The 69,154-nt window shown below is 55.1% G+C and overlaps 1 protein-coding gene and 3 long non-coding RNA genes across 7 annotated transcripts; 2 read left to right on the top strand and 2 right to left on the bottom strand.

Moving 5' to 3' along the window:
* Positions 1–26,483: 26,483 nt before the first annotated feature.
* LOC118672852 lies at positions 26,484–27,625 on the bottom strand. Its single transcript, XR_004973227.1, has 2 exons — positions 27,447–27,625; positions 26,484–26,949 (listed from the first exon to the last, which is right to left on the bottom strand). It is a non-coding gene; the product is annotated as an uncharacterized LOC118672852 (long non-coding RNA).
* Positions 27,626–27,629: 4 nt separating this feature from the next.
* On the top strand, positions 27,630–44,748 carry CSF1 (colony stimulating factor 1). Of its 4 annotated transcripts, none has more exons than XM_036342791.1 (9): positions 27,630–27,953; positions 30,998–31,117; positions 32,289–32,351; positions 33,558–33,731; positions 36,478–36,625; positions 37,740–38,752; positions 39,208–39,260; positions 39,582–39,640; positions 40,535–41,409. In XM_036342791.1, exons 1-8 carry the CDS (start codon positions 27,699–27,701, stop codon positions 39,625–39,627), a joined length of 1,872 nt encoding a protein of 623 aa, XP_036198684.1. In that variant the 5' UTR covers positions 27,630–27,698; the 3' UTR covers positions 39,628–39,640; positions 40,535–41,409. The 4 variants fall into 4 exon arrangements, with proteins under 4 accessions (XP_036198684.1, XP_036198686.1, XP_036198683.1 ...); XM_036342793.1 differs by lacking the exon at positions 40,535–41,409 and adding an exon at positions 42,850–44,748 and having other exon boundaries at positions 27,631–27,953; positions 38,622–38,752; XM_036342790.1 differs by lacking the exon at positions 40,535–41,409 and adding an exon at positions 42,850–44,748 and having other exon boundaries at positions 27,632–27,953.
* A 17,237-nt stretch (positions 44,749–61,985) lies between these two features.
* On the top strand, positions 61,986–65,523 carry LOC118673166. Its single transcript, XR_004973324.1, has 3 exons — positions 61,986–62,679; positions 64,928–64,962; positions 65,097–65,523. It is a non-coding gene; the product is annotated as an uncharacterized LOC118673166 (long non-coding RNA).
* A 586-nt stretch (positions 65,524–66,109) lies between these two features.
* On the bottom strand, positions 66,110–68,744 carry LOC118673165. The gene is made up of 2 exons (XR_004973323.1): positions 68,055–68,744; positions 66,110–67,006 (listed from the first exon to the last, which is right to left on the bottom strand). It is a non-coding gene; the product is annotated as an uncharacterized LOC118673165 (long non-coding RNA).
* Positions 68,745–69,154: the final 410 nt, after the last annotated feature.

The following is a 69,154-nucleotide window of genomic DNA, read 5'->3' as shown; positions in this document are numbered from 1 at the left end:
CAGCAGCCGTGGAGGGTTTGATCCCAGGAGGAAGGATTAGTGCCCTCCACCCAGAGAGGGTAACTCACTGACTGTGGCCACTCAGTAGGCAGGTGGCAGAGCCCAGGTGCCCCAAGCTGGTCCGACCCCCTGGGCTGTTGGGACATCCTGTCCCCAGGACTCAGGACATCGGTTCCCGCACCTCGCCTGACCTTGTCTGACCTTGCACCTCACTTCCTCTTTCCCCTACACCGAGCTGCCTCAAAGCTACAGAGCTCCCAAGGCCTGATGTGTCCTACATGCGGGGACTTCTTTTGGACGCGCTTTAAAGCTCCTTATTTGGTTGTGTGAAGTGAAGTGGGGGGTGTGGGGGGAGAGGGGACAGGACTGGCGTGTTTGGGGCCTTCCTCAGAGGTCCTGGGCAGCCAGGTGGGCCATGAGTCAGAGGGTGACAAGGGTGGAGAATGCAGGGGGAGCCAGCAGCTGTCACAGTAAGTCTGGGATTCCTGTGAGTACAGTCAGCTCTGAGACACCCCCCACACCCACCGTCACAGCGCCCACGCTGGGGTGCTGCTTCCCACTCTCAGGATTTCCTTCGCCTTCCCAGACCACTAGATTCATGGTTGACTGGACGCCGAGGGATGACCCTGATCTTACTCAGATATGGGACCATTGGATGCCGTGTGTGTGTGTGTGTGTGTGTGTGTGTGTGTGTGTGCGCGTGCGCGCGCGGGCACATATGTAGGGAGAAAGTGTTGCAAGGTTGAAAGCCAGAAACACAACATGACCTCAGGGACCAGAATGCCACCACCTGAGCCCAGGGACACCCTAGACCTCCCTTTTTAATTTTATTACATATTTATTGATTTTAGAGAGGAAGGGAGAGGAAGAGAGAAATAGAAACATCAGTGATGAAAGTTTGTCTCTTCATTGATCGGCTGCCTCCTGCATGTCCCCTGCCAGGGGTTGAGCCCACGGGCATGCACCCTGACCGGGAATCGAACCATGATCTCCTGGTTCATAGGCCAACGCTCAACCACTGAGCCACATCACCTGGGCTGGACCTCCTTTGGCGGGTGACTTCAAGGATGGCACAGAGAGACCTCTCCTGCCTGGGGCTTGGCCTGTGCAACAGATTCCACACCGGGGCCATTTAGCCAGGAGCCCAGGCTCGGGTCCCCGGGTGGGTTCTGGGCTCCTCACTAAAGTTGTGCTAAGGAGCTGGGCATAAAACCCTGCCACTTGCCCAAGTCCCAGGGGAGGTTGTGAACAGGTGTATGCACTTACACTGCTCCAGGCACTTACACACACACACGCACACACACACACACACCCCTCTGCTGGAATTCTCCAATCTACAGAGTAGGGATCATCCCCACTGAATAAAACTAAAGTTCAGAGAGGTCAAGGGAGGGTCAGAGGCCACACTGCTGGGGTCACTGCCTGTCCTCTCAGCTGCCTAACTTCAAAGCTCCTGGGCTCAAGGTCTGTTACCTCCTGCACCCACACCTCAGCCTCAAGCCCCATCCTGACGGGGCCCATATGTGTGCTGAGAAGCCGTCCTGGGCCAATCAGCGTTCTTACCAGAGGCCTCCCCATCTCCGGAGCCTCCCCTCCAGTCTGGGGTGGGGTCAGCCTGCCGGGATGGCCTAAGCCTGGGGGTTGGGAACGGAGGGGTGGTGCTGGCATGTCTGCAGAGTTTTCCTGATTCCCCTGCCCTTTGAGGCAGAGAGCAGATAGGAGCTGAGCATGTGGGCAAGGAAAGGGCATCTGTGCCCTTAGGGGTGGTCCTGGGGCTGAACAGGGCAACCGCTATCCTCTCTGTTGGCTTCAGACCCATACTCTCCCATCCCACCCCAAGCCTCTGTTCCAACCAGGCACCTGTCTCAGGCTCACTTCCCGCAAGGGGGAGACCAGATGTCCACTGGCCCTGCTGCTGGGCCTCCCTCCCGCCCCCTGGGTGTCTCCCCTCTTCCCAGGCCCCGGGCCCTACCCCGCATCTCAGGCCAGTTTCTGCCTTCGGAGAAGAAAACAGGTTCTCGCTTGGTCGGTGGGACTACCTCTCCCCAAAGTAGCTGCTTACCTGATGCGACCCTATAGCGAAGGTGCTTCCCCCAAAGTACAGAATTGCTGGAATGAGGCTGTTTGGCCTCACAGAGGGACACTGTGTACCGGCCTGGCTCTGACTTTGCCAAAACTTCAGGGAGGCTTGGTCTTTGGGCTCAGGGCTTTGGGACCTCAGGGGCCAGTTCGGAGGTCCTCGTAGCCCCGAATCCCCAGCGCTGACAGACATGGCCAGGGCCCATCGCTGAGCCTGGACCCTGAGGTGTGGAATGGGGGTGGGGATGCTGAGCGGTGGTCACAGTCAGGCACCTGGGATGTGACGGAGCACGCACCTTCTCAGCTATTACGCTGCTGCTGTCCCCAGAGCTGGATGCCTCCCCTTCTAACCTCCCTCCCAAACGACCCTTGACCACTGCACTGGTCTGGAGCGGAGTCTGTGCAGATTCCATGTGTGGGGAGGCCCTGCAAAGAGCCAGGGGATTTGCATAGCGTCAGGCCCTGGTGGAAGCCAGAGACAGCCGGGGAGGGGGTGGGGCAGCACAGAGACAGCCTCTGTTGGCCTGGGAGGCGGGAGAACAGTGGCCAGTGCAAACCCTGCTGTTTGCAAATAAACAGCTCAAGCTGGAGGGAGAGCTCGTCTTTGTTCTGGTTGGTGCTGATGAGGTTCCCACGGCCCCCACACCCGCCCTCCCCAGCCAGGTTTCTCCTTTCCTTGCCCACTGCAGCCTTGGAACTGGGGCCGAGAGGATGGCCCACGGCCTCTCCGGTGCGGCCCCTCCCTCCTAACGGTCATGGGCAGTCAGGTCCGGTGCCCATCCCTGCTGGCCTGGGCCTTGAGTTCTCAAAGCCCTTCTCTGCCTAGCAACGGGCTGCAGCACTGTGCCCTCCCCTGTCCGAATCCCAGACTATCCGGAGCCTTGGTTTGTGGCTAACGAACTCGAACCCACAGAGGTTAGGTGACTCGCCCAAAGTCACACAGCTGATGGGTGGATGAGCTGGTTGGCTCTCCATGCTCTTGGCAGAATGTTCTTCCTATTTTTTTCGATGGGTCCCTCCCAGCCCCTGGCCCACCCAAGAGAGCCCAGGCTGGGCCGGGACAAGGCGGTCTGCACACATGTGGTGCTTATCAAGCGAGCGTTGCCTCGAAGGGTTTCGCAATGAGCGTTGTGTTCCGGTCACCCCAATGGATTTGGTGCTGCAGGAGGGCAGGGCCCCTCTTGCTTTTCTCTAACAGGTCCCTGCCCCGCTTACAGCCAGAGTCAGGGCCCGGCAAATCCTGCTCAGCCAGAGAGGCCCGGAGAAGAAACGGGGAGGGCGGCCCAGACTGTCTCTCTCCGAGGGAGCCGGGCCATGAGTTACACAGGAAGGAGGTGAGATGTTTATAGGCATAGGACTCGCAAAACAGGGAGGCGGCCACATTCACACAGAGCCAGCTGAGATCTCAGAGCTGAAGGCTAGTGTCTCCCCAGGGAGGCCAGGGAGGAAGGCCCGCGGAGCCAGCAGTGGCAGGAGGTGCCACAGGGATGTTTGTGGGCCTCGGGGAGCGGGCACTGGGACTTTCCTGGGAGGCCTTCCTTCTAGGATTAATGAACCCCTGCTACTCTCCACGCAGCCAGCCAGGCAGCCCAGTTACGGGCTGTATCCAGATTTCACATGAGCCCAGGGTCGCACTGGGAGCCTGCGTGGGGTGGGGTGGGGTGGCGTGGCGTGGAGGGGCTGGCACCAGAAATAGAAGCCAGTGTCTGCCTTTCAGGGGCCTATGGACTGGCAGGGAGAGTAAACAAGCACACACATCAAATCAGAATGATTAAACAGCAAACCATGGGTGACCAAATACAATAGGTGGCAGTGGGGGAGGGTCCCTACCCGCTGGGCCTAAACATCAGGCATCTGGTCTTTTATTTCCTTTCTTTCCTTCTGCCCTCCCCCCTCCCCGCCCCCACTGGGCCAGCCACACAGACAGTGTCCCCACTGAACAGAGCCAGCAGGAGCCAGGGAGCGATTTCCCATAAATCAAGACTCAGAGACCCTGGCAGCATCCCAGCTCCACCCCTGAATCCCAGCTCTCAGGGCACTCACACTGTTGGCCATCAACCCAGGCACCATCAACATCTTCAACATATTGACTGATGGACCGGTCCTCGATCATCGGCATGGGGGCAGCCAGCACACGTGGCCGGGGGAGATGGCACACAGGCAGGAAAAAACAGAGCGATTTGGCAAAGTGCAAAGGGCCCCGTGCATGGACAGACAGGATCGGAACTGGTCTCCAGGGAGATTTCCCAGGCAGATTCTTTGGTTCCCACTCCTGAACCTTCACACTTTCCCCGCAGCTGGAACTTCCCCACCTCCTCTCACAGACAAGTTCCTTTCTATTTTGAAACTGACTTCTAAGGAAACGGTCTCACTAGGTCTGACTAAGTCTGTGGGATCGGCCTCCTCTCTGCCTCCTCGGCCCAGGCACCCAACTCATTCCTATGGGCCAGGATCTGACCGGCTGGTCTTTGTTCTGTATCAACATTTTCCATTCAGCAAGTTCCCCTGACACCGGCTCCGTGCCTATCTCTGGGCGAGGGCAGCAGGAGACAAAGAGGTCCAAGCGGGGGGTGCCCTGCTGCCCAGAAGTCACAGTCTCCTTGGGGAGAGAACACATAAACCCACCAGAATGAACTTGACCTTACAAGGGAGCCCGTGCTCAGTGTCAAAGGAGCAGAAGAATCATCACCCTTTTCTTGTTTTGTTTTGTAACTTATTTTTTGTTCATAGCAGCCCGATCCATCATCTCTAAAAACTAGAAACAAACCAACAGTCCCTCGAAAGTCATTACCTTTCAAAAGTGCAAAGGAGGAAAAGGCTTCCGCGGGCTGGGAGGTACCCCGGCTGCTTTTTTAAAAATACATGTTTTTATTGATTTCAGAGAGCGAGAGAGAGAGAGAGAAACATCAATGATGAAAGAGAATCATGGATCATCTGCCTCCTGCACGCCCCACACCAGGGATCGAGCCCATACCTGCGCCTGTGTCCTGACCAGGAATCGAACACTGACCTCCTGGTTCATAGATTGACACTCAACCACTGAGCCACACTGGCTGGGCTACCCCAGCTTCTTGAGGAATGTGGCTGTTGAAAGGAGTCGGACAGATAGAGAAGGAGAGAGGGAATTCTGAGAAGGGGGAATGGCTGGAGCCAAAGGGTGGAAGACTGAAAAACTATTGATCAAGTCTGGCAACTGCATGGCATACATGGCACCATAGAGCCATTGATATTGACTATGGCACTGTTTCCCTCCAGCTCTGAATGCAGACACCTTCTCGATGCGCCATCACCAACGGGTTCAAGCTGGCACGTGGGGACGTGTCTATTGGCCAGTGGTTCTCAACCTTCCTAATGCCGCGACCCTTTAATACAGTTCCTCATGTTGTGGTGACCCCCAACCATAAAATTATTTTCGTTGCTATTTCATAACTGTAATGTTGCTACTGTTATGAATCGTAATGTAAATATCTGATATGCAGGATGTATTTTCATTGTTCGCGACCCACAGGTTGAGAACCGCTGGCTAAGAGTGTTCAGGGGCCTGAGAAAGTGGAGTAGGCTGGAGCAGGAGGCTTCTTGGGAAGAGCCGGGGGAAGGCCAACTCATGGAATTGTAGGACGGCTGAGCTGGAATGGGCCAGAGGCTCTGGCTCCCTTGTCTTCACTAAGGAGGAGAAGGCTAGAGAACAGAGTCCTTGCCCGAGGTGTGCAGAGTTCTTGGCGCAGGTGCTGGAGCTCCAGGCTCCTGACTGCTGGGCCACAGGTTGGGGCCGGATGTTCAGACAGGCCTTGGAGGCTCAGCTGCTGAGCTTGTCTCTAATCCTGTGCAGGTGGCCACACAGGAGGCCATGGCCAACGTCTTCTGATCTCTCTCTGTACTCCAGCACACCCTCTCTCCTTTGGCCAAGCTCCCGCTCCTCATGTGCAGGAAGCCACTGTAGGGCAGTGTTGGGGGAGAGGGAGGAGGGCATGCCCAAGTTCAGTGGGGCCTCTGGGGCAGAGAAACCAGTGGACTCCCTCTTACCTCTCTCCTCCCCAAGGAAGGCACTTTCTCCCCCAGGAACCTGCCCAGACAGTGACGCCCCAGTGAAGGATCCCCTCGTCCCCAGCTCCCAGGCCACAGGGAACCCTTGGCAGCTTTTGAGCATGGAAGCGTCATGGATGAGAGTGGCATTTATAAAATATGATCGTGAAAGATTCGTCCATCCTGTGTCCTTCTGGGAGGGAACGCCTCCCCTTGGCACGTTCCTGAATGGGTCTGGAGCTCTGTGGAATGGGGTCTCTCAGGCTTAAGGGCTCCAAGGGACAGAGCACCCGCTGAAGGTGAGGGGCTCACTGGGACGGAGGAGGTGCATGTCTGAGTTGGGGCGGAGAGGAAAAGGAGGCCTTACCCTCAGGAGCAAAGCCATGAGGTCAAGGCCATGAGGTTCCCAGGAGGGATCAGGAGCAAAGGCCAGGAATGAGACGCAGCTGTAAGAGCTTTGGATGCCGTCAGACCTTGTAATCCCACCCCAGTGAGCTGGTTGTTGGTTTTGCTGTCCGTGTTCCTGAAGTAGATGTGAGTAAAGAAGTGTGTTGTGGGTTTGTCTTGGGAGTAAATAAAGTGCAGAACTAGGGAGAACCAAAATGAGACCCGAAGCAGGGAGGCATGGAATAGGCTGACATACCTCGATGTGGGCTTGGGGGGACGAGAAGAACCAAAGAACTTTGTTAATTATATGCATAGCCCATGCATGGAACATGGGCAATAGGGTAGTGAAGACCTGGAGGGGGGCTGGGAGCAGGGGAGTAAAGGGAAGGACAATAGGAAATATCTGTAATACTACCAACAATAAAAATATATTAAAATAAAAAGAAGTGGGAAGAGTGTGGCCCTCTCTGCAGGCAGGTTCTGGGGATCCAAGAAGTGGGAGGCTGGAGGCAAAAGACTGGGTGGTGGCAGGAGGGGCGCAGAGAAGGACTGCAGGAGCCTCTTAATACAAGGGCTCGGCCAGGCAGCCCCTGTCCTGAGCAGTGGTGCTGGGAAACCTACAGTAGACAACATGCCTCTGAAATGTGGGGACCATCCCCCCACCTTCCTCAGCAGTAGTCCCAGGCTCTGGAGACGGGACACCAACCATGGGCTGGGGATGACCTTGCTTGCCTGGGATTGACTTTCGTCCTCCCCATGACCAGTCCCCAAATCATAAACAGTTCTCCCACTTATAGAAACGGGCGGGTGGGGACAGCATTCTTCCTGCCCACGGAGGGGCCTTCAGAGTGAGGGTAGAAGGGGCTGGGACCAGAGAGATGCGCTCATGGTTCTTTTCAAAAGTCACCACTGACGTCTTATTTTCCGACCCTGGCTTCCACTTTTCAGAGCTCACCCTCCTGGGCAGCTGACCGTTGCTCAACCCTTGTGCTTCTTCAACGTTACCCCTGGGCTTCCGGCCTCGGCACCTTCCTGGTTCTCCGTCTACGGGTCCACTTCCTCTTTGTCCATTTCTTTGTGTAGCTCACTCTTCTTCCTGAATCTCTTAAGCCAGGTGACCCCACATTCTCGGTGGTCTCCTTGACATCCCGTGGTCTTCCGGGGCCCCTCCCTGCTCAGGCAGCTTTGATGTTCACCCGCTTGTTGGTGACTCTACAGCCTGAGCTCTCCTTCCATCCCAGGCCTCCACTTGCAAGGGCCTCCTGGACAGGTGCACCTCCAACCCCCTCCAACCCCCAGGCTCACCTTCCACCATCGGGAGCTGCCATGGGGGCGTGAGAGAGCCGAGTGGAGGCCACACTTTAGGAGCTGGGCCAGGACACAAGGCTGCCCTGGTGGCTGGGTCTTGGCCTCAGCTCACCAGCATCGGCCCGCCACCATCCTGTAGGAGGCTGCCCACCCTCCCTCTTGTCTCTGGCCACTCTGCCTTCTGCTTCCCCCTATCGACACGTAGGATTGAGACAACCCTGACAGGTCTGAGTTACTGATGCTGAGACTGAGGACTGAGACACCCCACGGAGGGACATGGTGGTGTGTAAACACTAAATCCATCTGGAAAAGATTCCAGTTCTGGAGAATGCTCTGTGCGGAGAGCTCCCAGGAAGATAAGAGGAGACCTCCCAGGCTGAACGAGGAGAAAGGCTGCTCTCTCATTCATCTCTGAATATTAATTGAGCTCCTTCTCCGGACCAGGAACTGTATTAGGGGCTCAGGACACAATGGAGAAGACAGACAGGGCCCTGCTCTCAGAGAGCTCACAGTCTAAGGACTGGGCATCCAGCAGGTGAGGAGAGAGTGACAACTGTCCCAGAAGAGAAACATGAGCCTGAGGAGGAGTGAAGGACGGGGGCTGAGACTAATGATTACTGAATGCTCAAAGGAAAAGAGGGGGAGATCATTCCAGGCAGAGGGAACAGCATGTGGAGGCCCAAGGCAAGAGTGGGCCCCGCACTTCCGAGGAACTAAAAGAAGCTCAGAGTGGCTGCAGAATGTTGACAGAGTGGCCCATAAAGAGGCCACATCATGTAGGGCATGGGGTGGGGGGTGGGGGGCATGGATTTCAGACTTTAGCATTTACACCAGTGAGAGCCACGATGAAATGTACATTAAATCAGATACTGGGCTGCTGTGTGGCAGTCTAGTAGGGATCAGAGGGAAGGACACTGGTGGATAAAGATGACGGTGGCCTGGCCTAGGGTGATGCTGTCGTTGGGGAAGAGTGGTCCAATTTTAGGGATATTTAGGAGGACTCAGGAGTTAAAGGAGAGCAGAAGAGCCAAAGACAATATTGCTTTTTTCATTTGTATAACCCCGTGTACAGCCACATGCTCCCCTGGGAAGTTCCGTTGTGAATATATTAAGTGGAGGTGCCCCTGGGGCCTCAAATAAAGATATCAAAGTCACGCAGGGTTGCCCGATAAAATAAGGTGCCCATTAAATTTGAACTTCAGGTTAAGCAACAAATACCTTTTTTATAGCATGAATTGCCCTAAGGACTGTATGGGAAGTATTCATAAATTTCTTTTCATCATTCATCATTCAAATTGAACTGGCACCTGTATTTTTAATTTGCTAAATCTAAACCCGACAGGCAGTTGTGCACATGGACTGAGAGCTGAAAAGCGAGGTCCAGACAGAGGTGTATGATTGGCAGTTGTCAGCAGAGAGCCTCACTTGAAGCGTCAGAAGCATAAGGGGTTCAGGGTCAATAGAGAGAGGAGTTAAGGCCTAGGACGGAGTCTGATGAACTCTAGGATTTAGGGTTTGGGTCAAGGAGAAAGGAGGGAGAACAGGAGAGTGTTCCAGAAGCTAAGGGTAGAAGGAAGGAAAGTGACCCACAGCAGAAAAATCAGCCACTCAAGGGCCGGGCACATTCACTGGACGTGCGGAGAAGCCCTTAGTGGTCTTGGTGGCAGCAGCTCCGGTCTGCTCTGTGATGGGGAAAGCACCTCGCCATGCATTGAGGGGCAGAGGGAGGGTTAGAGATGTTTTCTTAGGAAAGAGAAAGTGGTAGTGGGAGAAAGAGGTAGAATCAAGGGAAGGCTTGATTGACTACTAGACACTTGAACTTGTTTACATGTTGATGGGAAGTTGTGAACAGGAGGAGAAGTTGAAGATGAAGGAATGGGGGAAGGCAAGGTCCCTGAGATGGCAACCAGGGCTGGCATCCAGAACACCAGTGGTGAGAGCAGGTGGACACCCATTAAACAGGAGGCAACGTGGAAAGGGAGGTACAGGCAGGTGGGTGGGAGGAGAGGCAGGAAGTGGAAAGATTTCCTGCCCCCAGGCTCATATTTTATCCTTGAAGGGAGGGCTGGCACCATCTGCTGAGAATTAAGATGGAAGGAAATACGTTGAGGGTTTGAGGACAGGGGATAAGGCTTTCAAAAGTGGTTGTACAAGGAGTTGAACAGGTGTTGATTAGGGAAAACAGCAGACAGCGCCGAGGGCCGAGTCGAGCGTGGCAACCACCAGTGACGGTGGATCTGGGCAGCTTGGAGCTGGCTCATGCACAGCGGGGGTTCTGCCAGGTGCCACGTCATGGGGGAGAAGGAATGCAATTCTGAGTTGTGCAATCTGAGCTGTGAGGGAGGGGCGTGGAGAAAGAAGGGGGTTGCTGGGTTGGGAGACAGTAGAGGGGTCCGTGGACAGGTGTAGGTGAAGTGATGGAGTGAATACGCAGAGAGGAGAGAAAGAGATCAGAGTTAGTAATGCCAGAGGCGGGGAAGTGCTGGCTGGTGACTAAGTCTGGGGAGTGGCGATGGGAGTGGGTGGCCAGGACACAGTGGGACAGAAGGTTGTCCGAGCTGGGCCAACAGAACTGAGAGGCTAGGGTGTGGGCTCGGTCACTCATGGACACTGAAGTCATCCATGGTGTCCTCCACACATCTTACCTCTCCTGGCAACGCCTCCCTGTTTGTCAGGCCACATGGGTTGCTAGGGTGGTGGGTGGGAGGAAGGGAGGCGGTGGGGTGAACATGGGAGGGACTGTGAAGTGTTTCCATTGTAGAAAGGGATTGTGTGTAAGCTTTGGACGAAGCCCAGTCAGTCCTCTGAGTCCTAAGCTGGAGGCATCCACCGCCCGTCATCCACATGCATTGGAACGGAGAGGATGGCCTACCAGCACGGTGGGCCTCGTCGTCCTCCCCAGCCCCACAGCCTGCCCCTTCTCGTGTGCTTTCGGCCACTCTGGCTGGAAATTTCAGCCTCACTTTCTCCATCCAATGGGTCACTGCTTCTGCCTCTTCCTATTCCTGCTGCCCCTGTTCTGATTCATACTGTTGTCATCTGCTTCCTAGCGTGACAATGGCTTTCTAAGTGACATCTCGGCTCTGGCCACGCCCTCCCCACCCGGCCCTGACTCTCCCCAGTTCTAAGCATTCCTGGTAATGCCTTCTCAAAATAGACCCTGCACACAGCCATCCCTACCCTCTCCTGAAAACACTGCTGGGCTCATGTGACGCCCATCCTCCAACTTTCCCAGGCAGGGGATCTCTGTCTACAGGACAAAGATCAAACTCCTTAGCGTGGTATTCACCATTGCTCTTGGCCTGGCCCCGGGGTCCTTGCCACCCACATCTTCCCTCCCTCCCTCCATGGGCCGCGTGGGCTGTAACAGGCCATGTTCTTTCCCGACTCTGAGACTTCACATCTGTCCCCTCAGCTGCGATGCCTTTCTGTTCTGCACAGGCGGCCTGGAGGGCGGAGCTGCCCTCCTGTCCTTTCCCTGGTGCCTTCCCCCTCTCCCCACTCAGAACGAACCAGCCCTTTATAACCAGGTGTGAGATCGCCAGCATCTCTGTTATCTGTTTATGTGTATCTTCAGTCTTGTAAGAATGGGTAACTGTTTAGAAGTCGTTCGTCTAACATCTTCTGCAGATATGTTTAGCTGTGTGAGACACTGAGGATACAAAGAGAGCCGACCAGTCCCTGCCTTCAAGCTACTCATGTTCAGGGGCCAGGGGCGGGGGGGGTGGGAAGGGGTTGGCAGGTGATGACAAAGCGTGACCGATTCGCGGCACCTGCTGAGACAGGGAAGGACCAGGTAACGCCACCATGCAGTTTCCAGACCATGTCTGTCTCCCCAGCTAGGATCCAAGTTCATTGAGCTCAGAAAGATGTTTAATTTATCTCCGAGTTCCCCCGACACACCCCACCCAGAATGTGGCAGGTCACAAAAGCACCCCCTGTGTTTGTGCGGGAGCTGTGTCTGCTCCGTTCTGCACTCTGTCGCATCCTGTGCCTCTGGCTGGGCTGGCGAGGCAACAGCTGCTGAAATGAATGAAGAGCGAGATGCGGGGAATTAGCAGGTACTCTGGGGACCTGTGAGCGAACAGCTGGCCCGGACACGGCTCAGCCCAGACAAGCGCTCACGGTTCATGTGACTGCTGGTGAGACCCAGATCCAGTGTCACTGCTGTCCCTGCAGGCCCCCCAGCCGGGCTGGCCAACTGACCAAGACCTCCCAGCCCAGCCCGGAGCCAGGCCAGGCGCAGGGAAGGGACACCTCCCCAGCAGAGGCGGGTCAGGAACTCACTGGAGAAGGGGGGGGTGCGGGGAGGGCTGGGACACAGTAGGAACTCCTCCCTGGCTGCTCTGGGAAGCTGTGTGCTCAGCAGTGTGGCGTCAGCCCCTGGGTCAGCCACCTCAGGAGAGGACAGAGGGGACCTGTTCCCATGTCTGGGAAGATGTGTGGAGAGGGCGTCCACCCCTGGGGCAGAGTGCAGGGGGTGAAGTTATGGAAGAAGCTGGAGAGTGTTCTAAATTCCTGGGGTGAGGAAAATCCCGCCAGGGCTTAACTTTCCTACCAGGAAGTGGGGAATTCCCAGCAGCTTTGGGGGGCTGGGGGGGGGGGGGGACAGAAGGGAGAACATACCAGAAGGTCAGGCTTCATGATCAAGGGCATCTCCTCCCGAGGCAAGTCCCTGCTTATCCCCTGGAGGAAGAAGTGGGCTGTTGAGATCCAAGGTGCCCCTTCCAGGCTCCAGACCTAGAAAGGGTGCCCGGGTGCCATACAAGGCAGGTGCCCCACCCTCAGCCCCGCCCTCTCCCTCCTGGCTCCTCAAGCTTCTTCTTCCTCCTCCTCCCTCCCAACCTTCCTCCCTGGCACACCTGACTCTCTCCATTCTTCTCATCTCCCCACTTGGACTAGGAGGAGGGGAGGGACGGTCTGGGTTTGCTCTCTCTGCAGAGGGTCCGCAGGGTCACAGCGAGAAGGGCATGGGGTCTGGTCTGTGTGCACCTGCCTGGGCGGGGGGGCGGGGGGGGGGCACGGGCACTGGATCTGCCTGGGCTAGTGCCCCCAGCCTCGGCTGGCCCCACTGTAACCCGAGGGTGCCCCTTGGCAAGGCCACTGTGAAGAGCCATTGTATGTGCATAAGGGCTCTCTGCAAATTAGCTTTACAGGTTCGATTGTTCAATTACCAAACCCCCATCAGCAGTGTTTACAGACGCCTACTCCGTGCCCGCGCCCGGTGCGGCTCCGCCTGCTAAGGACGCAGCAGTGACAAAACAGCCCAGCATGCCTGTCCTGGGTCACACTGCAGGCGGCGAGAGGAACCAGACTAACAAACAGATGAATCAACATGCAATATATTGTAAATATCATTAATGCCTTTCAGGAAAACAGCGCAGGGTAAGGCGACGGGTGGGATGTGTCCCTCGGAGGAGGCTCAGGAAAAGCCCCTGAAGGGAGGTGACATGTGGCAGAGACCTGGATATGGGAGAGGGGAGGGCCAGGTGACGGGCAGGGGGACCATTGCCAGGCAGAGGGAATGTAGTGCCAGTGCCAGGAGGCAGGGAGGCGTTTGGCTCCATGACCAGCGGAGCCTGTTCGGCTGGAAGGAGCGAGCAGGACAGGGCGTGGGGAGCGAGGTCAGATCGGAAGGCAGGGTCGGGCCTGGAGGGCCTTGTTTATCATACTGAGGACGTGGCTTTTAATCTAACGAATGGGTCTGAGCAGGGGAGTGACATGATCTGAGTTAGGCTGTTGAGATTACTCTGTGTTCACTGCCAAGGCCGGGCCAGGAGAGCAGTTCAGACAGAGGCTGTGGTCCCCATCCATCGCCACGAACTCACCTGCCCTCTGTGCCCACCCGGTGGCCACCCCAGAGCCCGGCACACAGTCTCAGCTCCCCTCTGCTCTTCCCTCCGCTCCTCTTCCAATCACAGGGCCGCCCCCTCCAGGCCTGGAGTCTGTCCCCACCCTGCACAGAAGCTGCCCAGTGGCTCCAAGGGGCTTTCCCGGAGCAGTCTGTGTTCTCCGCCCCGCCATTCAGCTCCCTAGCATCCCGGGACTGCCCGCACTATCTGGGCCTCCCCTATGAGGTACAAACACAAATACCTGAACAAGGTCCACTCTCCACCGGCCTCTCCCCGCCCCTGCCTGCGACCCCCCAATTCTGCAGCCCCCAAGTTCTGCCCCAGACCCTTCTCCTTCCTCCCTGCCTGTGGTTCTGATTCCATCGAGACACCTCTTGCCACTGTTGCTGACCCAGCGATGCCACACATTTCCTGTGAGTCATCCGTCCCCAGCGCTCACCACGTGCCCTCTCTGGGCACTCCTCCGGGGCCTTCTCGGTAAAGGTGAAGCAGACAGACTGAACCACTGCCCTGAAGGAAGGCACATTCCAGTGGTGGAAGCGGAAAAACAAACAACTTGATGGTAGAACACTGCGAGTGTTAAATGCTAGGATGCAAATGAAGGCGAAGTAGGCAGTTAGCATGATGGGGTCCGGAACGACGCCAGATAAACTCCCGAGTTATTTGAGGGTGCGAGCCACGTGAAGGTCTGAGGGGAGAGAGTTTTGGGTGGAGGAAAGAGCGCGTGCAAAGGCCCTGGGGTGAGACCTGAGCAGGAGCTGGAGTGGGCGGTGGGTGAGGCTGCCTCACGAATAACTTGACTCAGCCTGTGACGTCCTGGAAGCTTCCAGCAAGGGGCTCTGCACGCACCACCACACGCTCAGTGGGTCCAAAACTTGCCCCATTTTCTTCCTCCCCAACCTGCCCCTCCTCTTGTCCTCGAGTCTAAACTATCAGGCTGGTGAGCTGGGAACAGTTTCAACTCCTCTTTCTCCCTCACCCCACACACCCAGCCACTCAAGTCTCACTAAATCCCCTTTTCCAGCGTCTCTCCCGCCTGCCTCCTCTCTGTGTGGGTCAGGTTCTCATCCCCGTCCTGAGGACATTGCTGGCCTCTGATAATTCTGACCACTCTCACTAATGGGTTTGAGCAGGGGAGTGACAGGATCTGATTCAGGCTGTTAAGATTAATCTGTGTTGGAAATTCACAGAGTTTATACTTCGAGAAAAGCTAAAAAGCACAGGCAGCATGGACTATATCGGGGGCGAGGGCTGGGTGCAGGGAGGCGGGGGAAGCAGGGCAGGCGCCCTGGAAGAGGGCACACTCATCCCCTCCCAGGTCAACGACCGTATATAGCGGGACCCCAAGTCCGTCCGTCCAACACAGACCTCTCAGCGGAGATCTAGCCTGGTCCACCCCCCCTGGGCACTCACGTGTCCCCGACTGCCCCTCCGGGAGCTTACACTGAACACATCCAAGTTTTCGCTCATCCCCCCCGCCCACACACCTGCCCCTCTTAGCAAAATGGCCCCACTGACCACCCCCTTAGAAACCTGTGGGCCACCTGAACTCCTCTGCCCTTCACCCCTGCGCCTGAGCAATCACCAAGTCCTATTGGCTGGAAAGAGCCCCAGACCTTCCCTCTTTGCCTCAGCTCCCCGGCCATCCCTGGGTTCAAGCCAACACTGCCTCCTGCCCAGACCACATACTAGTAAATCGCCGCTTCCCGGGCCCCGGGCCTGCCGCTCGCCCTCCTGCAATCTGTGGGCCACGCCCCAGTCATTCTGCACCATCAAGGTGCAGACCTGCTCCCTGTGAGCCTTGCATGGGTTTCCCACGGCTCTGAGGATGAGGCACAGACTGTGTGTGTGCCGCTGCCTCTCCTCACCCTCCCGCGCACACCCTCCGCCTGGACTTTATGACCAACCTTCAGTTCCTAGAAGGCACTGTCTCCTGCTCAGGCCTTTACGTTCCGCCTCCACGGGTCCCAGCATCCTCCCGCCCCTCCTCTTCCTGCTCCCCTGGCCCACCTAACTCCTACTCATCCTCCAGAAATCAGCGGTCACCTCCTCCAACAAGCCCTCTGGGATTTTTTCAACCCTGAGCTCACCTCGCTCCTCTGCAAGGGCCTATGTATTCTCTGCACCGTCCATAGGCCTGGCCTGTCCGTGGGCCCTTGCCTTGTCCAGCTTATTGGCAGCAGAAACCTCGGCTCTTGGCCCAGGGCTCGGCATGTGGAGGTGCTCAACAGATACTTCTGGAGTGGATGGGTGGATGATGTGGGAATGGAAATGGGGTTCACAGGATGGGAGCACCGGGAAGGAAAAGGCATTCCAGCTTAGGGGGTGACGGAGAAGGGGAGGCAGGGACGTGGAGGTGGCCCTGGGCACTGTCACATTCAGGAGCAAAGGGGCCACCCTGCTTGGGGCGCAGGGTGTGAGGGGCTTGGAGGTCAAAGGGGAGGCTGGGGCCACGCTAAGGCATTTGGACTTGACTCCAGAGGCAGTGAGGAGCCTCCAAAGATCCGAAGCAAACTGACCTGGTCAAAGCCATGTTTAAGATCACGTTTAAGAACATCAGTCCTGTGTGGCCTGCAGGTCAAACCGCGTGGCCCGGGAGGAGAGGAGGGTTTGGAGACCACCCCACTCTGGGGGGTCAGGGAGCCTGTTCTGAGCCCCTCTTTCGCTGGGAGACCCCCCCTCCAACGGAGGCATCTGGCGGCATTGGGCTCTCAAAGCAGCGCTTCCTCTTCCGGAGGCTGGAGGGGTTGTTGCCCTTCGGGGTGACTCACCCCGGGGTCGGCTGGCTCGCAGCAGAAAGTCCTTGTTGACAGGAAGAGGTTGACTTTCCCTTCCCAGCCCGCTTCCCGGGCCCCGAGACAGCAACGCCAAGAGTGGGAGGGAGGCCCCCGAATGGGCCGGGGGCACCCCCGTCCCAGCCCATGCTCCCGCGGCCCACTGTGCCGCATGACAGGCAGCCTGTCCGTGTCAGTTGTTGGTGAGTCAGGCCGCCCTGGAAACACTATTGCACCAGCTGGGGTGTGAGGGCCAGGCCGCAGGCTGCTCTGAGGGGTGCTGGAGCCAGTGAGCACAGCCGAGTTGGTGACAACGTCTGGCAAGGCTTCTTAAAGTGAGAGCTGCCCTGGCCGGTGTGGCTCAGTGGGTTGGGCATCGTCTCCGACACCGAAAGGCTGCTGGTTCCATTCCCGGTCAGGGCACAGGCCTGGGTTGCAGCCTCAGTCCCCAGTGGGGACATGCAGGAGGCAGCTGATCAATGTTTCTCTCTCTCTCCCATTCTCCCTTCCCTTCTCTCTGAACATCAAATTAAAAAACGTTTGAAATAAAATAAGTGAGAACTGGAGGAGGGGACAAAGGGCACAGGACCCAGGCGGGTGCAGGCTGCAGCCGGAACCAGGCCAGAGAACCTGTCCCTCTGACAGACGTTGGCAAGAGCTTACCCGTGGCACCGGCACCGGCAGGCGGGCTCCGACTACGAAAGCTGTTGTAGTTGAGAATTTTTCCTAAACAAACGTGACCTCACGCGGTGGTCTGGTCGCTGGTCTGGTCCCGTGAGCCAGGATGTTTGGCGAGAAGGCTGCGTGCCGCGGCTCACGGCGTTGTGCGCTTACAGTTCTGTTCAGAGGGCAGAGCTCATGGTGAATGCTCTTAGCACAGAACAAGCCAAGCCACACAGAACACCCAGGGCCACACGGACACCTCGGAGGTGGTGGGTATGCCCATGCCTTGCCTGTGGCTGCGGGCATGTGCATGTGTCCAACTTCATCAAATTGTATACGTTAAATATGTATGGTTTGGGGCATATAAATTATACGTTAATAAAGGTGAGAGAGGAGAGAGAGAGCGAGGAGAGAGAACTCCCACATTTGTTATCGCCTTTGCTCAGGACACGGCCCTGGGTGGCGTTACTGTGACAACTGTCAGAGAGGTTACAGATCTGCCAAAGGTCACACAGCAAGTGGCACCAGCTGACTGCCCTCCTTTTGGACGGAGTCCTTATCAAGCCACCTCCTGACTCACTGGCGAGCCTGATAAAGGGACAGAGGTGATCTGGGTGGGGACTTAGTCATTCCATTCAACTTGCCTCTCTCGGTCTTTGCTGCATTCCCAGGACCCCAAACCTGGACCACGCGGGTCCTCTCAGCTGTTTGTGGAGCGTATCCAAATGGCCTGTCCTGCTCTAGAGGCGGTCCCGGCTGGCACCGCGGTGGCAGGGAAGGCACACACACAGGCTGAAATCGGCTGGGGCACGACAGAGGCCGTCAGAGGAGTACAATGCCGAGAAGGAGGAAACCGCGTGGGCGGTGAGATAGGACTTTCGGAAGGTGGCAGCTGAGTGGGCCTTAAGGAGGGGTTAGTTCCACAGGTGGGGATGGGGCAGTGACAGTTCTGCGGCCCTGCCCCTGCCTGCCTTGCCAGTCCCCTTCCCATCAAACCTCCTGTCCCCACACTCGGCCACCTGGGACCTCTGCCCTCTGTCTTTGCTGCTCCCTCTGCCTGGACCGCCCTCCCCCTGCAAGCCCTTCCTGACCCCCCCCCCTCCCCTGGGGCTCCCACATCCACCCGGGCTTCTTGCTGGGGCAAGAATGTGCTGGAGTCAGCTGCGTGTGCCTCGCCCCTCGGCCCTGCTGGCCCATGTGGGCTCCTTAAGAGCCGACTGTGCTCTATTTTGGAAATTCCATCGATTAACTTTGAGCCAGGCCATAGTGAATATGGGATCAAGATTTGTCGAGCCGATGGGTGTCCGATTTCTGTGGGGTGTGCGGAGGATGACAGAAGACAGGCTGAAGCAGGGGCTGGGACCCACCTGAGCAAGGCCTGCTGTCGGACAAGGGCCCACAGGGAGCCCCTGAGCGCGAGCCAAGCGGCTGTCGGTGCCCCAGAAGGCTGGCCCTGCAGGGATCCGAGGGCCCGAGCAGAGCAAGGAGAGACCGTGAGGGAGGCAGGCCTGGGCTCCAGCACCTGGTGAGCACGTGGGTCTCCGGAGCCTTTGGTGAGCCTGCTCAGGCCCCAGGTGCTGCCCAAACCTGGGCTCACTGACAGCCAGTTCACACCCGGCAGCCTGGGCAGCCTGCCGGGGCCCATGACCTCACCACCGTGCAGAGGGCCTGTGACAAGCATGTGACCCAGCAGCCAGCCCTGGGACAGGCCACAGTGGGATGGAAGGGAGGCGCTCAGCTTAGGAACAGGCCACAGAAGATCAAAAATGACCTGGGTTCTTGAAATGCATTCATTCATTCCTTTCCTTCCTTCATCCATTCAACACGCTTTTATGGAGCACTAGCAGACGTGGGTCCTGGGGGGGAGAGAAAGCTGCCTCTGGCCTCAAGAATCTCACAGTTTGGTTGAAGGACAGGTAAGGAGTGTACACAGGCCCAGCCGGCCTGGCTCAGTGGTTGAGCATCGACTTACAACCCGGAGGTCGTCACGGTTCAATTCCTGGTCAAGGCACATGCCCGGGGTTGCAGACTTGATCCCGGTCAGGGGCGTGCAGGAGGCAGCCAATCAGTGATTCTCTCTCATCATTGATGTTTCTATCTCTCTCTCCCTCTCCCTTCCTCTCTGAAATCAATAAAATATTTTTTTTAAAAAAAGTGTACACAGGAAAAGGGAGACACGCGTGAGAGAGACCAGAGCACCTGGGGTCCCGAGGAGGGAGAGAGTAGCCCACAGACTTCCTGAGGAGGGGACATTTCCGATGGCCTTTAAAGACATGGTTTCATCATGAGGACTTGGGAGGGGCGGGGTGGGGCGGGGCAGCAGGCCGGGAAGAAAGGGGCCGGGAGCTCCCGGGGGGCGGGAACGATGGTCTGGCTCCTCCCTGGTCCCTGCAGTGCTCAGCGTCACTGTCTAGTGTATTGAATGCGGCAGTGACTTCTTCCCTCCCCGCCTGCACCCACCATGCAGACCAAGCTTCTTTCAGTAGCACTTAGCTTCCTGCTCCTCTTTCCTTCTACCAAACCCACATCGCTGACCTCAAAGGGGAAACATCCCTCCTCCCGACCCACAGACCTTTCCTGCATCCTGGTCTTAGCCCTGCCCGCCCCCGGGACCCTGCTCCTTCAGGGGCCTCTGTCTCTCCATCTTTAGCCCCTTTCCCTCAGCGGTTAAGTCTCTGATTAGATGCCGCCTTTCCTGAGGACAGAAGCCCATGCGAGTACCACACCTGCCTCCACAGCCCCTCATAACCTCAGGACAGCGCCCTCCGCTCAGAAAACACTCATGAGTGGATGGATAGCATCCGTCAACCCCCAGCTTCCTCAGGGGGAAGCCAATGTCAGGTGTAAGCCCTGCAGGCGCCTGAGGAAGGAGCTGCCTGGTCTATCACCCTTCCTGTTGCAGTCATTCTAGAATAGTTATCCAGAGCCCGCTGTGCTGTCACTCACCCTCCTGGCCTTGGTGCGTGCTGTTCCCGCTCCTGGATTGTCCCTTCCCCCTTTCTGCACCTGGTGCCCTTCTGCTCCTAACCAGCTCCAGGGCCTCCTCCTCCGGGCAGCCTTCCGGACTCTGCCCACCCAACGCAACTCCTCCTAACACCCAACCAGCACTGTTGCTCTGTGTGGGAAGTGTGTTTACCAGCCTGAGGGGAGAGGTGGCTCTTGGTCAGTGATTTTGGCCCTAATGCCTAGGGCCTGGGAATTAGTAGGTGTTCATTGTTCATTAACTGAATGAGTAATGAATGTCCGGAGAAATGCTAAGTGATGTCAGAGGCCCGGCTCCAATTTCCCTCCCCAGTCCTCACTCCCCCAGCGTGTCCGAGATGGCGTGAGCCCACATTCCAGGATCCCCCCAAAACTCAGCTCCAGGAGTGCCCCTATTTGAAGTCGACTTTAAAAATCAGGCGTGTAGTCCATGATCTTATTTTTTAAATTTAAGAAAGAACTGAAATATGATTTCTATTGTTGTGTTCTAAAAATATTTTTCTACGGGTTTCTGCTCTCTTCATAATAAAATAACTTTGGCGTGACGGTCTGCTGGCGTAAGTGAAAGCACACTTAGTGCAGCAGTGTTCTATGAGCTCTCAGGGAAGCAAATACCTGACCTAAGGGGTCGGGGTGCAGGGCGGGCGAAGGGCTGCAGGGGAGACAGGCCACCTCCAGCAGCGCAGGCCCAGGGCCGGGCCTGGGGGGGCTTGGGGTTTCCAGCTTTTTCAAGGGATGTTGTCACAAGCAGCCAGGATCAATCATCCTCGATCAATCTGCAAATACTTATTGCGTGATTGCCGCCGGGGAGCTACAGCCGAGTGGAACAGAAGATGCGCGCAAACCTGGTTGACTCTGGTGCCTTCTGACCATGTCATCGCTGTAACTCCTGTGAACAGCTGTAACTGACATTCACTGGGCGTCCACTGCAGCACGGGGTAGACCCTGCATTGACTTCTCACCGACGCTCTACGTCAGAGTATGATTCCCATTTAACAGACGAGGTTCCTGGAGCGAAAAAGAGGTTCCTACCTGCCCCAGTTTCACAGCTAGAAACGAGCAGATCTGCGATCTGAATGCAGAGTTCTGATCGCAAACCCAGTGGCCAACAGCAGTAGGAGTGTCCAGGGTGGAGTGTTTTCCAGGAAATTTCTAATTTGATCCTGCCATTTATGACGTGAGGCCACAACGATCATAATCCCCCTGTTACAGACGAGGAAACTGAGGCTCAGGGCACCCCGGCAAGTTGCCCAAAGCCCCTGTTAGTCAGTAAATGGCGTGACCAGGATCTGAGCTGGTCCTGGCCAGGGCCTCGGTTGTTTAGAGCGTCGTCTCGTGCACCAAAAGGTTGCAGGTTCGATTCTGGATCAGGGCACATACCTGTGTTGCGGGTTTGATCTCCTGTTGAGGGCGAGTGGGAGGCAACTGATGGAAGTTTCTCTGTCACATCGGGTTTCTTCTCTCCCTTCCTCTGTCTCTATAATCACTAAAAAAGGCATATCCTCAGGTGAGGATTAAAGATTTGAGCTGAAGCCAATCCGTGTTCCTCCTGCTGTACCCTGTGGAGGCCAGATCATCTCGTTTGGGCCTCTCCCAGCTTCTAACACAGAGGTGGGCATTGAAGCCTCGTAGAAGGAATTGAATTCTAGGAATTCCTCATCTGAGTTCTCATCTAAGAGCCCTCCTGCCACACCGTGTCCCTGCCAGGTCTCCGCCCCCCACTCCTGACTCCTATCCGTGGAAGGAGAGGGGAGGACACTCCAGGCCTGATGGCCAGCCTGCTCTGCCCGCAGCTCCAGGAGCTGGATGTGAGGGGCGGGAGCTGTGCGGGCTCCCAGTGGGAGGCTTTCTGATGAATGGCAGCTATGTGGGCCCTCTGGTTAGGGGGAGGGAGGAAGTTCCTAGGAGCAGTGCCTTTCTGCCCCTGTCACCATCGCCAGTGCTCTGGGGGAGCGTGAGCACAGGCCCAGTCCATCTCTCTGGCCCAGGATCAAGCCTCCCCCACCCCAGGATCCTGAGGAACATTCACAGCAGGAGAGGAAGCAGCCTTGGCCCTGTGCCCCCGCCTCCCCCCACTGCTCCCCGGCTGGGGCACTGCCCTGGAGGCATTCACTAGCACAGCAGCTGGAGTCTTCTTTGAACTGAGCCTGGGGCACCAAGCAGACAGCAGGTGCAGTGCCCTCCGGCCTCACCAGCTCCTTAATGATGGCGCCACCTCCTACAGAGCTCGCCTAATGCCAGGCTCTAAGCATTTTACAACTCAGCTTTACAGAAGCCCTATGAGAACGGTGCCATTGTTATCCCCATTTTACAGATGGGGAAACTGAGGCACTGGAAGGTGAAGTAACTTACCCAGGGTCACAGAGCTAGTAGGAGGCAGAGAAGGGATGTCACCCAAGCAGCGTGGCCTTGGAGATGACACTTCCTACCCTCTGGGGAGAGTGCTCAGCGAGGAAGCCTTTTCTTGGCCTTCCCATTGGCAACTGAGCAAACCACAGGCCAGGAATAGCCTTAAATCGCATGAGGTGGAAGAAAGACGGGTCCCCCAACTGTGCCTGGGGCCTGAACCCTTCCACCTCCCAGGCTCACTGCTCCGGGCTTATGGCTTCCTCCGTGACTTCCAGCAGCCGGGCACTCTGCCCCGGGCACCCAGACATGTCCCCATCCTCACACCCAGGCCTCGTGTCGGACTGTCCCTGCCATGCGCACAGGGCGGCCTGGAGCTCAACGGGCCGGGAGCATGGGCCAGCGCACAGCAGGGACTCGGGTTTACTGCGTCCATGACGATGACTGTGGCACAGGCTTTTCCTTCCGGTTTCCAGGTAATTCTCTGCCTCATTTGCTCCGAAGTCACGCAAGGCCACAGACAGGAAGTGGGCCCGCATAGACACCAGCAGGCACAGCATCCTCTTGGCGGTTCTCTTTTTCTGATGCGGTTGGAACAAACTTTCATTTTAGAAGGGTCCTCAGATGAGGGGTTGTGACTCCAGAGGACAGGGAGGCCACTGGGGAAGCCAAAGTTCATGTGGATAAGTGACGTCGGGATAGTTTGGGTCGGTGCTCAGCCCTGAGAGGTTCCTGAGAGCCACCCCGGACAGGAGACAGTGCCCAGCCTGACGGTGGCAGAGAGCTCGGAGCGGAGGACAGAGCTGGGCCGCGGACCGACAGCCTCCCGGCTTCCGGCGCCAGGCCCAGAAGCCAGCACAGGTCACAGAGCTAGTAGGAGGCAGAGAAGGGATGTCACCCAAGCTGTGACACAGCCTGGGGCCGTGGGTATTTATGTCACTTGCATATTTATAACATCCCTTCTCTGCCTCCTCCTAGCAGCGGCAGGGAGAGGGGCAGCTGGCTCCTCCCGCCAGGGGAAGGGTGGTCTCCACATCTACCTGGTGCTTTTACAAACACCAGGCCTTCATGGCAGCCCTGCGAAGCCAGCTGGCTGGGAGCTACCTTTCCATTTAATTAAGAAAGCCAGTCCAGCCCTAGCCAGTTTGGCTCATTGGGTAGAGTGTCAACCCACGGACTGAAGGGTCCTGGGTTCAGTTCTGGTCAAGGGCACATACTAGTACCTCGGTTCCAGGCTCAATCCCCGGCCCCCAGTTGTGTTGCATGCAGGAGGCAACCGATCAATGTGTCTTTCACATCGATGTTTCTCTCTCTGAAAATCAATGGAAAAAATACCTTCAGGTGAGACTTAACAACAAAAAAAGAAGCTGCTTTGCCACCATCCAGGCAGGATGGGATGGCGAGGTGGGGGCTCGGCGTACTCTGGCTCTCTCTGCAGCGCGTGGCCGCAAACATGGGACAGGACAGCTGCGAGTCCCCTAAGGCTGCTGGGGTCCACCCCAGGCCACTTCCCAAAGAGCCATGGGCCACTTTCATGGAATAGAGAGGAAAAGAGGAAGGGAAGGGAGAAAGGGAGTAGAAGTGCGAAGAAATACAGAGAGAGAAGGAGGGGGATAAAGGGAAAAGAGAGGAAAGAAAAAAGAAAAGGAACAAGCCCGTTGTGACAGAACTCAACTCCCTGTGGAAGATCGCAGGGAATGGCCTATCACATAATTCCAAGGAAATGACATTTCGACAACCAGCAAATGAGGCTTCCTCCCACTTCCTGCCATCCATCTCCATTTCTCTCTTGGACCTCTCTCCTCCGCCCTCGGTTCATTCCTCTGACAAGCGGGCCCCCCGGTCCTCCCTTCTGCCCTCCTCCGTGGCAGCTGAGCGCTCCCTTCCTGATGGCGCTGCATTAGGAAATCACTGAATCTCCAAATCTCCGATTGTTCCAGATTCCTCCGAGCCTCCCCCAGGACCCAGCTCCGGACATGACTCCAGCGGGAGTCAGCAGAGCACAGCCGCTCAGCCAACCAGGGAGAGCGCAGGGAGGGGCCCACCCAGGCCTGTGCCAAGTCATGCGTGACTCCAGCAGAGGGGGCTTCACCTGTCTGGGCCTCCATTCGCTCATCCCAGCAAAGTGGGGTGCAAAAGCTCTAGTTCTGGGGTTCCCACACTCCCTGCCCACGGATGGGCACATGCAAGCTTGTGTGGCTAAGAACAGCTACGGAGCCCCGTGCAGGGCCACCATCCCGCTGGCTTGGCCCTGAGGTCCAGCTGGAACCTGCCCGCCCCAGGCCTCCCAGCCCGCCAGCCGGGGGCAGGAGGCAGGAGTCCCGCTCCGTGCCCAGCACAGGAGATGCTGCGCAGGGGCGCCCAGGAGCTGGCCACCAGCATTTCCAGCCTCAGCGTCCCTTGTTTGCTGGTCTGAGGTCAGGCAAATCCACTAATTCCCTTTGTACAGCAGGGGCGGGGAACCTTTTTGCTGCCAAGAGCCACTTGCATATTTATAACATCATTCTCGGGCCATTCAAAATGATCAACTTCAAAATTATGTTGCTGTGAAAAAAGCGCCTAGATTTATTGAATTCTGAGTCCCTCCTGCGGTTGCTTTGGCAGGGCCGGACTTTCCTCAAGAGATGAGCCCCACCGTGGGGTCAAGTTATCCAGGGCCCTGTCTCCTCTCTGCAGCTCTGGCGTCCACAGCTTCTTTCCTGACCAAGCACTTCTGTGCTGCTCGTTGCCCTGGAGACCCCAGATGTCAGCTGTGTGACCTCACCACCATCTTGGAAAAAGAGCTTATCGTGGCCATTGGACAAATGAAGAAAAGAGGGCTCAGGAGCATGAAGGGCTTTGTCCAAAGTTGTACAGCAAATGAGCAGCAGAGCTGGGACTACGTGTGGCTTTGGGACTCAAATCCACGGCCCCAGGCTGTGTCACAGCTTAAGGCTCATGCGAATGGACAGGTAATAATAAGAAGAAGAATAGCCTGGCTGGTGTGGCTCAGGGATTGAGTGTCAACCTATGAACCAGGAGGTCACGTTTCGATTCCCGGTCAGGGCACATGCCTGGGTTATGGGCTTGATCTCCAAGCGTGGGCCATGCAGGAGGCAGCCCACCAATGATTTTCTCTCTCATCATTGAAGTCTCTCTCCCTCTCCCTCCCCTCCCCCTCCCCCTCCCCCTCCCCCTCCCCCTCCCCCTCCCCCTCCCCTCCCCTCCCCCTCCCCCTCCCTCTCCCTTCCTCTTTGAAATCAGTAAGAATATATTTTTTTAAAAAGAAGAAGAATAGCACTTCAGGTTCTGTGCTGAACACCTCAGGCATCGCCCTACTCATCCCTGAACACTTTGGTGAGAAAGAGAAATTAATGTCTACATTTCACAGATGAAGGAGATACTGAGGCTGAGAGACGTTTGTCCAAAGTCACACAGCAAATGACAGAGGGGTCCAGGTCAGCTTGTGGAGTCCGGGTCCAGGCCTGGGTAGGTGAAGAATTTCAGCTGGGGGAATGGGACCCACGCCTTGGGTGACAGGAAGGCTGCCTTGCAGACACAGAGCTGTCTGTCCCTTGCTGAGTCTGGGGCAGGGTTGAGTTGGTGAAGGAGGAAGCAGGTAACATTTGACTCCTTTCCAAGAGGTTTTCTTGACACATTTCTGTACTTCCTGTAGCTGCTTATCAGTCCTAAGAACTGTGGTGTCGACCCGTTATCTTACATTATTATTGGACAGGGAGCACTTGACAAAGACGGCGGGGCGGGGGGGGGGGGGTGGTGGTGTGAGAAGGGGGAGTAAGCCCTCAACCTCCTTCCTCAGGGCTCTTAGCTCTGACTGCTTCCAAGCCCATGAAAGCAAGGACCACGTCAGCCTGGCCATTACCATATGCCCAGGACGAGCACAGTGCCTGCCACATAGAGTCATCACAGGGTGCACGTTTGCCGAGTGAATGAATGATTCCCTAATGGCCTCATCCCACTCGGTTGCTGTTCATTGGGTACCCACTGTGTGCTAGACACTGTTGATGGTGAGATACCTGAACATGGGACCAGCCTGAAGGAAGACTCAGTCCAGAGTGGGGGCAGAACATGACTGTCAGTACCACTTTAATACTTTTTAGAATAATGCAGAGAATGAATCAATCCACGAAATGGCAAACAGCTTATCAGAGCCCCGAGGGAGGAAGGAGCCAAGTCCAGTGGGAACACAGGAAAAGGAACCGTTGATCTGCCAGGAGAGTGGATGGAGGCGTGGCTGGTGGAGGATGTGGTGTGGTTTCAGCCTTGAGGAGGGGGACTTTGCCTTAAAGACAGGTGGGGTTGGTCCAAGCAGAGAGGCCAGTCCCAGCAAGGGCATGCAGGTGTAAAACCCCTGCTGAGGCCGGAGCAAGTGACAAGAGATCCCTCTTTGGGACCAGCCACCTATCAGTTCCCAGGGGGTGGGTGGCCTCACGGTGGGATTGAAACATTGAATCATAATGAATTGAAGAAAGGAAGAGCTGAAGTTGGCATTGTAATTCATAGATGCATCTTGTTAGATTCTGCTCAGAGTCATTCTGTGTTGAGACAAAATGTGATTTCATTTTCTCAGTAAATGCATTTCCAAAAACACCAAGGGAAATCTAGGACCCAGGTGCCAATCGCTCCGGGTTTTGGCAGCCAGGAGGGAGCAGGGTACCAGCCAGCATTTACACCGCCCGCCTGCCCGCAGGTCAAGTGCAGGAGTGTCTCCTGGCACACTGCAGAGCTCCCAGGACCCAGTCCCGGGACGCAGTCCCTCCCCTCCTGGCTAGGTAGCCAGCATCTGGCCTCTACCCCCTCCCCCAGAATTGGAGGCAAGAAGAGGGGTGGGCCGCTTGGAGGCTCCTAGGTAGGAGGGGGCTGCCTGCAAACCTGCTGACTCAGGCTCCACCAGGTGCCGCGTCCTGCACCACCCGGGAGGCCCCGCCTTAGTGTTTGCCCTGCTCTCAGCCCATTCCGGCTCCGATTTGGGAATTTTCAGGCCTAAGGGGAAAGTCCCTTGAGAGGAATGTTAGAAAGAGAGCGAGCTCACCGGATCCGCCTGGAGAGCGCGGAAGGAAGGAAAAGCTCTCTCCCCAGCGGCGCAGCGGTGGCGGGCTGGAGAGCGCGCGGAGGGCGCGGAGTTGAGCAGCAGAAGAGGCGACTGCAAGACGGGCGGGGAAGCCCAGCCCGGGGGTGGGGGCGGGGAGGCGGCTCAGTGGGCCTCTGGAGTGTGTTGCGCCTGTGTGTGTGTGTGTGTGTGTGTGTGCCTGGCGCCTGTCCAACGTAATTTCCCATAAACCACATGCCTAAGTCGCTTAAAAGGCTGTGCCGAGGAGCTGGCCGGCGGAGCCGGCTGGGGAAAGTGAAAGTCTGCCTGGTGCTCTCGGCGCCGCCGCCGGCTCTCCGCACTCCCGGGACAGCGGCGCGGCCCTCGGCGGGGCACGGACTCCGCGGCGGCCAGCGAGCCAGCGAGCGATCGAGGGCGGCCAGCGCGCCGGGCCGGGACCCAGCTGCCCGTATGACCGCGCGGGGCGCCGCCGGGCGCTGCCCTCCCACGGTAAGCGGCGGGCGCGGCGCGGCACGGGGCCGGGTTGGGGTTGGAGCTCGGCTATCCTGCCCGCGTGCGCCCGCTGCAGAGGCTCCTCGGGACCCCGGCGGCCCCGGGTACAGAGGCTCCTCGGGGCCCCGGCTGCAGAGGCTCCCGCGGACTCCCGTCGCCTTCCCATCTTTGCACGCGAGCTGCCCTCGGCCCCAGGCGCTGGTGCTGAGACCGCTGCGGCCCTGCGCTGCTCCTGGGGCTGCGACACTTCCCTGGGAAAGGGAAGGCTACTTGCCCCGCTGCACGGAGGGGCACACTGAGCCCCCCGCGGGCAGGAGAGAGGGGTTCGAAGCCACGGCAGGGCTCCTCGTCCGCCGGAGGCCCCCGCCCCTCTCCCTTCTGAAGGATCCACCGCCAAGGGACGGGCACAGTGGCTGTGGCCGCATGTGGCGCCTTCCCCTGTGGGCACCTTCCTCATCGCCCCGCACATGCTTCGAGGCCCTGCTGGGGAGTGGGCACTTCTGGATGGAGAAAGTTCAGGGGTCACCGGCTTATAGGATGCCGGGGCTGGTGCCCAGGAACGGCTGGCACCAGATGGAGCCGGGCAAGCTGCTGCTTGTTCCAGCTCACAGACAGAGCTGTTGGGGACCTGGGTGGCTGGATCAGGTCTGTTTGCAGGGGACCAGATCCCAGAGTTGCCTAAGGATGGTTCTGAATCTTTTTCTTGCAAACTCCGGTGCAGTTCACTGGGGAGATCTTGGGCTTGGTGGTGGTAGAGGAAGGTGGGGGTTTGGTGTTGGGGAGGGAGCTGTGGACAGGGCTGAGCTGCTAGGGCTGCATGGGACAGGGCAGGAGCTGCCACAGCTCCTAGGAAGTGAAGGGTGGCATGTGAAGGAGCAGCAAGTGGCCTCCCGGTGGCGGTGGCGGTGGCGGCGGAGAATGGGAGGGGAAGCCTGGGAGAAGAGAAGCGGAAAAAGGTCTGCAGGGTCGGGGAAGGGGCTGCAGGTGGGGTGAGGGAGGGCAGAGCCCTCGGAGGGGAGGAAGGGCCCAACGGAGAGAGGAGGCAGGGCTGAGAAGGCAACTGGGAGGGCGAGGTGAGGAGCAGCAAGGCCAAGACAAGGGGCTGAGGAAAGAGAAGTAAAGTAAAGGGAGCAGGTTTTATTTTTAAATTTTATTTATTTACGTATTTTAATCCTCACCTGAGGGTATGCTTTTATTGATTTTAGAGGGAGAGGAAGGGAGAGGGAGAAAGATTGAGAAACATCAATGTGAGTGAGAAACATTGATCAGTTGCCTCCTGTACATGTACCTTGACCTGGGGTCGAACCCGCAACCTAGGTATGTGACCTGACCGGGGATTGAACCTGCAACGTTTTGGTGTTGGGTGATGATGCTCCAACACCTGAGCCACCCGGCTGGGGCAGGGACGGGGGCTAGTTTTAGACACGGCAGCCCGAGGGTCCGCTGACGCCAAGGTCCCCGTGGGACTTTGTTGGTGGAGAAGGTGAACCAGGATGGGAGGCAGGTGAGGAGGGACAGCATCTCCGAGCCCTCGGCAGAGATTCCTTCCCGGTGCCCCCAGAGGCCAAGGCTGGTGGGTGGGAGGAAGAAAGGAGGAGGGAGAAGAGGCAGCCCAGCCAGATACAAGCTAGACTGTTAACCCTCCGTTGGCCATTCAGATCCTCCTCTGAGGCCCCAGGGGCAGGCCATCTTCAAAGTTGGCTGCACTGTCCTCACACAGATGCCTGAAATAACTCCAAAAGCCAGGCAGTCCCTGAGGCTAAGCATTGACCCCCCAGCCCCCCTGCCCTTAATCATCATTGTCTTGAAGTGCCTGCACAAGAATGTCCTCCTGAGCACCCTGCCCCTTGCTCCCCCCTCCCCGGGATGGAGCCATGCTGTGCCTTCCCTTCAGGTCCTCCCTTCCCTCTCTGCCACCGATTTCTCCCCATCTTTCCAGGCCCCCTGAGGCCCCTCCTCCCTGCAGCCTCCCTGGTAGCCCAGCCAGGGCCTCTTCTCCCGGGTGAGAGCTGGCGAACATTGAGCTTTTAGTTATATGTAAATCAGCGTGTCCCTGTGGGCTGTTTCATAGCCTCCTTGTGTTTTTCCAATGCGCTGTTTATTGGCAGCATTTGTCTTATCCTCTGGGTTACTGAGGCAGAGCCCAGAGCCTAGGAAGGTGCCAGCCCTCACCCCACCCTAGCAGCATTTCTCTGAATCTGGGGGAGACTTGTGGGGGGGGGCTTAAGGGGTGAGGGTGAGGGAGAGAGGAAAGAAGGGGAATGACAGGGTGTCAGGTGCCAGTTCTCTGACTTTCCTCTGGGGGTGAGCAGTTACTGGGTTGAAAGAGAGGAGAGAGCTCAGAAAACTTCCTGGCCGCGTTAAGAGCTGGCTGGCTGGCTGGCTGGCTGTACAGCCTGATGGGGCTCCGCTCGGCAGGTGTCAGCCAGGACGGACTGACTAGTGCTGTCATTGCCGCTGCCACCTGTTGTTTTTGACAACCAGACGCGGAGGGCTCCAAAGGTCTGTAGCACGGGACAGGTTCCCAGCGAAACTGAGTTTGTTTCCAGAAGCAGAGCCGGACCTGTGTGGGACCAGGTGGGAGGAAGGGCTGGACCCAAGGGATCTGTCTCTGGCTCACAGTCTGGAAGCCAATGCAGGTACATGAACTTGAGAGGAATGGGCAGCTCCTACGATGCCTGGCCCCATGTTTGATGTTGCAAGAACAGAAAAATGGGTAGAAGCAAGTCCTGCATTCAAGGAGTTTCTTGTGAAACTGGAATTTAGGCTGGTAGGCGCCCTTCCAGGTCCTCATTAAAGTTCAATGTGTAGTCAGGCTTGGCCTGGGTAAGTCTGGGAAGGCTTCTTGGAGGAGACGACACTCAGGTTGTCATCGAGGGAGTGCAAGGTTGTGCTGGAGCTGTCAGGCAATCCCCAGAAAGCTGAATTTGGGGAATGCTGCATCCTGGGGTGAGGGGTAGCTGTAGCCTTGTAGGTGTGAGGGTATGGGGGCCCTTGGGGAGAGTAAGAGCGGAGGAGAAATGGTGCTCTCTCTGTCACAGACATGGCTGGGCCCCCGGCTACTGCTGGTCTGTCTCCTGGTGAGCAGGAGTATTACCGAGGAGTCGAAGCACTGTAGCCACATGATCGGGGACGGACACCTGCAGCTCCTGCAGCAGATGGTGAGTGTGTGGCCAAGCCTATCCTACCTTCTCCCCAGGGGGAAACTGAGGCAAGAGTCAGGGAGAAGGTCAAAGAGATGGGTGGCAGGCGGAGAAGTAGGGCTGTGCAGGACATGGCTCCCCTGATGCTCCCCTCATTGACCTTCTGAAGGTCAGGGCCCCTGACGCCCCTGCAGGCACGGGCACGGTGGGCTCCCGGCTGGTTGCCTGGGCAAAGGATTGCCTGGAATGTCAATCACGGATTCTCCATGTGGAGCCTGCTGTCTGTCCCTCAATGGGAGGCTTCTCTGAGGAGCCAGCCCCGTCTGCCTGCTGTGTCCAGATGTTGCTGCTAGCTCCCAATTGGGACACCAGCCTGGCACCAGGGCCTCCCCAGATTTGGAGCGGAGGCCCCGGCCTAACTCCCAGCCCTCCGCCCTCGTAACCCTGGCTCCTGCTCGAGCCCTGCATTCAAGGAGTTTCTTGTGAAACGGGCTAGGATGGCCGGCTCACCCTGGCCATGAAGGAGCCTGTGCCTCCTGGCCGGGCCAGCAGAGTCATCAGCAATTCCCAGCGTGGTTCAGCCAGGCAGAATCGTTTGCTGTCATGGCCGCTGTTCTGCTCAGAAGAGAGTTTACCATCCCTCTGGCCAGCCAGGCAGGGTGGGGCACCACTGGTGGAGGCCAGCTCCCGGGCTCTGAGCTTGGGGCCTGCAGGCTGGGCCTCCTGCCTCTTTTCCTCCTGCATGTCGCTGCCACAGAAACCCAGGGGAGACCAGGAGCTACTGTCTGAGGCTCAGAATCACAGAACCATTGCTGGGGGATGGAGAGGTGGAGGGGGCGGGGGCGCAGCAGGGGTTTTCAGGGCATTTAACCCCAGCTCCTTCAGATCCTGAATCCCCAGAACTTGTCTAGCCTCTGCTTGAATTCCTGCCGTGACAGGGAGCTCACTACCGCCCACGGGAGCGTATGTCATGGACGGGGAAGTAGAAGGAAGAGACTTGCTTATCGTTTGCCAGCCCTCCCTTGGGCACGTGAGAGGCACAGGTCTGCCTCATCTTCTTTCCAGGTGTGGTTGGGGGAAGGTGGATGAGGCTCAAACCCCGATCCACCCAGAAACTCTAGTCCCCACTGTTAGGCGAGCTCAGCCGAGCTGCGGATACCCTGCCACCACTGGCCGCTCTCTCTTACAGATTGACAGTCAGATGGAGACCTCGTGCAAAATCCCCTTTCAGTTTGTGAATGAGGACCAGTTGGTGAGTTAACGTCTACTTACAGGACCCAGCGGGTATGCCCTCCTCGGGGTGGGTAGAGTGAGAGCGTGAGGGCTGGAGAAATCCTAGAGCTGGGCAGGGTGAGGTGTGAGGATCCCTGGGTGCCCAAGTCTGGGGTGCCAGGGTCCAGGGCTGGGCAGGGTGAGGGGCTCAAGTCCCTTGCTGCTCCCTTTCCTGGCCCGGCACATGCCAACGCCTTCCTGTGGCCCAGGCACTTTTCTAATTTAATCTTGATGGAACCGTGGTGTGGCACACAAGTCTTATTTATGGTCCCCAGAGAGATGAAGGGAGCACAGCTAGTGAGCGGTGGAGGTCTGATCTGCACCCGGGCAGGCCGGCTCTGGGGCAAACAAACGCTTCTGATACAGGCTTTGCTTATGGAAGGCACCTCCGTCTAGCAGACAGACCAGCAGCCAGGGGATCGGTCGAGCCCTTTCCCTCTTCCTCCTACCCCACCCCCCAACCAGACACCAAGTGATGCTGGATTGGCCTCCCCATCAGTTGTTTGGACAATTTCAAGTACTTCCCCAATGTCCTCACGGCTGCCAGTGCACCCCTCATCCCGCCACTAAGGGGAGCTCTTGGAACCCTAACCTGCTACTTCCTCTTTCCTCCCCCAGACTTGTCAGGGGCCCCCTGATCCAGAAGAAGCCTAGGTTGCTTAGCCTGGGGGTTATTAGCACCAGGTCCCACCCACTACCCCCATCCCTTGCTCCTTCCTTCCCAGGAGCCTGTCATGCCTGGCCAACGCCCCCACCTCAGCCCCATTCCCGAGTTTGTTCATCTCTCTGCCCCATGCCCAGAAGTTGTCCCCATCTCTGAGTTTCTCCACACCTGACCCATGTATACTTCTGCTAGATCGGGAGGCCACCTCCCAGTGCAAAGAACACCCTCTGTATTCCATTCATGGGGTGCCGGGAATGCTCCTTCCGGAAAGTCAACGCTCTCTCTAATCAGAACCCACATTCCCTCCCTGCACCCCAGGCCCCAGGGTGCCAGATCCCAAAGAGAGAGAGTGAAAGGCCAGCTGAGGCAGCAGCATGCTCCTTAGCAGGAGTGGCGTGGCCTCTCCACCCGGGTTGGGTGGGTTGGGTCGGGATCGGGATGGGGGTGGGGCAGGCTGCAGCCCTCCATCTGCTGGGGTGGGCGCATCTGCCAGACCTTCAACTCCAGGCTCTCCTTTCTCAGAAAGACCACGTGTGTTACATTAAGAAAGCCTTTTTCTTGGCACAAGACATCATGGAGGACACCATCAGCTTCAAGGACAACACGTCCAATGCCATCGCCCTGGTGAAGCTCCAGGAGCTCTCCGTGCGGCTGGAGGACTGCTTCCCCCAGGTCTACGAAGAGCAGCAGGAAACGGTAGGAGGCCCTGGAGCCCGAGCCCGATCCCTGGGTCAGGGCAGGGCCGGCTGTGGTGGTCCCCGCCCTCCCACATGCACAGAGCAATCACTTCCCTCACGCATCCCACCGCTCGCGCTCTCTCGTTCATTGCTCCATCCACACACCATTCTAAGGACTGACTGTGCGGGAGGCGCAGTGCTAGGCCCCGACTGTGTCTCCAGGAACAAGAACTACCTGGTTCCAAACCTCGTGGAGCGTGCAGTCAAGTGAGATTGGCAGCCATTAAACAGTAACAAGCAAAACAGAATTACAAACCGCAGGGACCCTTCCTTCATCCCACAAGTAGTTAACGAGTGTCTGCTGTGTGCCACGTACTGTTCTAGACACCAGGAAACCAAAGACGGGCAGAAATCCCACGTTCACGGAGCTTCCATTTGGGGGTGGTGACACAGTTCACAAAATACAGGTCGAACATGCGACATGTCGGACGACGGGAGCTGCGTGGCCGGAGAGAAAAGCAGGGAAGGGAAGACCTGCAGGAGTGAGGGGGGCCGTGAAGGAGGGAGAAACAGGACTCATTTAAGAGGGTGGGGAGGAAGAGCCAGGGAAGACTGAGGAAGAAAGTTATTTTTTGAGGCCCAATGATGGGTAAGTTAGGAAGTGACGGGGCTGGTCAGAGCATTCCAGAACCGAGAATGGTATGCAGGAGCCTGAGGTGAGCAGCAGCCTGCACATGCGGGACCCATCAGCATGGCCCAGGCGTGGAAGTGAAGGGCGGGGAGGATCTCTGGGGTCCTGACCGGGTGGGATTTGGCCTAAAGAGCGAGGCAGCGTGGTGAGCCGGCCAGTGACCAGACCTAGCTGGCGTTGTGAGACCTTCCTGGTTGCTGTGCAGAGAAGGGGCTGTGGGAGCAGGTTTGGAGGCTGGGAGTCCAGCAGAGGCCCAAGTCCCAGCCCGAGACGGGATTTGGCCACGTGGAGGTCAGTGTCACTGGCTGGTGCCAGATCAGGGTGAACAGGGGACCTCGGCTCCAAAAGATGCAGAGAGAGAGGTCGCCAGAGGGAGTGTGTGTGGGTTGAGAGAGGAGCCTTTTTAAATAAGAGAGGTATTAAAGCTGCAGTTTCCCAATATTAAGGTTCTTAAGGCTCGCTTGGGGAGCTTATTTAAAACCCAGATTCCCAGTGTGCACCCCTAGAGCAAGCATGTCAAACTCGCTGCTTGCGGGGCTCAGGCCGCGGGTTTGACATGCTTGCAGAGAGTCTGATTCATGGGTCTGCAGGTGGGTCCAGGAATTTGCATTTGAACAAGCCCCCCCCCACCCCCCGGGGAATGCCCACGGGACAGGCTCCAGGAGGGATGCAGCCCTGGGAGCTAGAGGAGCTAGTCTCCTGTGGGGACGCTGGGGAGGGATTCGGGCTCCTGAGGAGAGAAGACATAAGCCTGTGGACACAGTGGGCATCGGGGGCCTTCCTGTTTTCTCCAGGAAGAGGCCAGAGAGCCAGGGTGGCCCTTTACAGCGGCCTGGGGGAGGTGGCAGGAAATGGGTCCAAACAGGATCGTCCGTTTGGCCAGAGGCACCCCGCTCAGGCCCAGGTCTTCTCATTCCTGCAGCCTTTCGTCCTTTATCTGGTCCGCATTGATGAGGGGCCTGCTATGCCCGGCCTTGGGCACGCAGCCATGCCTACAGCCTCACAGCCTAGGAAGGTTCTGCCCTGTGCAGCTCCGTTAGGGGAAGCGTGGTATCTGGAAGTCCTCAGCGAGTCGGCCACAGATGATGCCATAGGCGTGCACAGCACTGCCTGGTGTGCACAACAGGAGGCGAGCCCTGAGGAATGCCCGCGTTTGAAGTCAGGTGGCAGAGGCTGGTCAGGAGACTGAGAAGGAGCTGCCGGGTTGGGAGGAAAGGCAGGAGTGTGTGTGAGGGGTCCCAGCGCTCCAGTGTGTGTGGGAGCCTGCATCCCCCAAGCAGAAGAGAAAAGAGTAGCTCAAGAGATGGGGCTGGGCAGCCTTGGACCTCCTCCCAAGACACACCAACGCCAGAGAAGGACCCGCAGCCATGGCCTGCTCCAGGCCATGCTCCACACCACGGCACCAGCCACCCACCTCCCTGATAGCCCCTCAGATGGGTCCTCTTTGCTCTATGGATAAGATTAACGGTTCTTGACATGGCCAACCAGGACCTGCAGGACCGGTCCTGGCTGACCCCTCTCAGCTGCGTCTCTCACTACTCTCCTCCTGGCTGGTAGTAGTGTAGTCATTCTAGCCTTCTTTTCGTCTTTCAACAGTTCAGGCTCTTTGCTGCCTCAGGACCTTTGCACAGTCTGCTCCCACTGCCTAGAGACAGTTCTCTCCAACTCTGCCTCCTTTCCTGGTTAACTTTGCTCATCTGTTAGTCAGTTCTTAGGCACATTGTCATACACGCTCAGTCATTCAGAACCCCCTCACATTCAGGACTCGCCGCACTGTAGCAATGGCTTTGGTGCCTGTGCCTTGCTGGACTCAATGTCGAACTCGGCCAGGGACCACCTCCCTCATTCATTGCCTGATTCCCAGGTAATGACCATATGCCTGGCACATATCAGTGAATAAATGAGATGGCTCCTGGCCTCCGGACTGATTCTGCTGCAAACGAGGGGAGAGGGAAGGGAGAGCATGAAAGAGGAGAAGGAGGCAGATGTGAGAAAGGCCACGGAAGTTAGACAGACAAGCTGGAGCCGCTGGGCCAATGCTGAGCCTCACCCGGGGGACCTGCTCTCCTTCCAGGCCTGTGTCCAAAATTTCTCTGAGTCACCCCTCTGGGCCCTGGAGAAGATCAAGAACGTCTTTAATGAAACAAAGAACCTCCTTAAAATGAACCAGAGCATTTTCAGCAAGAATTGCAGCGACAGCTTTGCGAAGTGCTCCGTCCCAGGTAAGCAGCAAAGGGACCGGCAAGGGTGAGGCAGGGGAGAGCGTGTGGAAGAATGGGGACTGGGCAGTGGGAGGTGGGGCTGGAGGGACCCCCGGAGGCAGCCTGGCTGCTACTCGTCTCTATGTGTAGATGTGCTTGTTTTGTGTACACGTGTGGCTTTGTGCATCTCTGGGTGGTCCTCGGCACATGTCTCTTCTGACATGTGTGTGCATGTACAGCTACATATGTCTGCATGTCAAGGCATCAAGAAGGACCATGCTGGTGGCTGTGAGATTAGGGAGCGGGCAAGGGGGCCCCTCGGGGAGAGCCTGCAGGCATGGAGGCTCTCCGGCTCCGCAGGGCGGCCAAGCATGGGGAGGGGAGCGTTCCGTGGAGAGAGCAAAGTTCCTCCTGGGAGTCAGGGCCCGGGCTCTGAGAACCCCGCTGCCAATCACCAGGATACCCAGGCTCCCGAAGTCCTCAGGATGCCTTGAGTGTCCCCTCAAGGGACAGGCTGGATTTGAAGTCTGAGCATCATTCAAACTCTCCCAGTGCTGGCACCGGCTGCACCCGTGCACCGTACATGTCCTCGTCTCTGCGTCTCGTGTCATGTGTGCCCTCGTCCGTGCAACCTTGCTCCCCAAGGCAGGAACTGAAGCCCTGCCACCCGGCACCTGCCAGTGGCCAAGTCCAGTCTCCTTGTTTCAATCCCAAGGCCTCAAGCCTTGGCCACAGCCCAGCCCCAGCCGTTCCCGCCTGCGGCTGTGGCCCTTGCTGTGCATGGCACCACCTTGCTGCTTCCAGCCAACGCAGTGGGGCTTGAGGGTGTCTTGTTAGCCCTGGAGGCCTCTGCTCACCCCTCGCTTGGCGTCTGGCCACCTGGAACCCCAGGAAGAGCGGCGCTCGGTCTTCCCTGACCCCAACCCCAGGCTGCGCCTCTCAATCCTGCTTTCTGTTCTCACCCATGAGACCCTGCAGTTTGCACCTTCCCTGCCTGTGCCAGTCCTGTGGTGCCCTCAGCCCCAGGGCTGAGTTAGCGGATGCGGGGACCCTCTCGAGTCCCTCGGGAACGCTGTGCTGGAGGCTGGTGACTTTAGCTCCTCCGTCTTTCTCTCTCCCTCTGTGGTTCTTTCAGATGTGGTGACCACGCCTGATTGCAACTGCCCGTACCCCAAAGCCACCCCTAGCAGTGACCTGACCTCTGCCTCCCCTCAGCCGCCCCTTGCCCCCTCCGTGGCCCCTCTGGCTGGCTTGCCCTGGGCTGACTCTGAGGGGACAGAGGACAGCTCCCTCTTGCACAGTGAGCAGCCCCTTCGCACAGAGGACCCGGGCCTTGCCAAGCAGCGAGCACCCAGGAGCACATGCCAGACCTTTGAGTCACCAGAGACCCCAGGCGCCGAGGGAGGCCCCGTCGGAGGCTCGCCTGAGCCCCAGCCCTCGGTGGGAGCTCCCGTCTCTGGGATGGAGGACGTTCTCGACTCTGTGTTGAGCGCTAACTGGGCCCTAGAAGAGGCCTCTGGAGAAGCTAGTGAGGGGCCTGCACCCCGAGGCCCAGAGCCCTCCCCCTCCAGGCTGGGAGGAGGCAGCATGCAGGCGGCGGCCACCAGACACACCAACCTCATCTCAGCATCTCCACTCCGCACATCAGCCAAGGGCCAGCCGCCAGCGGATGGAACCGGCACCCTCCGGCCCAAGGTGGGCTCTGGGAGACCCACCGGCCAGGCCCGGAGTCACACACCCGAGAAGACAGACCGTCCATCTGTGCCGCCCAGAGACGCCCAGGCACCAGGCTCTGCCAGGCCCGTGTTCCTGCGCCCGAGAGGCCTCAGCCGGCCCTCCACCCTCTCTGCTCAGGCCAGGCTTCCCGGCAGCCACGCCTGGGACAGTGTCCTGCCCCTCGGGGGGCCGCAGGGCAGGAGGAGCACCCGGGAGCGGAGGAGCACCGCAGGGCTGGAAGGAGGACCAAGTGAGGGGGTGGCCGCACCCCATGCCCATTTTAACCCCGTTCCTTTGACAGACATAGGCGGGGTGCTGCCGCCCTCCACCCCCCAGGCCAGCGAGATTGTGCGCCCCGTGCTGGTGCCCAGCACCATCCTAGTCCTGCTGGTCGTGGGCGGCCTGCTGCTCTACTGGTGGTGGCGGCGGCGGGTAAGAGCCCGATGGTGGCCGAGAGGCGGGCACCTCCTGGGGACAGCGGCGCAGCGGGTGGAGGAGCAGGTCCAGGCAGGCTGGCTGGGGGCAGCCTGGGTCCTTCCAACGCTCACACCAGGAAGCTGGCTGAGCGCAGAGGAGGGGAGATGGACAGGGAGGGTTTCTTCAAGACTGGGGGGCTCATGGTGTACAGTCAGCGGAAGGGCGGGCAGCAGCGAGCGGGAGAGAACATTCCTGGGCCAGAAGCACATGGAGGAGCGTGATGCTTGTGCACCAGGGCAGGGCCTGGGGCCAGGACATAGGACACAGCCCAGCGGGGTGGAGACGGGGGCCCCCAGCACGGAGGCCTCAGGAAGCTCCCACAGGGGGAGCTGGGGGAGCCCTGCCTGGGGAGGGGACCATGTCCCCCAGCCTCCCCCGCTGCTCATTGAGCTGCCCTTTTCTGTCCCCAGAGCCATCGAGAGCTACAGACCGTGGATTCTCCCCTGGAGCAACCAGAGGGCAGGTGAGCGTCGGGGCTGGGTGGCTCAGTAGGCATCGGGGCCTGTCTTGGCACCTGGTTCCCCTCTACATTTGGGGGAGACTTGCTCCCACTTGCTCTGAGGCAGTGGAGCTCGGAACAGGATGGGGGAGGAGAGGAGGAAGGGTGGGGGTTTCTCCTGATTTCTTCACGGGGTGAGGCAGGTCTGGTCTCCTGGACCTGAGAGGGTTAGAGCACATGTGCGGGGGGGAGGGGGGGCCCAGGGGGGGTGGGGGGCCCACTTAGGGGGTTTCCTCACTCCCCGGATTCACTGGAGTCTGACGTCACCCTGTGCTCTGCCTGCAGCCCCCTGACCCAACATGAGGACAGACAGGTGGAGATGCCAGTGTAGCGGGAAGGCTAAGGTAAGCCTCTGGTTTTGGATCCCTCTCCACCCCTTAAAATTAGCTCCGCCCTTTTCCCCCACCCTAACGTGGAGATACCACCAACTCCCCGGAGGCCCACACACGTGGCTCGCGCCCCTCTCTCCTCTTCCCACCATCACCAGGGCCGCCAACCTCTCCCTTCCGGGTCCTCAGGGCCCCTCCGTCCCCTCCACCCTGTCTGAGGCCAGGCCCATTCCCTCTGCATTGGCAGCGGCTGCTTCTTCTTAATAATAATAATTCTTTATTGTTGAAAGTATTACATATGCCCCACCCCACCCCCATTATGCATTGGCTTCTTATTCCTGCCCTGAGCTTCTGCTCTTGCTGCCACTGCCCACACCAGAGCCCCCAGATCCTCCTGTCAGGCCTTTACCCTCCTGGAGGGTTCCGGTGGCAGTGCATCGCCAGCCACTTCAAACCACCCTCTCCGCTTGGCCCCCACACTCCCCGGCAGCTGCTGCTCTGAGTCCCTCTTGCCGGTTTCCGTTCTGCTTGCACCCTGGTCTGACCCTCCCCCCAGCCCAGAGGACCCCCCTCCCTTTAATGCATGGAGCCCTAGAGCCTTCGTGTCGGAAGGGCTCTCACGGTCACTAGGTCGAGCCTCCTACCCCAAAGGGGCCTCCCCTCTCTGCCTCCCAGCGTCCAATCACACACTCGGGGAGCCAGGCAAGCTCCCTGCCATCTCCCATAGCACCCACAGCCCCGTGAGGAAGCCCTTCCTCAGGCAGGTCTAGCGGCTTTTCCGCCGCCGCCCATCCCCCCGGATGACCCTCCCTCTCGTACCTAAAGCCACTAGCCACATCCCCCTTAAGACTTCTCGAAGCTCAATGTGGCCAAGGCCCTCAAACATTCCTTATATGATGTGGTTTTCAGACCCCTCACCATCCTGGTCGCCCTCCTTTGGACACACTCGTTTGTCAATGTCCCCTGCCAGTGTGGCGCCCAGCCCGGGACACAGTGCTCCAGACGTGGTCTGACCAGCTCAGAGTGCATGGGACTGTTGCCTGCCTTGATCTGGACACTGTTCTGCTATGCGCACAGATTAAGTTTGCATTAGTTTTTTGAGCTTTTTTTTTTTTTTTACAACTGCATCATATTGTTGTCCATATTTAGCTTGTGGTCTATTAAAAGCCCTAGTTCCCTTTCCCATAAACCTCTGTCAAGCCAGACCTCTGTCCTGTACTTTGGGCAGATTCAGTGTTTTAACCAAAGATTAGTTGTATTCGTCCTTGTGAAAACTGCCCTGTCGGTGTCTGCCCGTCGCCCGAGCCCACTGAAGTGGTCCCCATCCCAGTCCTGTCTCCCTGGCCCTCCCGAGTGTGTCTCCCGCACAAGGACGGGTGCCTTTTGGCGTCCTCGCCCACGTGGATAAAGATGTGACCCTCGTGACTCCTTGCTGGCTCTCGGGCCAGGCGGCCCATCCTCCTCCCCTCCCTCCCCTCCGCCCAGTCAGCCACGGGAAGTCCTCCTTCCTGGTATCTCCTCTGTCCCTCCTGCCGTTCATCCCCTCTGCCCTCTGGTATTTGGTTAATACTGTATCGATTTGCACTTACTTGGATGTTGTTTTTATACATTTCAGTTCTTGTTTTATGTGTATGTGGACATCCCGCACCCAGAATCAGGCTGTAAGCCCCTTGCGGGCAGGGACCGTGTCTTCCACCGATTTGGCATTTCTTTTTCTAGTACAAAGAGGGCTTCTCCGCACGTGGCCAAGAACTCAATAAACATTGACCGACTGGCTTCAGGGCTGACAGACCCATGGCCTCTGGCCAGCTGCCTCTAGTTAACCAGCCTCTGGCTAACCCGTTAACCAGCTAACTGACTCTGACTGACCAGCTGGTAACCGCCTGGTTGGTTACTTGTTGATTGGGGAGCTAATTGGCTAACTGACTGGCTGGCCAAGGAGTTGGGGAGACCTATCGAGTTTCACCCCATGCCCAACGCGAGCCAGCGCTTAGGGCCTTCCCAGGTGTAGGGCGCCGGGCCCGGGCCACTCCTAGGAGATGGGGGATCTGATGAGTGTTCCACACCAGGGGAACCTGTTCAGAAAAGAGCAAAGATAACACATCTGGGACCCTGAGGTCTGCCTGGTGGGTGTGGAGAGTGGGTCAGAGGGACACTGGCAGGGTGGTCTCCAGGTCAGGCACTCGGGGTCTCAGGGAGAGTCAGGGCCAGCGCTGGCCTGATTGCCACCATGACAGGAGAGGTGGGTGAGGGCCCTCAGAGAAAACCACCCCCAGCCCTCCCTGTCGGAGCTCGCCCACTCGGTCCTTCCCTGGGGCCCAGCAGTGCCTAGTGTGGCTCATGTCCAGTCCAGGGCTCCTCCCTCCTGTCCCTCCAGAGTCTGGGAATGGGCTGGGAGCCAGAGGGCTGGTCCCATCTCCCGCCTTGCCCATCACAGCCTTGGCCAGTGGGGCCTATGATGGCCTGAGAGGGGAGCTCCACACAGGGTCCAAAGTCAAGCTGCTGGCCGGAGTCCAGGGGATTTCTGGTCTGAGAACAAAGCGTCCTGAGGATGCCGGGCCTGGGGACAGGCTGGGGGCAGGGTGGGGAGGGAGCCAGGCCCTCACTCCCATGGAAGATGCAGGGAGGCCCATCCGGAAGGAGGCTGCTTGGGGTGAGCATGTGATCGGGAGGGATTTCCTTATCCTGGGACCACCTCTGGCTCTTCCTCTTCAGTGACTTCTGCTCTGCTGTCCCCGATACGGTGTGCGCCCCCTCTGTGGCGAATGCCTGCTGGTGGACACGAGACCTCTCTCTGCTAGAGTGAGCAGAGCTCACCCTCGGCTCATTGGGCCGAGGCCAGTGACATGGTGTTGCCCGAGGAAGGGACCAAGGGCACTCGAATGCCCCCCTTCCCTCCCTCAGACCCGTCTGCTCGAGCAGTGCCTTGCACCCCTGCTTAGACTCCCACCAGGCCTGTCCCCTCCCGCTGTGGTCCTTGCTCCCCCAGGGGGAGGCAGGAGGTGAGGGCAGTCTGGCCCGCGGCTTGGACCCCTGCCAGAGAAAGCGGCCTGGCCCTTGCGGTGTCTGGGTGGCCGGGAAGGCGAGGGCAGGGACCAGGGACGGGAGGAAGTCCTCCCTACAGCACCAGCCCACAGGAACGCCAGACGCCCCCACGCATGTCCCCGGCGACCCCTCCCTCGCTCCCACTCGCTGACGGGCCTCTCTCTCTCTCTCTCCCACAGCTGGGCGCACAGGACAGTCTCTCCACGGCAGGAGATGTTACGGGGCGTCGACCCGCCTCCTCCGCCATCCTCCTGGGAACGTGGCCTGCCCACCCTGAGAGCTGCTGCCGACCAGGACTAGGCCAGGGCAGCTGGGCTGGCCCCTCCACCCTCGACCCCCAGACTCTGGACTGACTCGGAGAGGGCCGGCGGGTGCCTCGTGCTGCTGATATTTATCGTGGGCCCTGGAGGCTCCCATCTGCTTGAGGGGGGCTGGCGAGCCCGGAGGAGTACTCTCTGCCCCTGGGGCTGTGCCCTCCTCCCGCCCCCTCCGGCCAACACCTGGGCAGGGACCCAGAGGCCGTGGCTGTGGACAGCAGGGTGGGCGCTGAGGAATGGAAGAACCCTTGCGCCCAGGGATGGGTCCCTGCCCCAACAAGCAGGCACATGTCACGGAGAGATGCCTGAGATTGGCGGGGCGGGACAGCGTCAGCTGGTTTCCTGGAAATGTGGGCGGCCCAGAAGATGGGAGGAGAAGGCTTGCCTGCCGCTCCGACAGCCCTCCACTGGCAATGCTGGTGCCAGGCAGAGAGGGGAGGCCAGCCCTGCCCTCGGGACCTGCTGGGCTCTCGATGCCAAGGTGAAGCCCAAGGCTGGCTGCTGCCCCACCGGCCCTCCAGAACCTGCCGGAGCTGCCCCGGGAGGCCGTCCAGAGGCGCCCCTCGCGAAGGAAGCCATTGCACTGTGAAGACTGGACCTGCCTGCTGTACAGCTCCGATGCACATCTGTCCGCCCTCCGGCCTCCCCAGCTTCTGCACTGACCGCCCGAGCCAGCCTCGCCCGTCCCATCGACGGAGGGAGCCCCTGAGCCCTGACCTTCCGCTGATCTGGCCTCTGACTCCCTGGGTTGATGGGGCGGGAGAACGCCTGGGCTGCACCAGAGCAGGTCTCTAGGCTGCTGTTGGCCCAGGTTTCTGCATTTTGCACTTTGACGTTCCCAAGAGGGAAGTGACTAGTGGAAGGAAGAAGGGTGGGGAGGGCAGAGACCGACACGGGGAGGGTCTTTGAAATGATGGGTATGCCCCCGATGTTGGGGGAGGCGTCCACGCCCTGACCCCTGCTGCAGCCACAGCTGCAAGGCCGCTGCCCGTGGGCACCCGGGGCTGAGCGGGCTGTCCCTGTGAGGGGCCTGGTAGGCAGTGATACCTCCAGTCTCACCCCACGCACCCACCCAGGACCACAGTCTCTGTAACCAGGCAAGCCAGGGTGGGGGAAGGACCGAGCATCTATTGCCAAGTCTGCCTTGAGGACCTCCGCTTCCTGGGCCAGCCCCCAGCTGCAGCTCCAGAGCTGGGCCGCAGGTGACAGGGCTGTCAGCTGTCCTTGGTCCCTCTGTGCAGCTGCGTCCCTTCTCTCCTGCTGTCCTGGGCCCTCCACGGAGAGACCACCCTGCTGGCTGCTGGGCCGGGCCCCCCACCTTCCCTTCCTGCTCTTGAAAGTGAAGGTCACTGGTCCCTGACAGCTGAGGGAGGAGCAGAGGACTCCCCGGTGGGACTCAGCCTCCTAGTCATAGACTCTATTTGATGCCAGGAAGTATGTATTTAAAAGTGGAAGGAAAAAACAAACAGGAAAAGTCATTCCTGCTCCACCCCCATCCCTTAAACTATAGTATTTTCAGAGTCAAGAAAGCAAAGAGCTTCCTTCCGAAATGGGTTGGACTTGCTTTCCTGCCTCGGGGCGGGAGGCCCAGGACCCCTTCTTTTCCCCAAGAAAGCCGAGAGGGAACATTGGCTCACACACTGTGAGATTTTGTTTTTACACTTGGAAGTGATGAATTATTTTATATAAAGTCATTTAAATATCTATTTAAAAAATAGGAAGCTGCTTATATATTTAATAATAAAAGTGCACAAGCTGCCACGTGTGCGTCCTGGGGAAAGCTGTTTTTGGGGGGTGGGTGGCAAACATGGGGGGATGGGTGGGCATCAGCTGTTGGGTGAGACCCCGCTCAGAAAGCTTTTTCCAAGACACGCGGGGAAGGGAGGTTCTCTCCAGGCTCCAGCCTTGCTACCCAAACCCCCCGCCCTGCGCATCTGTTTAGTAGGGACGCGACCCAGCAGCCAGGCCTCAGCCTGGCCACCGGCTCCTGCCCGCCGGCCTCGCCCAGCCTGGGAAAGTGGCTGGTTGGGCTCTATCCAAGGGTGAGGGGCCTGCAAGGACCAGGCTCCTGACCTCTGACCCCTGCTGTCCAGGCCCTGGCGGAGCTCTGAGGGGAATGGGGAAGGTCTCTGGGCTGGGAAGTGGGTGAGGCTGAGGGGGAGAGAGTCTGCAGGTTGTGGGAGGGGCCTGGGGCCTGATCGTACTATGAATGGAGAGGAGACCAAGGATGCCTCGGAGGCAGGGGGAGGGGGGAGGGGGGAGAATGGGAGTGTGTGGGGGATGAGGGATGCTGGAGGGGCAGGCGAAGCTGTGACGGGAAGGGCCTCCCCACTCCTGAGAGTGTGACGGACAAAGTCTTGGGTCACTGGTTCTCAACCCTGGCTCACCTAGAAGACTGGTACCCACGCCCCGCCCTAGGTGAACTAAATCAGAATCTCAGGGGGAGGCTCAGGCCTCGGGCATCAGAAAGTTTGAAAGCCATCCCGAGTGATTCCAACGTGACCGGGAGTGAGAAGCACTTAGGGCTACACCATGTTAAGTGGTGGCTATTGAAGCTTCGTTAAAACGAAGCGAGTGGCCACGCAGTTCCTCAGTCGCACTAGCCGCGTATCACAGGCGCAGTAGCGCCCAATAGGGCATTTGCATCATCAAGGGACTCCTCTTGGACAGTGCTGCCCAAGACACCGTGTTCCTGCACTTAGGCGGCCAAGGTTATAGGACAAGGACTGGCACCAGCCAGCTGGGCCAGGATCTAAGTTCCCAGGAGCCTCCGTCATCTCCTGTGCTCATGCCCCCCACCCTGGCCTCATGTCCCTGAGCTAGCTCTTCCCTGTTTATCAGAAAGCCCCTCAGAAAAGAAACTTACATATTTTCCTTCAAGGCCCAACTTAAAAGTCTCCTCTAAGAAGCCTCACTAGCCTGACCCAGGCCCCCGAGGCCCACCCAGGCGTAGGCCCTTCCTCCCTTGTGTTCCCACAGAGCCTTTTTGTCTGTCTGTCCCCCCAGGCTGAGCTGTGGCAGGAACTCTTCTTTGCCTCCCAGTGCCTGGAACTACCTGGCACACAGCAAGTGTTCAATAAATGTGTGAAAAGATTGACCCGGTCCTGCCCTGGTCAGTGGCTCAGTGGTTAGAACATCAGCCTGTGCACCAGAGAGTTATGGGTTCAATTTCCAGTTTAAGGGCATGGACCTGGGTTGCAGGGCCAATCCCCACACTGAAGGTGAGTGTGGGGAGGCAACTACTAGGTGTGTCTCTGTCTCATCTATGTTTCTCTCTCTCTCTCCCCGCCCCCCCACCTTCCACACTCTCTCTAGAAAATAAAATAAGAGATTGATATAGTTCTGAATGCATGAACAGGAGTGTAGTCATGCAAATTTTGACTTAACTGGTGGCCTTTTCTAGGGCCTTACTGGTATTAGCCGATGGCATGTATTTTGAACTAGTGACCTGGTGCACAGATTCGTACACATTGAAAAGAAATTAATTAGAAGGTGGCTGGCAGGGCAGGACTGGGTGAGATGGGCCAGACATGCCCTGGAGCCAACCTCCGAAGGTCCCTCCACTGCCAGCCGCACCTGGGGTGGCACCGTGGCTTGAAGGGCATCTGCGAGGTCCCTCTGGCAGGTGGGTCCCTAAGCCTGGCCTGCAGGTATCAGGCCGAAACTAGCTCTCAAACATCTCCCGAAGGGGCCTGGAGTGCGAGAGGGCACTCTGCAAAGTTGCTGTCGTTCAGGATGTGGAATGCAAACGCAAGTGTGCAGTAAACCGAGATTAGGGTCGACAGTGCCCCAGCAGCAACATAACCCACGGCCGAAGGTGGAGTCTCACGGCCCTGCGAGGAATCAGGCTTCCTCCTCTCTGGTTTCGGGGTGCGTCAGCCGAGAACCATCACTGTCAAGTCACTGCAGCTTGGCAGCCCCTGTGCTGAGCATCTGCCCCCTGGTGGTCATTGCACGTCATAGCGACAGGTCAGACAGTAGGAAGGACACTTAGCATATTAGCCTTTTATATAGAGAGAGTATATAGAACAGCGGTTCTCAACATGTGGGCCGCGACCCCTTTGGCCGTCGAACGACCCCTTCACAGGGGTCACCTAAGACCATCCTGCATGTCAGATATTTACATGACTATTCATAACAGCAACATTACAGTTATGAAGTAGCAACGAAAATAATTGTATGGTTCAGTCACAACATGAGGAACTGTATTTAAAGGGCCAGAAGGTTGAGAACCTCTGATATAGAGAGATAACTACAATTCATTAGCCAAGCAGAGAAGGCATTTTCAGCAAGAAGGTTTCCCAGCTTCTGAAGGAGATGGGGCTGTGTTAGAGCCCTGACTGATCCCTGGACTGTAGATCGAATGTATCTTCCAAGGCCTTTATGCAAGGATTGGCGACAAACAAACAAAACAACCCCCCAAAACCAAATAAACCCTGCTGCCCACTTGCCTCCCCAGAAACCCCAGGAGACATCCAGAAACAGAGGCCCCAGACCTCAGCAAGCCTTTCCTGGGCTTCAGAGGCCAGACCTGCTTGGGAAATGTCATCGACAGAACAACAGTCCCCGTGGATGCAGAGCAAGAGGACTTAGGGAGCTGGCTTGGGTCTCTGACTGCTTAGCCTGTGAACTTGGGCCAGTGTTTCACCTCCCTGACCTCACATTTCCCATGTCGTACCGCTTTAAGAACACAAGCCAGGTACACCTGGGCTGACGTTCAAATGAGAGGCACGTGTGCACGCCAAAGGTCTGCCCCCAAATTAAGTGTGTTCCGGTGTTGCCCCGTCAGTGGGTCTCACGGAGCCCAGACCGAACACAGCCCCCTCCGGGCAGGCCCTGGGGACCCAGGATGCTGCCAGGGCCCGGCTGTTCTCAGTGGCAGGTGGCAGAGCTGGGTGCTTCCTGCTGGGGTAAGGATTCCGGGGTTTCTGGCTGGAGGGAGGGGCAGGTAGGAGACGGGAGGAGAACGTAGGGTGGGTTGGATGCCTGTTAGCAGGCAGGGTCAGGAACTCCGGTTTTCAGTGTGCAAGCAGAAGGGCCCGGCCAAACCCCAGACCATTATCCGGCCACAGAAAGGAAAGTGAATCAGGCGACCAGGAAGAAGCCCGAGGTTAACCTCCGCAGACAGCGGCCCACGGCAGGGGAGGGCTTGCTGGGTGTCTGGGGTCTGGATGGGCGTCTGACAACCCCTCGAACGAGACGCAAAAGTCACGGAGTGTGGGCAGTGGCCGGGCAGCCCCGAGGCCCGGGCAGCACTGGCGGCGTGGGGAAAGGGCCCCCCCACTTCCCTGCTCCGGTGAGGTGCCCCTGACGGAGCAGCAGTGCTTTTGTCCCCCGGTTTTCGGCTCCAGTTTCTGGGAGGGGGTGGATCAGGCCCTGCTGCCCTGGATGCTGGGACTGCTGAGGGAGCAGGAGGGCCACGCCAGCCTGGAAAGCCCCAGGGCACAGTGACCGAGGCAGAGAGCCCACTCCCAGTGCCCTGCAGGGCCATGGCTGCCGTGGCCCTCCCTGGTCCAGGACCACAGGACAGCCCACATGGAGAGGTGGCTGCCGTGGCCGTCCCTGGTCCAGGACCACAGGACAGCCCACATGGAGAGGTGGCTGCCGTGGCCCTCCCTGGTCCAGGACCACAGGACAGCCCACATGGAGAGAGAGGTCACTGCCGGCAGGCACCTGGGCTGAGCCTGGTGTCTCCATGAGGAGTCCAGGAAGGAGCCTGTATACCATCAGAATTACATTGATGTTGATTTAACTGATTGTTATAACTTAAGATGCTAATGGCACCTCCCAGGGCGACCATTAAGAAAACAGTAGAAAATATCTACTAAGAGAAATGACGAGGGAATTCAAATGCCATCCCTGCGTGTTTTCCTTTGAAAGCCTCCTGCTCTCCAGTTGTCAGTGAAATGCTGGGAGCCTTAACTCCGTGAGGGGAGGAGAGGTGCTCACGCTCCTGCCCCCTGCGTCCCTTCGCTTTCCAAGCGTCTTCCCAAATAAGACCACGTTTGCTCTTCACAAACACCCTGTGAGGCAAGCTGTATAATATCAGTTTATGAGTGAGGGCTCGGAGGCTCAGAGAGGTTAGGGAAGCAGCCCGAGGACACACAGCCAGTGGGAAAGGTGGGACTACACTGAGGTCTGCCTGATTCACGGACAGGGCTCCTGCCTCCAAGTCCAGCTCAGCACTTGGCCGCCAAGATGCTGGCTTCCTTGTCCTTTGCTCCTTCTCCTCAGTTTTAAAATATCAAACATGAGCCGAAGTAAAGAGATAGTAAAAGGAACCCGCATGTACCCATCTCTCAGCTTCAACCCTTTGGGGCAATCTAGACCCATCGACATCCCCGCACACTATCCCCTGCCCACTCCCATTCTTTTGAAGCAAATCCCAAATAGAGCCTTTCAACCGTGAAATTTTCAATACGTGCCTTGAAAAGGTGTTTGTTTTTACATGTCACCACCAATATTATGATCACTTCCGAAAAATAATTAATTCCTTAATATCATCCAGTATCTAAGTTAGTGTTTTAATTTCTCTGTCTCTTTTTAAAGTTTGTTTGAATATGGGCCCAAATATGGTGCACACAGTGCAATTGGTATTTTTCATTTATAGATTTCCCCTCCCTCTTACTCCCCACCCCCTACAAGCAGTTTATCTGCTGAAAACAATGGTTCAATTGTGCGGTGTAGCCTCTCAGAATCTGGACTTTTCTGATGGCAGGGCCATAGTGTCACTGGTGTGTCCTCTGTTTTTGTAAATGGGCAGTTAAATCTGGTTCACTGATCAGGTTCAATGATCAGGAAGTTCAGAAGACAGATCATCTCCTTTGTCCTCACGACATTTTTATCTGTGAAACTTGGAAGCAGTTTAAAAGTCTGCTACCAGGGGGAGAGCTACATCATGGTAGTTCGCTGTTACAGGGGACTTTTATGCAGTCATTAATAATCCTCGTTTTCAAAACATATTGAGCGATATGGGGAATGTTTATTATACAATGTTAAGAAAAGAGGCAGGAATCAAAAAACTCATATGGTATGCCATATATTTTATACAGAGGAAAAGGATGAAAAGAAACCACTAATTGCAAGAAAAAAACCCAATTATGCTAATAGAGGCTTTAGAATTATGGGGGATGTATTTTCTTTATTCTTTCTGTAGAATTCAAGTTTTAATAATATGTTACTATGACTTTTATAATCAGAAAAAATAATCTAACATAATTTGTGGAACTCCCATGTGTCATATTGTGATTTTCCTGAAGTCATCCACAGGACCACAAAGTGTTACCTGCAAACGCACAAGGCGGTGCGACCACATGAACAAATGACGGGTCAGTTGCTGGTTGGTGACTGGCTTTTGATGTCTCTGAATGCTGATGTTGGTTACAAAGACCAGTCTGCAGGTCACGTGGGTGGAGAACAGTTTATCAGAAAGGCCCCTGGAGAAGCCCTGGGCTTAGCTGGCCTGGTCAGTGGGCGTGGGTCTCCAGAAAGCCAGGCCGCCACCTGTGCCTCCTCCACATCACTCATCACAGGACCTCACACTGCAGAGACACCATCCCCAGAGCGAGGACAACCGGGGGCAGCTCCAAGCATGTGGAGCAGGGCGAGGCCAGGGCACAGCCCCCCTTAGGGCATGCTGGGGGTCCCTCAGCCAGGAAAGAAGAACCAGACGGCAGGTTTGAGCCAGACAAAGAAAGGCGTGAGAATTCCATTCATAGTTTCAACCTTCTGCTTCCCAGTCCAGGTTAGCCCAGATCAGTGTCCCTAAAGCAGGCATCAGACATTGATCTACGTGAAAAGATGATTAGATGTAAAGGTCCAGGAGGCCTGTTTCTAGCTCTGACACTCTAATCCTTTCTGGGGCCGGGGGGTCAAAGTTCCTGGGAGAGGGAGAGGGAAAGGGAGAGGGAGAGGGAGAGAAAGAGAGAGAGAAGGAGAGAGAGAGAGAGCGAGAGAGGGAGATTGTTTCCTCACTCATAAACGATCATTTAAATTTTGTCCTCACATGTATACCATCATACCATTAGATTGCGGCATAGATGTCACACACACACACACACACACACACACACACACACACACACACAGTGCTTGTGAGAGCCACACCACAACCCAAATTCCACTCATGCATTTCAACTCCCGGGAAACCACAAATCACTAGGGTCACCCTCTAGCCAACCAGTCTCTTCCGTGTTATTCCTGGTTCCCGTTAAGTGGATGATAGATTTTAAAATGTTTCTTTTTCTATTTATCAAGTTGGCACAAGCCGATTACAGGGAAGTGGGAAAAGGCAAAAAAAAAAAGTATAAATAAATAAATAAATAATCACTACCTTGGCCACACCGTTCCGCGGTAACCACGGCCAACATTCTGCTGTCTCTCCTTCCAGCCTTTGAATCGTATATTTACATGTTCACATAGTTGCTATCACATTGTACATACAGTTTCATATCAATGTTGTACTTGATATCATAATCAGGAACCCTGTCCCATATCACTGCAATTCTGTGTCGATAGCCTTGTGTTATTATCTGCTATGCTTCTCTGAGCCGACTAAGCAATCACTAGTACTCGCTGAGCTTCCGCTAGGTATATGGCAGGTAAGGTGAAACATTCTAGGGCACGTGGCTATCACCATGTTTCTGTCGGTGAGAAGAAGAAAAACATGGACATGCAAAGCTTTCAGACCAGACCAGGGAGGAGGGGGGAGAGAGACAGGACAGGTGACCGTGGGGACCTTATTTTCTGAGCTGAAAATTGGTCCACAAGATCTGACCAAGGTGACCTTGGGCAGGCCATTGAGTTTCTCTGTGCCTCAGTTTCCTCTTTTGTAAATCGGGGATGAGAGTAGGACTTGTCTCTAAACCGTCCTAGAAAATAGCCCTACGCGAGTGTTTGCTGTTTCATTACTGGGGTGGGGGCGGAGGATACAAAAATATTTCAGGAGCTGTTGCTTGGTTGTCAAAATATTTGCATTTCTAGTACATTCTAACGTAGGGATCGTGGTGCAAAATATTTGAAATCTGAACTGTCCTGGGAGACACAGAATGCAGGCGGCCCTTGGAGGAAGGGAGTGGGGAAGGGAGAGAGAGAGAAAAAGGGACAGAAAGAGACAGAAAGAAAAGAAGACACAGAGAGTCGTTCCAGCCAACAATCAGGGAAGACTACACCAGGGAGGAAAGATCGGAAACGGGCTTTAAAATCTTCCTTAAAAACCACAGCCCTCGGATCCAAACGGTGGCACGCGGAGGGAGAGGGACCACGCCTGGCCGACCCCCTCCCGGGACTTGAGCTCCACCCGCAGAGCCGGCCCACCTCCTGGGTCGGAGAAGGCACTGGGCTCGCCTCGGTGGGGCCGAAGGGAACACGCCGGACAGAAGACGAGAGGAACTTCTCGGCCGATGCTTTCCCTCCTCGTTTTAACCAGGAGCCAAAGCCTGCGCTGGGACTTTGGTTCCAGGGCAAACATTCTTCACTGTTTTCTCAGCGCGATGTAACCCGACCCGGGGCTCTCAGCCGAGGTCCAAATAGAACATGCTCGCACAGCGCCGGACTCCCTGGCTCAACATGACAGGTCATCTGGCCCAGGAATTATTCTCTTCATTTTTCGAATGATTTGACAAGGAGTGACTTTCCCATTAAAAAAATTCTTTTTTACTTGAGCAGCATTTTTTTTTAAAAGAAAAAAAAGAAAAGACTAATAAGGACTTGCCTGCTGTTGACAGCCCTGAGGGTGAGAGGAGACTGACTGGAGCCACACAGCCTGGGCCCAACTCTGGGCCCTTAGTGAGGGACCAGGGCCTCTCGAAGGTGCTGGTGGTGGGCACGGGCAGCCCAGGGAAAGCTGCAGGTTGAGAAGAAAGACTGGGCCCGGCCCATGTGGCTCAGTGGTTGAGCGTCCACCTTTGAACCAGGAGGTCCGGGTCAGGGCACAGGCCCAGGTTGTGGGCTCGGTCCCCAGTAGGGGGCGGGCGGGAGGCAGCCGATCAGTGATTCTCTCTTGCCATGGATGTTTCTATCTCTCCCTCTCCCTTCCTCTCTGAAACCAATACAAAATATATATATTTTAAAATCAATTTAAAGAAAAGAAGAAGAAGAAAGACTGGGACTCAGCTAGTCTTTCGATTTTGCTTGTGTTTTATCACTTGGTCTGGGAAGTAGCTCTTTTTATGATTGACACAAAGAGAACTAACCCCAAGGAGGTTAAATGTGGTCCGATGGCATGGTAACCGGGGCTTTTATGCCAGCTCTCCCCTGCGGGGCCCGAGCGCCGGAGGAAAGGGGCTTCCTCCGGTCCCCACCTCACAGGACCCAGCTCGGCGCAGGCGCCCCATCCTGTTGGCTCGGTGCGTGACTGTAGAGCAGCCCGTTTGAAATGAATAAAACTAAAAAAAAAAAAGACCGTACCCTTTTATGTAATGATGGTTACTTTGAATTTATATTAGTTCACACAAACACTCCATCCATGCTTTTGTTCCGCCCCTCCGGTCCAGTTTAAGAACCCATTGTGGCCCTCGAGTCAAAAAGTTTGCCCACCCCTGCTCTAGAGCCTTGGACGATGCCTGCACTCTCCACACCTGGGCGCTAGGTAAGAGGCTTTAACAGTCCAAGGGGCACCCTCTCGGTGAATTCCCTTCTGACGCCTGGACGCGCTGTGCCAACGGGAAAAGAGGGCATCCATCCCTTCTGCCCCCTTTTTTCCCTAAGCCGATGGCATCCGTTTCCATTGCCGCTGTGCCAGAGCAGCACAAACACCGTGACTGAAAACCACGCGACGTTATTCTCTAGTCACCGTGGAGGGGAAGCGTCGGAGACCCGTTTCACGGGGCTGACGTTGAGGTGTCAGGAGGTGTCTACGGGTGGCGCCTGCCTGCAGGACCATCACAGGCCGGCGTTCCAAAGGACTCGGAATCTAGCCTCAGAAAAAGCCTTAGAAGATGAGTCAGTCCTCAGCGCCATTCTCCTGGGGGCCTGGAGGAGAAAGTCACGCAGCACGCTAATCAGCAAAGCTAATAAAGGACCCTGGAGACACCGCTCCCTCTCCGCACGCCCTGCGCTCAGCCTCTCCGCTGGCCTGCCCAACCCTGGCCTGCCCTACGCTGCCCGGCAGCCAAACCCCTAATTGTTCCCAGGGAAACGCGAGAGCATCAGGATTTAATTTCGACGCTACCCGCTCCCAACCAATCAGCAGGCTGTCGCTGATGCGGGGAGGGCGGGAAGCTCTATCCACTTCCTAAATTCTTGGGTGTGTTCCTGGGTCTGTCTGCCACAGCAGGGCCCGGGAGGCATCCGTGTCCAGCCCCCCGCGGTCCCATCTGGAGCATCTGTAGGACCAGCCCTCTGTCGCAAGAAGCAATGGACGGGGAACTGCTCGAGGCCGAGGCTGACTGCGGAGGCCTCTGGTGAGGGGCGAGTCCTGCCTGGCAGCCCACCTGGCCTAGAGCTCTCAGGGCCATCCCACCTCCCCGAGCCAGCCAGCATCTCCTCAAAGGCCTTCCTTCTTCCTGCTCCCAAATGAACACCATCAACCAAAAGCATGAGGCTGGGTGAGATCTCACTTGGTTCAGTAACTCCCGGCCATCCAGTCCTGTTGCTCTGACGTGATCCAGCCCTTTCTGATTCGCTGAGCTGTGCTTGTAGGCTCTTAGCTGTGTGTGCAAGTCACCCACGTGTATAATAGTGACAAGAGTGGCGATGTAGTCGTGTTTCCCGCTTTGCCGCACCTGATCCTCACACCAACCCTGTGAGGTGGGTATTCCTGTCCTCCCAGTTTCCCCAGGAGAAACCTACCCAGGGCGAGTGCATGTGACTTGCCCAAGGTCCCTCAGCTAATCAGTAGCGGAGTCAGAATTCACCACCTGACGCAGGGCGAGGCAACGCAACACACCCGTCTTCCTAATCACCTGGGTTGTGAGCTGGACTCCACCCTGACGGGTGTTCTATCGAGCTGTCAGGCATCCTGCCTCGGAGGCAGAGAAGGGCTCTGGGTCCACAGATGAGGCTGGGCTCAGCCTCCGAGCCTTCCAGACCTCCCTGTCCAGCCGCGCTCCTCCCTTCCATTTGCTGCAAGACAAGTGCGTCCAGGAGGCCAAGGTCACGGCCCCTAAGAGCTAAGTTAAATCCTAACTTCTAGCCACAGCCTTCGCCAGGAAGTTTCTTAGCTTTTTCAGTCTGAAGAGTTGGCCTGACCCTGGGTCAGGTGGCTCTTCGCTTGGCCCAATCAGTTCGTCTTGGGGGCATTGCCCAGAGATTCGATTTCTGACCCAAAGGCGACCTGGGCGAGATTACAGGACAATCACACTCGAGTTCAGCATCTCGCATGGTCCTCTGCTGTGCTGACATTCACATTGAATAGTCACATGTTAAAAAACTCCCCACATTGTCCGTGTTAATGGTCTGCTGTGCTATTATAAGAATGTTTGCTTAGAAATGTCTCTGTTGTTTGGCACTTGGGCCGTTTCCAATTTCTCACGTTACTCCACAGAAAATAGATCACTTCCCATTTGCTTAATTTTTTATTTACTTCCTTGTAGATAAGTTTCCTAAAGTGGAATTAATAGTCCAGAAGCTATGAACATTTTTATAGCTTGTAATACACATAACCAGATTGTTTGTTTAAGGAATTACACCAACTCATATTATCACCAGCAATCTATTTTCCCACAATACTGTTAACAGGAAGTTTATCATTTTAATTTGTTTTTACTAGTTTAACAGTTTCTAGAAAGATATCTTTTTTTCCCCTTTCTTATTGAATTTATTGGGGTGACATTGGTTAATAAAAGGGTTAAGGTGTATAGTTCTATAACACACCATCTGTATATTGTATTGTGTTCACCTCTCCTAATCAAGTCTCCTTCCATCACCATTTATCCCCTCTTCTATCTCCCCCTGCCTTTCCTCCTGGTAATCACCATACTGTTGTCTGAGTTGTGTGTCTGGGGATTTTTTTTCTTAATCCCTTCATCTTTTTCTTTTTTAAGATTTTTAAATTAATTTTTAGAGGGAGAGGAAGGGGGAGAGAGAGAGAAACATCTATATGAGAGGGAAACATTGATCAGCTGCCTCCTGCATGCCCCTTACTAGGGAGTGAGCCTACAACTGGGGCATGTGCCCTGGTGGGGAATGGAACCTGCTACCTTTCCGTGCACAGGACAACACCCAACCCACTGAGCCACACCGGCCAGGGCTCCCTTCGCCTTTTCCACCCAGCCCCATGACCTCCTGCCCTCTGACAGCTGTCAGGCTGTTCTCTATCTAGAATGACACCTTAACGTTGTTTAGATATGCTTTTCTTTATTGTTTTCAAGGCTGTATCTTTTTCTATGTGATGTACTTTTGTTCTTTTGATTTGGGAATAAACTGTTCATCTCCTTTGGAATTGAGACATGAACTACATATTTGTATCAATTCTTTCCTATTTCAAAATAAACTTCAAGTAGTTCTATTTTTCACATAGCTTTTATTTTTATAGCCTTGTTTTATATGTATCTACCATAAATTTAGAATAATCTTTATATATTCCTAACTTGTCTTTAACAGTATTTTTCATTTCTTCAATATTTATCACCCCTTCAAACATGAGGTAGCCATGTTATTTTTCCCATTCTTAAGAGTACTGGTGTATATTTTACTCCAATCCATCTACAATTTATTCCATACTAGAGGCCCAGTGCACGAAATTCGTGCACAGGTAGGGTCCCTAGCCGCTGCCAGCTGCCGGCCGGGGCCTTCCTTTGTTCTGCACTGCCTCCTGGTGGTCAGCACATGTCATAGCGAGCCGATCGAACTCCTGGTCTGTCAAACTCCTGAGGGGACACTTTGCATATTAGGCTTTTACATATATAGATGATGTGATGTATTAATCCGGAGTAATTAACTTTCTTTCTATTATCCCATTGCCTGAACAGTTAGTTAGCAATGAACTCTCTCTGCATTGTATTGCTTCTTCTCTGTTGTAAATTAACTGTATAAAGTAGGAATTTCTTTTCTGTTTCATTCACACAGCAAATATTTACTGAGCACCTTCTATGTGCCAGGCACTGTTCTAGGTGCTCAGGATACAACTACGAACATCCTATTGGAGGAGTCAGGGGAGAGAGAGAAATTTTAGGAATAGAGATAGATGGATAAATAAATAACAAGTACGGTAAGAAAGAATGATAGGAAGCCTGGCAGGAAGGTGAAAAGTTATTTTCAATGGAATGTAAGGAAGTGACATTTGAGCAAAGACTTGAAGGAAGGGAGAGGACAAGCATGCAAATACCTGAGGGGGAGGGGCGCAGGGAGGGAAGGTTCCGGTGGAGAGAACAGTAATTGTCAAGGAATGCCAAGTTTCCTGAGGACGAAGGGGCCTGGGGTATTCGGGCTGTGGTGCTGAGGAAGCCTGGAGGAACGCAGCGGAACCCACAGACCGGGCAGGAGGCCCCCGGCAGTGGTCCGGGCAGGAGGCCGTGGTGGCCTCGGTCAAGGCAGTGGAGGTGAGGGGCTGAGCAGTGGTTGATTCTGGATCTATTTTTGACCTTAGGATGACTCCACATATTTGGAGCAGACCACTGGAGGGGTGGACTTGCCATTGACTGAGACGCATCAGACTGTAGGAGGTACAGTTTGCAGTTTGGAATTGGTCCTGTTTTAAGCTTCCGATGCTTTACATACCAGAGGAAGGTGGTCCACGCTATCTGTTTCCTGCTTGTGGGCCTATAGTTTGATAAATGCTTTTTTGCGAGGCATTTGAAATCCTGTGAGAGAGTCCTTATTTTTCCTATTATTCTATAAAATTGGTATCAACTATTCAGCTTCTATAATTATTCCGCAAGGCTTTAACCTAGCGTTGCATTACAGCTGTTCACTTTGAAAGCCGGTCACATTGATGAAGCTTTTTTTACTCAGCAATGATCTGGCATCTCTCTCTGTTTGTTCACATCCTCCTTTAGTTTTCCTGCTACGGTTTAATAATACTCTTGGAATAAATCTCATGGCTCAAAGAAAATCCTCAAGTAAATTTATTGTTGGTTTGTGGTTATAAATGGAATCTTTCTCTATTTTTATTTTATGTTTTTATTAACATAACCCTATTTCACTGACAGAAATGCAATTATGCGATGTGGGTTTCTTTTGGCTACATCTCTGCTGAATTCATTTATTATTTCTAGTAATTTCGGGGCTGCTTTTCTTGGAATGTTCAGGTATATAATCATGTCAACTACCAAAAAGTAGTAATTTTTTAATTCCTATATTTATAGCTATTACCAGCATTTCCAATGCCATGTTGAAAAGAATGGTGCTGGATGAGCCTTCTGGTCTTAACTTTCAAGGCGAGGAACTCTTACATCTCCAGTAAATGTGCTGTCGGCTTTCCAGAATGAGTACCTGGCTCTTCTCATCAAAAGATAAAAATCTCGCCTGGCCGCCGTGGCTCAGTGGTTGAGCGACAACCTATGAACCAGGAGGTCATGGTTCAATTCCCAGTCAGGGCACGGGTCTGGGTTGCAGGCTCGATCCCCAGTGGGGAGCGTGTAGGAGGCAGCCGATCAATGATTCTCTCTCATCATTGTTTCTATCTCTCTCTCCCTTTTCCTTCCTCTCTGAAATCAATGAAAACATACTTTTTAAAAATGTCTCAGCATTTTAAACAGCTAAACTTGTGCTGGACTGAATGGGCTACGTTGGGCGTGGGGAGCTGTTACCAGCGGTTTTCAGAAAGCCGCCTGGCTCCTGACAGGAATAGAGAATTTCACTGGTTTGCATCTCCCGGGGGGCGGGCGCACACCAGATGTTTGCCTTAGCATACCATACATTCCCAAGGCATGCACCCCGGGCCCAGGGGGCGGGAGCGGGGGCTCTCTCCCCAGGCGCAGCTGCCTGCAGTCCCTCTGACCCCTTGCCAAGTGCACAGGCTCATCTGGTCAGAGACTTCTCTTGGGCATCACAGGCCTTGGAACCGGAGTCCGAATTCCTGTGCACGGTCTGCCATTGTCGCAGGGGCCTTCTCTCCTCCGGCCAGATGGCCTCACCTGTACTCGGACCTCACAGTCCCCAGCAAGTTGCAGAGCATTTGGCAGGTGCTCGGGAAATATTGTCTCCTGAACAGAGGGGCTCACTGACCAGGAGTTGAGCAATGTTGAGCAATGTCACCTCCTGGCAGCACTATTATGTGGCATCCGTCTTCGGGAGCGGGGAGGGGCCTGAGGAGCCGGGTGACTTCTTTAAAACCTCTCCGTGTGTACATACGTCTCCCCCACCGAGAGCCTGCTGCAAACACACCTAACCTGCCCGCGTGTCTCCCCCGCAGGACGGGTATGCGGCAGGCATAAGAACTGGCTTCTGGGGTGGGGGCGCGGGGAGCTTTTCCAGAGGACATCTCTTTACTCAGCAAATATTTACCGCGCAGAGGGAGGGGGAAGGGCATTCCAGGGAGAGAGAGCAGTTTAAACAAAGCTAAAGAGGAAGGAAACCCAGAGATGTGTGCCTGTGAGTAGTGGAATTCAGGAGCTAAAATCTGGAAGATAACAGGAAACCCATCAAGAAGTCGTTGGATTCTCAGCAAAGGAGTTCGGGCTTATTTCTGCAGGCAAGAGGGAGTCAAAGAAAGATTCTGAGCACGAGATAGACATCATCAAAACTGCTGCTTAGGAAAACTAATTTGACAGGCAGCGGTGCCTAGCATGGACGGAGACGAGGAACCATGGTATAAAGCAGCCGGCAGTGACGGAGCGCTTAGCACGCACCCAGCACCACCCAAGCCCTTTAGACACAGTGTCTCACTCAATGAGGGTAAGAGATGGTGCGTTTCAGACTAAGTGCCCGGCACGTGGCGTTTTCCAGTCCTCACAGTCGCTCTGTGAGCCGAGTATTATTATTGCCTCAATTTCGCAAATGAGGCCTGAGGTTCACAGGGATGAAATATGAAATGCCCGAAGTCAGATGGCGATAAGCGGCAGAGCCAGGATTTGCCTTAGCATAATTTTCCTTGTGAGAATCTAGGTGAGAGTTGCTGGAGCCAAAACTCAGCAAAAGCACTGTGTTGGTCTGATTCCTAAGGGAGGGAGATGCTAGGAAGCAATGGCAAATGTCCTGACAATTGGTAACGAAAGGGCGAGAAACAGGAGAGGAGGGACAGAGAAAATGGATGTACCACCGACTAATGGACACCTAATGGACATGACAGAGCAACAGACAGGCAGGCTGGGAGAGAGCCTGGTCCAAGATAGCTCGCGGGTCAGAGCATGGGCGGCCAACAGAAAGGGGGCATCGTAATGAAAAGCAAGAACATTGGATTGGGGAATATAAACAAGCCCGGCTGGTGTGGCTCAGGGGTTGAGCCAGGACCTATGAACCAGGAGGTCACGGTTCGATTCCCAGTCAGGGCACATGCGTGGGTTGCAGGCTTGATCCCCAGTGTGGGGCATGCAGGAGGCAGCCGATCAATGATCCTCTTTCATCATTGATGTTTCTGTCTCTCTTTCCCTTCCTCTCTGAGATCAATAGAAATATATTTTAAAAAAACAAACATAGGAGGCAAAGTAAGTTAAAGGGATTCAAATATGTTTAATTTGATGTGTGGATGGCATTGTCAAGTAGAGCTATCTTGCAAGCATACGGGAAAATCATCTTATTCCTTGCACTCTGTTCCTCATTTATAATTTCTCATTTTTTAAAATTACTTTAACATTTTTTATTGGCGTAAAATATGCATAATATAAAATGTGCCTTTTAACCATTTTTAAGAGTCTTACGGTTTTTCAATGAGCATCGAGTTGACTTCTGGTTTCCCTTCCAGCATATGTAAGGAGTGTGTAAATCATCACCGGATTCTAACAGCACGTAAGAAGCTAAACAAACTGAAAATTCAACAACCCTCCCCAGATTCAGCAGGAAAGCGGAGGTCACAGGGCAAAGTGCTGCCCTGGACATCGGAGAAACAGACGCACAGACACAGAGCCACAACTCACCGGAGCACAGAGACCTCCGTGGGAGCCAGCAGCAGCGGAGGGAAACCTGAACTCTAGTGGACAGGTTGCTGGGGCTCAGCGAGGGCGAGTCTGAGTTCCAGGGGATCCCAGCGCTTTTGCTGAGTTTTGGCTCCAGCGCTCTCACCTGGATTCTCACAGGGAAAATGCCCGCATGCTGCCAGCAGGGGGAGGCGGAATGGCCGTGTGAAATAGGCCGAACGGAGCGTGCTGCTCTTCGCCAGGCCTGTGTTCAGGAGAAGCTGTCTTCCCAGAGCCTCTGTTGGGGTTCTAGCAGAGCTTCGTCCATCTGGGGAAGGGGAACAGCCAACTCCAGCCCACTCTAGCCATCTCGTCCCACCTACGGGAGAGACAACGGAGAAGCACTCGTGGAGGTCACAGCCCAGGGACACAGACTCTCTAGAAGACGAAGACCTGATCATAGGCCTGTGGAGCACTCCCCCTCACACCTCACCACCACCCCAGTAACGGCCTGCTTACCAGGGTTCCTTTCCCCCCATATACCATGTCTGGCTTTCACCAACAATAACAAAAGCTTACAAGGCATACCGAAGGCAAAAATTACGGTCTGAAGAGACAGAACCAGATTCATGTATGGCAGGAAATGTTGGAATTCTCAGGCCAGGAATTTAAAACAACTGTGATTAATATGCTAAGGGTGCTAATGAATAAAGTAGACAACATGTAAGAACAGATGGGTACATAAGCAAAGATATGGAAAGTCTAAGAAGGAATGTTTTAAATGCTACAGGTCAAATGCACAGTAACAGGCATGCTCTTGATGGCTTGATTAGTAGACTGGACATGGCTGAGGAAAAATCTCTGAGATTGAGACTATGTCAATAGAAACTTGCAACATTAAAAATCAAAGAGAAGCTGAAACCGGTTTGGCTCAGTGGATAGAGCGTCGGCCTGCAGACTGAAAGGTCCCAGGTTCGATTCCGGTCAAGGGCATGTACCTGGGTTGCGGGCATATCCCCAGTAGGAGATGTGCAGGAGGCAGCTGATCGATGTTTCTCTCTCATGGATGTTTCTAACTCTCTATCTCTCTCCCTTTCTCTCTGTAAAAAATCAATAAAATATATTTTAAAAAAAAATCAAAGAGAAAAAAAGACTGGGGGGTGGAGAGAAGAACAGAATACCCAAGAACTGTGCGACAACTTTAAAAGGGCTACATTTGCATAATGTATGGAATACCAAATGAAGAAAAAGAGAAAAGAACAGAAGAAATATTTGAAGCAGTCATGACTGAGAACTTCCCCCAAATCAATGTCAAATGCCAAATCAAACCACTGATCTAGGAAGCTCAGAGAACACCAAGGAAGGTAAATGCCCAAAAACCCACACCTAAGCATATCCTATCCAAACTGCATAGAAATCAAAGATGCAAAAAATCTTGCAAGAAGCCAGAGGACAAAACACCCTGTCTATAGAAGATTAAAGGTAGGAATTAATTTGACTTCTCAGAAACCATGCAAGCAAGAAGACAGTGGAGTGAAATATTTGAAGTGTGGAGAGAAAAACCCACCTCGAGTTCTGTACCTTGTGAAATGATCCTTCAAAAGTGAAGAAGGAAAAAAGACTTTCTCAGACAAACAAAAATTGAGGATATTTGTTGCAAGTAGATCTGGCTTGCAAGAAATGTTAAAAGAAGTTCTTCAGAGCGAAGTCAAATCTACATTTTAAAAAAGGGAGGGCATTGGAGAAGGAATAAGTAAAGGTAAAATTAAAACCTGTCTTCTCCTAATTGATCTAGCAGATAACAGTTTGTTCAAAAATAATAGCAACAATGTATTTGATTATGTAAAAATATGTAATGCATCCACCTATAATATATATACACACACACATATGTTTATGTATAAGTGAAGTGAGTGGCAGTAAAAATACAACGACCAAGAGGGAGAAATTGGGAATATTTTGTTATTATCGGATACTTCCACTACTTCTTCAGTGTTCAGTGTTATTTGAAAGTGGACTTGGATTAGTTGTAAATGTGTATTGCAAATCCCAGGGCAACCACTATAAAAAGTTAAAAAAAGTATCATTGATATGCTAAGAAAGGAGAAAAAAAATGAAATCATATAAAACACTCAATTAAAATCACAACAGCCACCCCTGGCCAGTGTGACTCAGTCAGTAGGAGCGTTGTCCCGTACACCGAAAGGTCCCAGGTCATCAGCTGCCTCCTGCACTCCCTACAGGGGATCAAACCCAAAACTAGGGCTTATGTCCTGACAGGGAATTGAGCCATCAACCATTCCATGCACTAGTGATGAGGCCCAATGAACTGAGCCACACTGGCCAGGGCCGAGTTCTTTCTATATTCCTGACACAAATCCTTTGTTGAACGTATGATTTGCCAATGTTTCTCCCAGCCTACACCTTATCTCTTCATTCTTCTTGTTTCCTTTACAGCAAAAGTTTTTAACTTTTTTGAAGGACAATGTATCCCTATTTTTCTTTAATGGATCATGCTTTTTTGGTCAAATCTTAGAGCTCTTTGCCTAACCTAGATCATTAAGATTTTCTTCTCTATTTTTCTCTAAAAGTTTTGTAGTTTTATGGTTTTATAAAATATATATTTTTATTGATTTCAGAGAGGGAGAGAGAGATAGAAACATCAATGATGAGAGAGAATCATTGATCGGCTGCCTCCTGCGTGACTCCTACTAGGGGTTGAGCCCACAACCTGGTCATGTGCCCTGACCGGGAATCAAACTGTGACTTGTGACCTCCTGGTTCATAGGTCGATGCTCAACCACTGAACCATGCAGGTTAGGCTGTAGTTTTTAATCCATGGTCTATTCTGAGTTAACTTTTGTATAAGATATGAGGTTTGTTTTTTTTGCATTTGGATACGCAACTGTTCCAACACAATTTGTTGGGGTAGGGGGAAATACTATCCCTTTCGGCAATGAATTGCCTTGAATAAATATCAATTGGCCATATTTGTGTGTGTCTATTTTTGTTTCACTGATCTACGTGTCTCTCTTGTTGCCAATACCACACCATTTTAATTACTGTAGCTAATTTTAGTAAGTCTTATAATCAGGCAGTGTGATTCCTCCAACTTTGTGCTTCTTTTTCTTTTTGTGTGTGCCTCTTTTTCAAAAATTGTTTTAGCTATTCTAATTCCTTTGCCTTTCCGTATAAATTTTAGAATCAGTTTGTGTATTATCTACTAAAAATCTGTTAAAGTTTTTATTTGAATTGAGTTCAGTTTATCAGTTTGGAGAGAGTCAAGTCTATCCTCTATTGAGTTATGTAATCCATGAACATGGTATATTTCCTTTTATTTAGGAGCGTTCTCTCATCAGTGTTCTGTGGTTTTGATTTCTTTCATCAATGTTTTGTGCTTTTCAACATAGAATTTCTATATATGTTTTAGGAGATTTATCCCTAAATCTTCATTTTTAAGCTATTGTAAATGATATCTTTTTTAAAATTCTGGTTTCCAATTTTTATTGCTAGGATATAGAAATATGATATATTTTTATGTGTTGGCCTTACATTCTGCCATCTTGCCAAACTCACTTATTGATTATAGGTGATTTTGTGTGTGTGTGTGTGTGTGTGTGTGTGTGTGTGTAAATGAATTGGTTGGGCTTCTCTGTGAATAGGGACAGTTTTATTTTCTCCTTTTTAATTCATATGCTGTTTTGTTTTGTTGTTTTGTTTTCAAAATCATCGATAGTCCTGGCCAGTGTGGCTCACTGGGTTGAGTGTTGTCTCATGCACCGAGAAGACACCTTTTGAATCATTTACGTTTTGCTCCTGAATCTAAAATACAGAGGGTAGTACTGTTGACTCCAGGGACAACCAACTTTTGTAATATCACTATCTTATCGCCAATTATTAAAACTAGTCTTCCCTGTTGACACACTTTCCGTGATTGCTGCAATCAATATTTACGTTTCCCTACAGCTGCACCGTCAACCTGATCTCTTTCTTCTTCTGTTTTGCAGCCACACCCTAGAACAAGACAAGATCTACCAACCAGGTGAGCTAAGGCTTCTGTGCACTTCAGAACGACGTCAATCTCTAGGGGTTGGGGCGTTTCTGCTTCCTTTTCCTCCAGAAAGCTGTAAGGCAGCTGTCCCCCCTAATCCGTGGTTTCGCTTTCTGTGGTTTCAGTTGGCTGCCCTCAACTGTGGTCCAAAAACACTAAGGACAATTCCAGAAATGAAGTTTTACATTGCGTGCTGTTCCGAGTAACGTGATGAAATCTCCCGCCCTCCGCCTCCGTCCTGCCGAGTGCGTGATTCATCCCTTTGTCCGGCGTGTCTGCGCCGTCTGTGCTACCGGCCGTTAGTCAGTAGCTGTCTCCACTGTCAGATCGGCTGTCACAGTATCGCTGTGCTCGTTCCCAAGTCACCCCTGTTTTCCTTAATAATGGTCCCAAAGGGTAGGAGTAGTGAGGCTGGCTCGGAATGTGCCAAATTAAAAGTAGAACTGGGCCTTAGCCGGTTTGGCTCAGTGGGTAGAGCGGCGGCAGGCAGACCAAAGGGTCCTGGGTTCAGTTCTGGTCAAGGGCACGTACCTTGGTTGCAGGCTCCTCCTCAGCCCAGCCCGGCCCCGGGTTGGGGCACGTGTAAGAGGCAACCAATCGATGTGTCTCTCTCACATCAATGTTTCTCTCAGTCTTTCCCTCTCTCCCTAAAAATTAATGGAAAAATATCCTCGGGTGAGGATTCACAACAAATAAGATGAAAGTAGAATTGGAATATGCCAAAGACAGACTGTAAAGTGCTTCCTTTACGTGAGAAGGTAAGAATGTATAGGAAGAAGCAAAGTATATATAGAGTTTGCTACTATCCATGGTTTCAGGCATCCACTGCGGGTCTTGGAATGCACTCCCTGCGGATAAGGGGGGATGACTGTGGTTCAGACGGTAGCTGAATAGGCAGCCCATCTGAGATCCATGGGGAAGGCAGCCCAGGTCAGTAGGGTGCAAGCAGACAAAGGGGTGGTTTCCACCAGGAAGCCCCTCTCCGTCTGATGGGGGGAACTGATGAGAAGTCGGCGAGTCATTTCTTTTGTTTGATTTTTAAAAAATGATTTAAAAATGTTTCTAAGTATTCAGCTGAGGTATAAAGGGGTGTCTATGCAGCAGAATGGGAAATGAAATAATAAATGCAATCGAAGAGTTAAAGTTCGCATATGCTTTTATATGCCAGGCACGGCTCTAACCGCTGTACATGCATTAGCTCACTTGATTATGACAAAACCCCCAACAAGGCAGGCATCGCCGTCGTCGTCCGGGTTTTCCTGGGAAATGCTCACAGGAGGGGTGCAGAGTCCAGAAAGAGGCTTTCGCTTTTGTGGAACATACATCTGCTTGCTTAGATTTTTGTCATGAGTCTGCATTACTTTTATCATTGAAAAGTACTTTTTCTTCAAATACTCTCCAAGAAGAGGTCATTGCACTCACTGTAGAATTGTTAGGATGTGGAAACCAGCTCAGATGAGTAAAGGAAGACGAGCCGTCACCTCACCACACAGAGGACACAAGGATTTTGGTGTGTGCGGCCTCAGGCCTTTTCTTTGTCTAAATACGTCATTTGATGTTTATGAAAAAACTGGCTCGCGCTGTAATGCTGCTTTAAAAGCTGCTTTTTCAGCTGACGATTGGATTCCGTCACGGCCATCTTCCCGTGTCACGGGGCGGCCTTCGCCTGGTGCACAGCGTGGCCTTGGCCATGTTTTCGGGGGCCTCCTTTCGCTGTGGGAAGTAGGACAGGGGCAATTCATCCAGCTCTGCTGAATGTGGCAGAGGAGCCTGGTGGATAAATCAGCCCTATCTGGTTTTCTTGGCCGTGAATCCTTCAGGAAAGAATGTGAAGTATTTTCCCCACATCCTCCCAGCAGGGCGGCCAGAGCTCTGGCCCTGGAGGTCTAAGAGGAGGGAGCTGGTTCTCCACAGAGCAGCAGCCTCACCTGTGGGGCGTGGCTCCCGGGACTGCAGAAGAGGGTACTGCACGCCCTGCAGAAGTTGAGCTCCCACGGGAATGCAAGCATCTGCCCAGTTCACAGGACGCCAAAACCTGGTGAGGAGATGGCTGTGAGGAGACTGGAAAAAACACCCCTGGGTGGCCAGCTGCTGGGAGGGGCCCGTGTGCGTGGGCAGCTCAGCAGCTTGCCTGGAGAAGCGGTGCCCACACACAGGAAGGACCAGCATTCAACACGTGGCCATAACCGTGCAGCCATAACCATGGCCACCTCCACCAATGGCGGGCCAGCTGCCCCACTTCCACAAGATCCAGCCCTTTGTTTGGTTATCCAGGGATTTCTGGGTATTGTTTTGCTTTTAAATATATATTTTTATTGATTTCAGAGAGGAAGGGAGAGGGCGAGAGAGAGAGAAACATCAATGATGAGAGAGAAGCATTGATCGGCTGCCTCCTGCACGCCCCTACAGGGGATGGAGCCTGCAACCCGGGCATGTGCCCTGACGGGGATCGAGCCGTGACCTCCTGGTTCCTAGGTTGACACTCAACCACTGAGCCACGCGGGTCGGGCTCTGGGGGTTTTGTTTGTTTGTGAAATTCAATGAGCCAAAGGAGGAAGCCCTAATGATGATATGAAACTTCTCGCCAGCATGGAAAAACAGAGAATATCGGCATTTCTTCCCCTCTGAGTGACATGGAGCTGTTCCTTCCTCAGATGCAGCACCTCGAGGGACATTCGTGCGGCTCAGTGTCTTCCTCCTGGATCGCTGGCTGTCGGTTCCCGGCGTCTTCTATGCCCTTCAGGGTGACCGGCTCCACTGGCTCGGCCAGCTCCGCGGATAAGGGGCCTGACCTGGGCCAAGGCAGATCCTGTGCCCTAACCGGTTTGGCTCAGTGGATAGAGCGTCGGCCTGCGGACTCAAGGGTCCCGGGTTCGATTCCGGTCAAGGGCATGTACCTTGGTTGCGGGCACATCCCCAGTGGGGAGTGTGCAGGAGGCAGCTGATCGATGTTTCTCTCTCATTGATGTTTCTAACTCTCTATCCCTCTCCCTTCCTCTCTGTAAAAAATCAATAAAATATATTTAAAAAAAAAAAGACAGATCCTGGCTCTGGCCCTGAGTCACTAACCACTCATCACTCACCTGAATCACTAATGTCCTCTGTGGCTCCCAGCAAGTCTCTTCAGCCTCTGTGCCTCCCTGCTCCGGTCTGCGAACCTGTAGGTCTGTGGACCTGTAGGTCTTTGCCCTGGGAGCCCTTGGCCTGTCGGAAGTCTAGACGAAGTCCCTGGCACCTTCGATGACTTATCCACGGAAAGAGTGAGTAGGTCACTATTTCCCCGTGTGCACCAGTCAAACCAGACTGCAGGAACGTTCCAGAACATGCTCGCACCTCCATGGTTTTGCTCTCGCTGTTCCCCTACAGTGAGTGCCCCTCGTTTCTGCCTCTTGACATCCTAATGGTCCTTTAAGCTTCAACAGTCACCACACTCCTCACGGCTGCCATCCTCCCCTGGGAAGCCGGCTCTCTCTCTTCTTCCACGGGCGGCAGCCGTCACATGCCTTTGATGGAGGCAGCGATCAGGGGACACGTTGCAAGCTCCCTGGAGCCGCAGGCTGGGCCTCGTTCATCTCTGCGTCCCCCACAGGACCCAGCCCAGGATTCTGCAAGTTCACGTGCAGCCCAACGTTAGTGGGACTGAAAGTGGGCCCTGGGCCTCTGCTGGGATGGAGCCTCCTCAGGCCCTGCAGCCTGAGGCGGGTGCCGGGAGTGCCGGCTGGGCGACTTCAGTGACTGGGACTCTCTACCCTCCTCCTCGCCGGCCCCTCCTCCTCGCCCGGCCCCTCCCCCTCCCCCAGCCCCTCCAGGAGCAGGAAACACTGTGTACTCGGGACTCTCTTCCATCAGACTTGGGCCCCTGAGGATCCTAGCCCCACCCACTCCGTCCCTGGGTCCCTCCAAAGAGGGCAGAGGCCCAAGTGGTCTGCAGGAAAGGGTCAGAGGGGCCGTGGGAGGGGCCAGCACCCCAGCTCCTGGTCTCTGGCTTGCCCCCTTCCCCCCAGTCCCCTGTGCTTGCTCTGGTTCTAAACCATGGCACTGCCCCTTGGTCTGGGCGGTTTGGAGTATGGATGGGGCGTGAGCTCGTGCTGCAGGCTGAGCCTCCCTCACTGCTGCAGAACGGGACAGCCCTGAGGGTGGGGATGAGGGAGCTTAACTCTTTTCTGGGGGAAGAGGCCAGGCT

The sequence above is a fragment of the Myotis myotis genome, unplaced genomic scaffold (assembly GCF_014108235.1).
Source record: "Myotis myotis isolate mMyoMyo1 unplaced genomic scaffold, mMyoMyo1.p scaffold_m19_p_18, whole genome shotgun sequence".
Taxonomy (NCBI): domain Eukaryota; kingdom Metazoa; phylum Chordata; class Mammalia; order Chiroptera; family Vespertilionidae; genus Myotis; species Myotis myotis.
This window is presented reverse-complemented; position numbering and strand designations above follow the sequence as displayed.

Coding starts and splice junctions, on each gene's coding strand:
- CSF1 (XM_036342790.1), top strand. CDS start 27,699: ATGCCTAAGTCGCTTAAAAGGCTGTGCCGAGGAGCTGGCCGGCGGAGC. Junction 36,626..37,739: donor TGCGAAGTGCTCCGTCCCAG/GTAAGCAGCAAA, acceptor TGGTTCTTTCAG/ATGTGGTGACCACGCCTGAT. Junction 39,261..39,581: donor CTGGAGCAACCAGAGGGCAG/GTGAGCGTCGGG, acceptor CTCTGCCTGCAG/CCCCCTGACCCAACATGAGG.